Source organism: Stomoxys calcitrans, chromosome 1 (genome assembly GCF_963082655.1).
Source record: "Stomoxys calcitrans chromosome 1, idStoCalc2.1, whole genome shotgun sequence".
NCBI lineage: Eukaryota > Metazoa > Arthropoda > Insecta > Diptera > Muscidae > Stomoxys > Stomoxys calcitrans.
Window position 1 is genome coordinate 112,108,572 of NC_081552.1, and position 72,089 is coordinate 112,180,660.

Below are 72,089 nucleotides of genomic sequence, written 5' to 3' on the forward strand. Positions count from 1 at the left end.
ATAAAAGCCACATTTATTATCCAATCTTGCTGAAATTTGGGACATTGATTTAAGTTAAACCCCTTGACATACTTCTGCAATATCGCACAGATCGGTTCAGATTTGGATATAGCTGCCATATTGACCGATATCTACGTTTTAGGTTTTGGGCCATAAAAGACGCAATTATTGTCCGATGTCGCTGAAATTTGAGACAGTGAGTTTGGTTAGGCTCTACGAAGTCCTTCTTCAATTTTGCCCAGATCGGTCGAGATTTGAATATAGCTGCCATATAGACCGATATCGCGATTTAAGGTCTTGGCCCCATAAAAGGCGCATTTATAATCCGATTTCACTGAAATTTGACACAGTGACTTATGTTAGGCTTTTCGACATCCGTGTCGTATATGGTTCAGATCGGTTTATTTTTAGATATAGCTAGTGTACTTTTAGTATTTGGTCCAAATCGGAACATATTTTGATATAACTGATATGGGACATAAGGTATGAAATTTCCACCGAATTTTGATGAAAGGTGGTTTACATATATTCCCGAGGTGGTGGGTATCCAAAGTTCGGCCCGGCCGAACTTAACGCCTTTTTACTTGTTACTTGTTCAAAAGATTTACATTGTTTAGAGCGTTACTACTAAGAACTGTCGCCACCGCATAAAATGTATAGACCGGTAAATTAGTCCTTAAGCACAAAAAATTGTTTAATATGGCGATGTGATTTGATTTAAAGAAAGACTTAATGATGACTATTTTATAGGTAGTCAAAAAGCCTTTTATAGACAACTACTTCATGATGACCAATGTTATAGGCGTAAAGCCACTCCAAGCTACTGGCTATTTTGAAATGGATTGAGAAAACAGCCAGTATATGGCGCTAATTTGGAAAAGCCAACACGAACAGAGCGGGGTCAGAGTGGTCAAGATTTATCATATAGCATTTGTCTTTGTTATGACAACCTATCGGCCCTATGAATAAAGAAAAGTAAAATATAAAAATTTCGTTGCCGTTATTTGCGGTATTAATTGACCCTTCCCCTCACCCTTATCACGGAGATGGTTAAGCGAAATTTTGATTGCACACTTGCAGTAACCTAAAAGCAAAAATTTGGTATCAAAATCTGGGGTAAATTGGAATGTATTTTCCACTGAAATAGGGCAGAATTTTCCAAGTTTAGAGTACTCCTCTTCAATATAGCACTATCGGGCGCAGCGGAGTGGGTCGGGCTCAGCTAGTCTATATATATAACAAGCAAAAGCGTGCTAAGTTCGGCCGGCCCGAATTTTATACACCCTCCACCATGGCTCGAAAATTGTCGAGCTCTTTTCCCGGTATCTCTTTTTAACAAAGGCTAAAAGAAAATAATTGCTATGCTGTTGGAGCTATATCAAGTTATGTTCTGATTCGGATCATAATCGAATTGTAAGTTGGAGACCATAGAAGAAGTCATTTTGTAAAATTTTAAATTCCAAATCGAATAATAATAGCGCCCTTTAGGGGCTTCAGAAGAAACAAGTAAGAGCATGCTAAGTTCGGCCGAGCCGAACCACCATGGATCGCATTTGTCGCGTTCTATGCGCGGTATCTCTTTTTAGGCAAACAAAGAATATCGAATAAGAACTGTTATGCTATTGGAGCTATATCAAGTTATAGTCCGATTCGGATCATAAATGAATGCTGAACATTGTAGAGGTCATTGTGTAATATTTCAGTTCATTCTGATAAGAATTGCGCGTTGCAGGGGCTTAAGAAGCAAATTCGGGAGATAGGTTTATATGGCAGCTGTATCAAGCTATTGACCGATACAGACAATATTAGACACGTATGTTAAAGGTCATAAGAGATACCGTTGTACAAAATTTCTGCCAAATTGGATGAAAATTGCGCTCTCTAGAGGCTCAAGAAGTCAAGACCCAAGATCGGTTTATATGGCAGCTATATCAGGTTATGAACCGATTTGGATCATACTTCACACAGTTGTTGGAAGTGATATGAAAACACTATGTGCGAGATTTCAGTCAAACCGGATAAGAGTTCCGCCTTCTAAAAGCTCAAGAAGTCAAGACCCAAGATCGGTTTAAATGGCAGCTATACCAGGTTATGGACCGATTTAAATCTTACCTAGCACAGTTGCAAAATTTCAGTCAAATCGGACGAGAATTGCGCCCTCTAGAGGCTCAAGAAGTCACGACCCAAGATCGGTTTATATGGCAGCTATATCAAAACATGAAGATATTTGGTCCATTTACAATCCCAACCGACCTACACCAATGAGAAGTATTTGCGCAAAATTTCAAGCGGCTAGCTCTACTCCTTCAAAAAGTAGCGTGCTTTCGACAGACGGACAGACGGACGGACATGGCTAGTTCGACTTAAAATGTCACGACGATCAAGAATATATATACTTTATGGGATCTTAGACGCATATTTCGAGGTGTTACAAACAGAATGACGAAATTAGTATGCCCCCATCCTATGATGGAGGGTATAAAAAAGTTATTGGAGTGTAAAATACGAATATGACAATAAAATTGGATCCAAACAGCCAGGGTGCAACCTCATACCCAAAACTTCCCCAAACTGACATATTAGACGTACATATCAATATGGGACTGAAATGAAAGGTATTTGGGAGTAAATTACGAATATGACATAACAAATTATGTCAAATTAATTGAGGGTCTCCCCACCCCCAAAAAGCCTCCCAAATGGGTATAATATTTGATTATTTGGTAGCTAGATCAGACTCAAATGAAAGGTTTTTGGGAGCAGATTACGAATATGGCATAAACTTTGTGTCCAAGAATCTAGGTGGTACTTTATATCCTAAAATCACCCCCAATAGGTTATTTGACCCATTAAAACTATGAGGGTTCAAGTGATGGTCATTTTTGAGTGTAGTGCGTCATTCAAATCTGTTCTCAAGTGGTAGATGGGTTGTGGAGCACAACCCTCCTGTAGACGCCCTCCAACAAACTGCTGTATACACCAATCATGACGATATGGGGTTCAAATAAAAGGTAAAAGGTTGTGGCCTGCGAATCTGATATCTTTATTCTGGTAATATACCTAACGGACCCCAAAACAGTCGATCAATCATAATGACCCAACAGGATACTGTGTGATTTAATAATTTTAGGTACAATGGCTGCATTGCTCCAAAATTTATGACCATTCGTTCGGCGTCATATGAGAAGATTCAAACCTTAGCGCCATGGTGGCCACCAGAGTAACAGCAGGATTATATCTTACATATCAGATTTTCCGATTAAAATTTTAGTTAATCGATAAGAAGTCAGTACCAAGCTTAAGAACGAGAAACATACTTTTCACTTGGTGTAAATGAAGGCGCAGCAAAGCTGGCGGGGCTCATCTAGTCTATCTTATATATAAAAATCAATTTGTTTGTTGTAGGTATGTTTGTTTGTATGTTTCTGTGTTCCTTATAGACTCAGAAACGGCTGAACCGATTTTCTTGAAATTTTCACAGATGGTGCATAATGACCCCGTGGAGAACATACACGGTACTACATTTTTTGATATATGAAGGACCCTCCCCCTTGCCCTAATTTTCAGAAACGCCAGATTTCAGAGATGGGTGGTGCGATGTAAGCGAAATTTGGTGTGCCCTCAAAAAGTACACTAAAAATACAAATTTGGTATCCAAATTTCGGATGGGGTACCTAGGGGGGCTGCCCCACACTAAAACCTACCAAACATATATTTAGACCAATCACAACAATATGTGACTCAAATGAAAGGTATTTAGGATAAGAAAACGTATCTGATATACAATTGTCGGACCAAGCGCTAGGGGGACCACCCCTAGCCCCAAAACACCCCTAGCCCAAAAACACCCCTAAATCGGACATATTTACCGACCATGGCAATATGGGACTCAAATGCAGAATGCAGAATACGAATCTGATATCCAAATATTGAACCAAGCGTTTGGAGGGCCGCCTGTCACTCTAATGAAAGGCGGCCCCTAATGATAGGGCTTTGGGAGTAAAACACGAATTTGATATCAATATTCGGGAAAAGTGTCTATGGGACCACCCCATCCCCACAACACCATCCAAATAGTAAGTATTTTCTGACTTTTGCAATATGAGGCTCAAATAAGAGGGTTTTTAAAGTGGAACACGAATCCGATATATATTTTCAAGGCCAACTCACTGAGTGGCCGTCCATCCCCTAAAACACCCTCAAGCCGGTCATGTTTGCCGACTAAGGAAATATGGGGCTCATATTAAAGGTATGTGGGAGTAGACCATGTATCTGATATCAACATTAGGAGCCAACTGTCTAGCGGACGTCCCACCACCATAACAGCCTCCAGATAGGACGTATTTGCTCATCAAGACAATTTGGGTCTTAAAGAGAGTGGAACTAAATATTCATAGTTTTTAGGGTCAATTCCCCAAACCGGACATATTTGCTGACTTTTGCAATAAGGAGTTTAAATGAGATAAGAAAACGAATTTGATTTCCAATTTTGAGGCCAATGGCAATATGGGGTTCAAATAAATGATATATAGATATATGAGAATAGAGCACGTTGTTCATATATTTTCAGGGCTTAGAATTTGGGGGACCAATAAACTCCCCAAAACACTCCTAAATCAGGCATATGTACCGACCATGACAATGTGGGGCTTAAATGAAAGGTATTGAGGGTAGAGCAAGAATTGATACCCATTTTCGGGACCAATTTTCCGGGGGTCTACCCCTTTTCCAAAGTACCCCACAAACAGCAATTTTTTAGTAACCATCGCAATATGGGGCTCAAAAAAGGTATTTGAAGTAGAATACGAATTTGATATCAAAATGTAGGATCATGTATTTAGGGCATCATCCCTTTCCCAAAACACCCCCAAAGGGAAAACATTTTTCAACCATGCCAATATGTGGCTCAAATTAAAGTTATTTGAGATTAGAAAACGAATTTGATAAGCTATTTTGGAGCCATGTGTTTGTGGGACGCCTCATCCTGTAAACTCCTCTTAAGCCGCTGATATTTTTCAGGGCCAAGTATCTGGGGGACCATCTCTCCCCCGGAAACACCATTAAACCAGATATCGTGAGAATATCGGGCTGCAATAAAGTATTTTAGGAAGGGAGTACACTTTCCATCTAAAATTAAATTCGTAGACCAATAAAGATCATATGGAATTCAGATAAAGGCGCTTATATTGTTAAACTGTTAGTCAAGCGATATACTATTTTCGTAGCATGGTATTTCACTAAAAGATCTTTAATTGTCGAAAATAAATATTCCAAGGAAACTTTTGTTTCATATAAAGTAAAAGAAAGCGCAGCTGAGCGGGCCCGGGTCAACAAGTATGTAAATAAAACAAAACAACATAAACAGCTGATAGTGTTCGGTCGCGTTTACACGACTATACAACTACAGTGTGGCTGATGAATATTGCTACAATGATGAATATTGCTACATTTTTTTTTCGGTGTATGGAATACATTTTTCTTTTATTCATGTTAAATTAAATTATTAAATTAATTATTAAATTATTATTAATTAAATTAATTAATTAATTAATTAAATTAATTATTAAATTATTATTATTAAATAGAAAAAAAGTTATTACATTTTTTTTTGGTAGCGGCTTTCATCAGCCACCCTGTAAGTAAAATAAACATTATTCACAATAGTAAATTTTACCATTAAATTTAAATTATACAGTGGCTCAAAGCGAAAGTATTGTTTATCTTGTATCGTTCGGTTGTGTTGTTGGGTCTTTATAATTAAAACTCAAACCTGGTAACACCTATCACGGAATTGCTCAACCCCAATAAGAACAACTTTCTTTATTGTTTTAATTACTTACACAGAAAAAAAAAGATGAATACCCCAACAATGCCATCCCAATCTCGAATCCAGCCGATTTTGCACGGCCCCTCGACCCTAATAAAAGCATCAGCATGGATTCCAAGGCAGTGAAGGAGAACCGTGATAGAGTTTTACACCGCACATTTGTTGGTAACATCCCAAAGACACCAAGGTTCTCTGACTCTCTACTTCACTTGATGCAGATATTGGATGACCGTTTTGAGAAGCTAAGCGATAGAATCGAAGATCTTATGAAATCATTATTAAAATAATCTAAAAACCGAATCTTTAATGAACTAGACAAAAGATTATGCGAGTTACGTGCAGACATTGTTGATATCAGTGATAGAGTCACGAAACTAAAGTATGTGAAATCGATGTTCTTAAACTGAAATTAAAAGAGATCAAACTCCAAGCCTTACGTCAAGAAAATGCTCCGGTTGTTGCAGATCTTCGTATAAATGGAATCCCTTTCAATGAAAATGAAAACCTAAACAACATTTTCACAAAATTTTGCACTGTACTATTCCGACTCCAAAACTCAAATCTATACACCGGCTAAGAAACAGAAACAACACTAAGGAAAGAAATTCACCGGATGGAGTAATTATTGCTACATTGATGTCTCCGTATGACAAAAATTTCCTTTTCAAAGGACTATCTGAATTTCGGAAGAGAAACAATACCACCTTATCTCTCAACATGATTGGATTTGACTCAACTTTTCAGTTCTATATAAATGAAAACATTTCGAATTCAAACTATAGGATCTTACAAGATTCCCTCTCCCTAAAAAGAAAGAAACTTTTACACTCAGCTTATACTTTCAAAGGACTAGTGTATGTGAAGCGTGATCCCAGCGAAGTTCCGGTATGCATTGCAAATTCTGATTCTTTAAATGGGTTTCGTCATACTAACCACACACAAAATCCTACTTCTAACATCATCTCATAAACTACAACTAATCTCATGTCATTTATGTTATCCTATATTAAGTTCTTTTGCCATGCGTTTCTTACATTTTTATTATAGTATCTTATCATTCATCAAAATTAATTTATCTTCATTCATAACATTTATCATCTTCCAAGTTGCTGAGAATTTAATTAAATCTTTTTACGTATTTAAATATGACTGCTAATACTAGAGATGCAACGGCCAATATGATCAGGATACTGTCCAGGCAACATAAGGGATTAAATATCTGTCATATTAATGCCCAAAGCCTGAATAACAAGCTTGATGTATTCAAGATGATTTTTGAGAACTCTGACATTGATCTAGTGTATGTATCGGAGACGTGGCTGAATCAATAAACACCTAATGCGTTTATTGATCTTTCAGGATATAGCGTGCATAGAGCTGATAGATTACGTCGTGGGGGCGGCACCGTTCTGTATGTGAGAAACTACCTGAATACTCAGTTATGTATAAAGTCTAACCCAGGTGGCCCAACTGAGTAAGTTTTTGTTGAGGTGTCTGCTGCCGATAACAAGCTCCTAGTGGGGTGCGTTTATAGACCGAACAACCGCACGGATACGCGAGATGTTTTCTCTGTCCTTGAACTCTCTCTCTCTTGCTCACTCAGACATTGTGGTTGCTGGGGACTTCAACTCTAACATTTTACAGGACATGGGCTTGACGTTTAAAATGTCTTCATTGGGGCTTTTGCCTGTCAATTCAACAATTCCCACGCATTTTTCCGCATCCTCCTGCACGCTTCTCGATCTGTACTTTATTAGTGACACTTCTAAAGTCCTCCTATACGACCAACTGTCAACCTCATGTTTTTCGAACCATGACTTGATCTTTTTATGTTATGAATTTGAGCTCACCAGGACTAGAGAAACTTATAGAGATCATATAGAGATTGTGCCCGTCTCGACCATGATTTTTTGCTTTCGAGTGCTGTGCTCATCGACTGGGATCTGATATTTCGTATGGAAACTATCGATGAACAAACTGACTTTCTACAGAGGAATATCCGTGACCTTTAGGAACTTACGGTTCCACTCAAGACTAGAGAAGTGTCCTCCAGATCAAAACCGTGGTTCTCTCGGGATATTCGTGCGGCTATTCAGGAGAGGAATATGTCGCATCGCAGGTGCGACATATTCCTCTCTCCCCCCCCCCCCCCCCCCCTGTCTTTGAGTGCGTCGCGACTGAAACGTCTAACGCTGTCCGATCTGATGGCATTGATCCTAGATTTGTAATAGGATTTTGACCACGAGTTACTTTCCATTAGCGTGGAAACATACCAAAGTCATCCCACTGCCTAAAAATTCCAAGAAATATAGACCAATTGCGATTCTTTGTTACTTGTCAAAGGTCTTTGAGAAATTGTTGTATTTGCAAATGTCGTCTTTTGTCAACGAAAATTCTTTGTTATATGTGAGATAGTCCGGGTTTCGACCTAACCACAGCTGCGTAACTGCCTTGGCAGAGGTTACTGAGAGGATCAGGGTCAATTGGGAGAATGACAAGATAAATTTCCTTGTTCTTCTTGACCATTCTAAGGCATTTGACACTGTGGATCATTGCTTGTTATGTGACAAGATGAGACATCTTTACAATTTTTCTTCTACGTCCGTTCGTCTTATTTTGTCGTACCTGTCACACCGCACTCAGTCTGTCAGTTATAAGTCTTCTGTATCGGCACTTCTGCTTGCTTCAAAAGGTGTTCCTGAGGGTTCAATTCTGGGTCCTCTTCTCTTTTCATTGTACAGTAACGACCTGGTGAGCCAATTGTCTTATTGTGAGGTACATATGTACGCTGATGATGTACAAACATATATCGGCAGTCCGAGGGATGAGATTGCTGAAAACATACGTCTGCTTAATCATGATCTGTCAAGAGTGAGCACCTGGGCGAAAGCCAATGGCCTGTGTCTCAACCCTGTAAAGTCCAAGTGTGTGGTTATCAGAAACAGGCTGTTTCGTTTTTCATGTGATGTCGGTATATTCATTGACGACTCTAGATTGGAAATCGTTCCTCATGCAAAGAACTTGGGCGTGGTTATTAACGGCACTCTGACTTGGAGTAATCATATCGACTATGTCGTTGATCAGGGATAATCAAAATTGCATGCTCTCCGAGCCACTCAGTCCGTTACTCCGCTGCGGGTTAGGTCTGTCTTGGCAAAGACTTATCTTGTTCCTGGCATTCTCTACTGCTGTGAGTTGTTTGCCAATTGCGACTCGGTAAATAGAAGTAAGCTAAACACCTTTATTAATAGCGTTACTCGTTATGTATTTGGCTTGAGACGGCGCGATTCCATCTCTGAATACTCTTTATCCCTGTATGGCGTCTCCTTACAGCACTTGTTTTACCTGAGATCGCTTACTTTCCTGCATAAATTGATCTACACGCAGGAACCACAATATCTGTATGGATTTATTGATTTCGCCAGATCTATTAGAGGTAAAAAAATTATTCCCAAAATGTATCGGAGGCTTGTTTCTGATTGGCATATGTTCATATTCGATGTACGTCTCTGGAATTTACTTCCTAACGATCTGCAATTACTCAGTAACTCGGCAACATTTAAATCCAGACTTTGGAACATTTTACTGCATTAAGTTGATGAATGTTAAGACTCATTTATTTAATTATTTTTATTCTTTTATACTTACTTAAATATCCTTTTTTTTTTGGATCATCTAAGTCTAATAATTCCTCTTTAATTGATAAATTCATTTTTGTTTTTACACCTTCCACCATAGGATGGGTGGTATACTAATTTCGTCATTCTGTTTGTAACTACTCGAAATATTAGTCTGAGATCCATAAAGTATATATATTCTTGATCGTCGCGACATTTTATGTCAATCTATCCATGTCGTCTGTCCGTCCGTCTGTCTGCTTTCGCTTGAAATTTTGCACAAATACTTCTTATTAGTGTAGGTCGGTTGGTATTGTAAATGGACTATATCGGTCTTTGTTTTGATATAGCTGACATATTAACCGATAGTGGGTCTTGAGCCTCTAGATGTCGCAATTCTTATCCGATTTGAATGAATTTTTTCACGAAGTATTTTGTTATGATATGCAACAACTGTGCCAAGTGTGGTTCTAATCGGTTCATAACCTGATATAGCTGTCATATAAACAGGTCTAGGGACTTGACTTCTTGAGCTTCTAGACGGCGCAATTCCTATCTGATTTGGCTGAAATATTGCATGACGTATTTTATTCTTACTCTCAACAACTATGTCAAATAAGGTTCAAATCGGTTCATAACCCGATATTGCTCCCATATAAACCGATCTGGGACTTTGACTTCTTGAGCCTCTAGAGGTCGCAATTATTATCCGATTTGCCTGACGGATCCTCTCATGACCATCAACATACGTATTTATTATGGTCTGAATCGGTCTATAGCCTGATGCAGCTCCCATATAAATCAATCTCTCTATTTTACTTCTTGAGCCCCCAAAGGGCGCAATTCTTATTCGAATTGGCTGACATTTTACACAGGTCTCCAACATAAAATTTAATTGTGGTCCAAACCGGGCCATATCTTGATATCGCTCTAATGGCAGAGCAAATCTTTTCTTATATCCTTTTTTGCCTAAAAAGAGATGCCGGGAAAAGAACTCGACAAATGCGATCCATGGTGGAGGGTATATAAGTTTCGGCCCGGCCGAACTTAGCACGCTTTTACTTGTTTTCTTTTAAATTCAAATCTACAAAGCCACAAATGTTATTTTTTTCCGTTAGTAAGTTATTCATTCGAAATCTTTGATGTATTGTATAGCTAGTATAGTTTTATAGTGTTTACTATGTACAATTGTTGGAGATATTACCCGCACTTTAATTATAAGAATTTTATATTCTTGTTGTGCGGGTGTAAAAAATAAATTACAAATTAAATAAAAAGCAAAGATTAAGGAAGTACACTAGGCTTCAAATAATAATGCTATAATTTCCAGGAAATAAGCAAAATGTTTTTTTTTTTTTTTTTTGGTTATTTTACTAACGTGTAAGTCAAGGGAGCCTATAAGGATTTATAGTTATATACATAATTTTTTTTTTAACAAATAATGATTTTTTTTGTAATACATTTTGAATCTTACTCACGTGCTTCCCTTCCGCTGGCCAGGTTTGGGGAAGACGGTTCCTAGGTAGACGTATAGCTGCTTAAATCTTAAAAGAATCCCATGAATTATTGACTTTTCAAATATGCAACAAAAAGTGGATCTAGTAAATTTTTGCTTTTCCTTATGCGAGTATGAGGTGATATTTCTAATCTTAGACTGGTCTCAATGATATGAATAGCAAGTTTACAGCGTCCAAAAGATGTATGTCCGGGTTAGCAACTCTTCCACGAATGGCTATGTCAAGCCTTAAAAATCAGAGACGCAAAAGAAAGCAAAGAGGTATTGATATCCAGCATGTCAAACAAATATGGTCGGTGGGTTGACGATTATGAAAAATGCAGTTTTCCTCTCTTGATGATCTAGGGCCAACCGTGAAGGAGCTATCTGTCCTGAGCCACCAAAGAGGGAACAAGTAAAAAGACGTTAAGTTCTGACGGGCCGAACTTTGGATGCCCACCACTTCGGGTATAAATGTAAACCACCTTTCATCAAAAATTGCATACCTTATGTCCCATAGCAGTTATATCGAAATATGATCCGATTGGACCAAATACTAATGAGTGCAAGTCATTGTTAAATTGTGTATAACAAAAAATTGGTCTTTTAGTACCATATCTAAAACTAAACCGATCTGAACCATATACAACCTGGATGTAAAAACCAATGTGTCAAATTTCAGTTAAATCGATTATAAACGCGCCGTTTTTGGGGCCAAGCTTTAAATCGAGGGATCGGTCTATATGGCAGCTATATGCAAATCTTGATCGATCTTGACCAAATTGCAGAAATATGTGGAGGGGCTTAACTTAACTCTCTGTCCCAAATTTCGGCAACATCGAACGATAAATGTGACTTTTATGGGCCCAAAACATTAAATCGAGAGATCGGTCTATATGGCAGCTATATCTAAATCTGGACCGATCTGAGTGAAATTGAAGAAGGATGTCGAAGGGCCTAACAAAACTCACTGTCCCAAATTGCGGTGACATCGGACAAAAAATGTGCTTTTTATGGCCCCAAAACCTTAAACCGAGAGATCGGTCTATACGGCAGCTATATCCAAATCTGGACCGATCTGTGCCATAATGCAGAAGTATGTCAACGGACTTAACTTAACTCATTGTCCCAAACATCGGCGTCATCGGGCAATAAATGCGCCTCTTATGGGCCCAAAACCTTAAATCGAGCGATAGGTCTATATGGCAGCTATAGGCAAATCTTGATCGATCTAACTTAACTTAACTCTCAGTCCTAAATTTCGGCAACATCAGACAATAAACGCGACTTTTATGGGCCCAAAACATTTAAAGAGAGATCGATATATACGGCAGCTATATCCAAATCTGGACCGATCTGAGTGAAATTGAAGAAAATGTCGAAGGGCCCAAGACAACTCACTGTCATAAATTTCACCAAAATCGTATAATAAATGTGGCTTTAAGGGCCTAAGACCCTAAATCGGAGGATCGGTCTATATGGCAGCTATTTCCAAATCTAAACCGGTCTGGGCCAAATTGACGAAGGATGTCGAAGGGCCTAGCACAACTCACTGTCCCAAATTTCAGCTAAATCAGATAATAAATGTGTCTTTTATGGGCCTAAGCCCCTAAATCGGCCGATCGGTCTATATGGGTGGTATATCAAGATATAGTCCGATATAGATCATCTTCGAACTTAACCTGCTTATGGACAAAAAAAAGAACCTGTGCAAAATTTCAGCTCAATATCTCTATTTTTAAAGCCTGTATCGTGATTTCAACAGACAGACGGACGGACTTCAACTTCATGCAAAATTTCGGACACATCGGATAATAATTGCGCCCTCTAGAAGCTCATATGGCAGCTTCAGCATGTTATGAACCGATTTCAGACATCCTTAGCACAGTTGTTTGCAGTCAAAAGGAATAACGCCCGCAAGAGGCTCAAAATGTCTAACCGGAAGAACGTATTGTATGGTTATGGACTGATTTAGAATATGCTTGGCACAGTAGTTGGGAATCATACTAGAACACTTCGTCCAATATGTCTGCCAAATTGGATAAAAATTGGGTACTCTAGAAGCTCAAGAAGTCAAGACCCAAGATCGGTTATATGGCGATTGTATGGTTATGGACTGATTTAGAATATACTTGGCACAGTAGTTGGGAATCATACTAGAACACTTCGTCCAATATGTCTGCCAAATTGGATAAAAATTTGGTACTCTAGAAGCTCAAGAAGTCAAGACCCAAGATCGGTTATATGGCGGCTATATCAGGTTAACAACCGATTATGACCATACTTGGAACAGTTCTCGGAAATGAGACCAAAACACTACGTGCAAAATTTCACTATGGGGTCTTAGATACATATTTCGAGGTGTTACAAACGGAATGACGAAATTAGTAGACTAATATAGTATAATAGTATGGAGGGTATAAAACAATGTTTTTTTTTTTTTTTTTGAATATGAATAAGTAAGAGCGTGCTAAGTTCGACCGGGCCGAATCTAATATATCCTCCACCATAGATCGCATTTGTCAAGTTTTTTGCGCAGTATCTCTTTTAAGACAAACAAAGAATAATGAATAAGATCTGTTATGCTTTTGGATGCTGAACATTGTAGAAGTCATTGTGCAATATATCAGTCAATTCGGATAAGAATTGCGCCTTGTAGGGGCTCAAGAAGCAAAATCGGGAGATCGATTTATATGGAAGCTGTATCAATGAGAGAAGTATGTTGAAGGTATGTTGAAAATTTCAGCCAAATAGGATGCGAATTACGCCCTCCAGCGGCTCAAGAAGTCAAGGTCCAAGATCGCTTTATATCGCAGCTATACCATTTTATGAACCGATTTGAATCATACGTCTTACAGTTGTTGCAAGTGATACCAAAACACCACTTGCAAAATTATAGCCAAATCGGATAAGAATTGCGCCCTCTAAAAGCTTAACACTGTTGTTGGAAGCTAGTTGTTGGAAGTTATAACAAAATACCTCATGCAAATTTTCAGCCAAATAGCTTGCGAATTGCGCCCTCTAGCGGCTCAAGAAGTCAAGGTCTAAGATCGGTTTATATGACAGCTATAACAGGTTATGAACAGATTTGAATCATACTTAGCACAGTTGTTGGAAGCTATAATATAACACATCATATTCAGCCAAATCGGATGAGAAATGCGCCCTCTAGAGGCTCAAGAAGTCAAGACCCAAGATCGGTTTTTGTGGCAGCTATATCAAAACATGGACTAATTTGGCCCATTTACAATCGCAACCGACTTACACTAAAAAAATATTTGTGCAAAGTTTCCAGCGTGTAGCTTTACTCCTTCTAAACTTACCGTGCTTTCGACAGACAGACGGATGGACAGACAGACGGACATGGCTAGATCGACATAAAATGTCGCGACGATCAAGAATATATATACTTTATGGGGTCTCAGATGCATATTTCGAGGTGTTGCAAACAGCATGACGAAATTAGTATTGCCCCATCCTATTGTGGAGGGTATAAAAATAAAATATAGGAATTTCGTTGCGGTTGTTTGCCCTCGCCATTACCCTAATTTTCAAAAACACCAGATCTCGGAGATGGGTAGGACGATCTCCTGTGTGTGGTGGATATAAAAATCAATTTATATTTGTTTGTTGGTTTGCTTGTTTGTCTGTTCCGTATGGGCTCAAAAAAGGCTAACCCGATTTTCTTGAAATTTTCCCAGATGGTGCATAATGATCCCGTAGCGAAAATAAGGTACTAAATCTTTTTTAGTCTGGAGGGGGTGGACCTAATTTTCAGAAACGCCAGGTTTCGGTCATGGGGTGCGATTTAAGCGACATTTTGTGTTCGATCTTGTAATAATCTAAAAACAAATATTTGGTTTCCAAATATGGGATATGGGCAAATATGGGACTCAAATTAAAGGTATTTACTATAAGAAAACTTATCTGATATCAAATTTTGGGAACAAGTGTTTGGAGTCCAAACCAATCCCCAAAACACCCCTAAATCGGATATATTTTTCGACAATGGCGGTATGGGGCTCAAATGAAAGGTATTTGGGTGTAGAACACGAAATTTATATCCACTTTCGGGACCAAGTTTCTGGTGGTCACCACTTAACCAAAACTCCCACCAAATAGCACTAATTTACTGACCATGGCATCCACCCCCATAACACCACCCAAATGGGGCGTATTTACTGACCATTGCAAAATGGGGCTAAAATAAAAGGTATTTTAGAGTAGAACACCAAACTGATAGATATATTTTCAGGGCCAAGTCACTGAGTGTCCGCCCCATCCCTCAAAGCACCCCCAAACCGCACTTGTTGCCGTTATGGAAATATAGGGCTCAATGCACGAATCTGTCATTAACATTCGGCACCAACTGTCTACACTCATAGAAAAAGTTTGCTGCAAATAGGAAACACTGTTTGCTAAATATTAGAAGTTAATTTTGCTGCTATTGTAGCAGTAGTTTTGCTATAACAGCAGTAGTTCTGCAATTTCAGAGCAGAAGGCTTATTGCTAAAAAGTCTGTTTGCTGAAAATGACTAATGCGTAATTATGAAGGGTATGTTAGTTGACAAAATAAAATACAAATGTAAATGTGTGTCTCAGTGGATGTTTATATTCACCACTGAATATATACTTTCCATAATCGTTTTTATACCCTCGACCATAGGATGGGGGGTATACTAATTTCGTCATTCTGTTTGTAACTACTCGAAATTTTCGTCTGAGACCCCATAAAGTATATATATTCTTGATCGTCGCGACATTTTATGTCGATCTAGCCCTGTCCTTCCGTCCGTCTGTCGAAAGCACGCTAACTTCCGAAGGACTAAAGCTAGCATGAAATTTTGCACAAAAACTTCTTATTAGTGTAGGTCAGTTGGTATTGTAAATGGGTCATATCGGCCCATGTTTTGATATAGCTGCCACAAAAACCGATCTTGGGTCTTGACTTCTTGGGCCTCTAGAGGGCGCAGTTCTTATCCGATTGGAATGAAATTTTGCACGACGTGTTTCGTTATTATATCCAACAACTATGCCAAGTATGGTTCAAATCGGTTCATAACCTAATATAGCTGCCATATAACCCGATCTTGGGTCTTGACTTCTTGAGCTTCTAGAGGGCGCAATTCCTATTCGATTTGGCTGAAATATTGCACGACGTATTTTATTCTTACTTTCAAGGTTCAAATCGGTTCATAACCTGATATAGCCGCCATATAAACCGATCTGGGATTTTGACTTCTTGAGCCTCTAGAGTGCGCAATTATTATCCGATTTGCCTGAAATTTTGTACGACGGATTCTCTAATGACCATCAACATACGTGTTTATTATGGTCTGAATCGGTCTATAGCCCGATATAGCTTCCATATAAATCGATCTCTCTATTTTACTTCTTGAGCCCCCAAAGAGCGCAATTCTTATTCGAATTGGCTGACATTTTACACAGGTCTTAAACATATAATTTAATCGTGGTCCAAACCGGACCATATCTTGATATCGCTCTAATAGCAGAGCAAACCTTTTCTTATATCCTTTTTTGCCTAAGAAGAGATGTCGAGAAAAGCACTCGACAAAAGCGATCCATGGTGGAAGGTACATATATAAGATTCGGCCCGGCCAAATTAAGCACGCTTTGACTTGTTATACCCACCACCGACAAATGGGGGTATATTCATTTTGTCATTCCGTTTGCAACACATCGAAATATCCATTTCCGACCCTATAAAGTATATATATTCTTGATCAGCGTAAAAATCTAAAACGATCTAGACATGTCCGTCCGTCTGTCTGTTGAAATCACGCTACAGTCTTTAAAAATGGAGATATTGAGCTGAAACTTTGCACAGAGTCTTTTTTTGTCCATAATCAGGTTAAGTTCGAAGATGGGCTATATCGGACTACATCTTGATATAGCCCCCATAATAAAAGCCACATTTATTATCCGATTTTGCTGAAATTTAGGACAGTGAGTTGTGTTAGGCCGTTCGACATCCTCCGCCAATTTGGCCCAGATCGGTTCAGATTGGGATATAGCTGCCATATAGACCGATCCTCCGATTTAGGGTCTTAGGACCATAAAAGTCACATTTATTATCCGATTTTGCTGAAATTCGGGACAGTGAGTTGTGTTAGGCCCTTCGACATCCTTCGTCAATTTGGCCCAGATCGGTTCAGATTTGGATAAAGCTGCCATATAGACCGATCCTCCGATTTAGGATCTTTGGCCCATAAAAGCAACATTTATAATCCGATTTCGCTGAAATTTGGGACAGTGAGTTATAGACCGATCTCTCGGTTTTAGGTTTTGGGGCCATAAAAAGCGCATTTATTGTCCGATGTTGCTGAAATTTGGGACAAAGAGTTAAGTTAAGCCCCTCCACATATTTCTGCAATTTGGTCTAGATCGATCAAGATTTGCATATAGCTGCCATAAAAACCGATTATGAATTTTCGACCGGATTTTGAGGAAAGGTGGTTCACTTATATATCCGAGGTGGTGGGTATCCAAAGTTCGGCCCGGCCGAACTAAACGCCTTTTTACTTGTTTTTTTACAAAAGGCCATGCCTGTCATTTATACATTATTAGAGTAACAAAAAAAATGCGAGCTACCTCTGCCACATTTCGAAATGTACAGCAGTGGATGGATCGGGTAGCTTCTTTACAGTAATATTTCAATAATAAAAATCATCTCTTCTAAAATAATTTCTAAAAATTTTTTAAAAAATGCCTTAAGTAATCAAATTAAGTAACAGGCACCCATAAAAAGGAGCATACAATATTTTTCAGCAGACTTGTGTATTGAAAACAGCAGATTTTGTTTGATGAAATAGCAGTACTAAACGTTTGCTTATATAGCAACCATTCCATTCCAGCAAAAAAACCTGCTGTTTTAGCAAAAATTTTTGATGTTTTGAATAACAAATTTGGTTCAGTGCAGGGGACCTCCCACCCCCATTACAACCCCCAAACAGGATGTATTTGCTCACCATAACAATTTGGGTCTTTAAGAATGGAACTCGGATTTTACAGTTTTATGGCCCATGACCCAAACAAGGCATATTTGCTGACTTTTCCAGTAAGGGATGTAAATGAAAGTTATTTGAGATTAGAAAACGAATTTGATATCCAATTTTGAGGACAATGGCAATATGAGGTTCAAATAAATTTTGAGAGTAGAGCCCGATACTCAAATTTTTTAAGGTTAAGTGTCTGGGGTATCACCCTTCCCCCCAAAACACCCCTAAATCGGACATACATATTTACCGATCATGGCAACACGGGTGAAACCCACATTCAAGACCATATTTCTGGGGGTTTACACCACCCCCCAAACCCACCACCACCACCCTGGAGGCCTTCCCACTCTGCTCGGATCAGCTTGTCTTTTATATAAAAATTAAATTGTTGCGCTTTATTTATATATTTGTTTGTCTGTTCCGTATAGACTCAAAAACAGCTTAACCCATTTTCAAGCAAATTTTCACAGATGGTAGAATTTTAAAATAGGATACTACATTTGTTGATATCCGAAGGAGGGGTGGACCCTCCCCTTATTCCAATTTTCAAAAACGCCATCTCGGAGATGGGTGCACCGATTTAAGCGAAATTTGTCATGCCACCTTATGGTACCCCAAAAAACACGAAATTGGTATAAAATTTTGGGGTCTACTAGTCTGTGGGGACGCCCTATTTTAAAACCCACCCGAACGAACAAGTTTACCGGATGGGACAAAATGGGTATCAAATGAAAGGTATTTAAGAGTAGAGTACTAACTTGGTATAAAATTTTACCCAAGTGCTCAACGCTTGGGCAATATGGGTAAAAATGTATTTCTATGTCCCGTCAGGACATATTTACCGACTAGGACAATATGGATGGTCCAAGGTCTCTACAGGGCCTCACCAACCTTACCAAAACGGTTTTTATACCCTCCACCATAAGATGGGGGTATACTAATTTCGTCATTCTGTTTGTAACTACTCGAAATATTCGTCTGAGACCCCATAAAGTATATATATTCTTGATCGTCGTGACATTTTATGTCGATCTAGCCATGTCTGTCCGTCTGTCCGTCCGTCCGTCCGTCCGTCTGTCTGTCGAAAGCACGCTAACTTCCGAAGGAGTAAAGCTAGCCGCTTGAAATTTTGCACAAATACTTCTTATTAGTGTAGGTCGGTTGGTATTGTAAATGGGCCATATCGGTCCATGTTTTGATATAGCTGTCATATAAACCGATCTTGGGTCTTGACTTCTTGAGCCTCTAGAGTGCGCAATTCTTATCCGATTTAAATGAATTTTGGCTCGACGTGTTTTCTTGTGATATCCAACAACTGTGCCAAGTATGGTTCAAATCGGTCCATAATCTGATATAGCTGCCATATAAACCGATCTGGGATCTTGACTTCTTGAGCCTCTAGAGGTCGCAATTATTATCCGATTTGCCTGAAATTTTGTACGACGGATTCTCTCATGACCATCAACATACGTGTTTATTATGGTCTGAATCGGTCTATAGCCCGATACAGCTCCCATATAAATCGATCTCTCTATTTTACTCCTTGAGCCCCCAAAGTGCGCAATTCTTATTCGAATTGGCTGACATTTTACACAGGCATCCAACATATAATTTAATTGTGGTCCAAACCGGACCATGTCTTGATATCGCTCTAATAGCAGAGGAAATCTTTTCTTATATCCTTTTCTCCCAAAGAAGAGATGCCGGAAAAGAACTCGACAAATGCGATCCATGGTGGAGGGTATATAAGATTCGGCCCAGCCGAACTTAGCACGCTTTTACTTGTTTTATATAAATCGTATATATAAAAACCAATTTGTGTTTGTTTGTATGTTCCTTATAGACTTAGAAACGGCTGAACCGATTTTCTTGAAATTTTTACAGATGGTGCATGATGATCCCGTGGTGAAAATAAGGTACTAAATTTTTTGATATCTGATGGCGGGGCGGACCACTCCCCCTTACCCTAATTTTGCGAAACACCAGATCTCGGAGATGGGTGGTGCGATTTAAGCGAAATTTTGTGTGCCAAAATTCGGATGGGGTACCTAGGGGGGCCCGCCCCACAATAAAAAATATCAAACATATATTTACAGCAATCACGGCAATATGGGACTCAAATGAAAGGTATTTAGGATAAGAAAACGTATCTGATATCAATTTGTCGAACATAGTGCTAGGGGAACCAACTTAACCCCCAAAAACACCCCTAAATCGGACATATTTACCGACCATAGCAATATGGGACTCAAATGAAAGGAATTTGCGAGTAGAATACGAATCTGATATCCAAATGTGGGACCACGTTTCTGGGGGTCCACCCCTTCCCCAAAACACCCCCCAAACATGACTTGTTTACTGACAAGGGAATGTGGGGTCTTAAATAAAAGGTATTTGAGTGTAGAATTAGAATCTGATATCCAAATATGGGACCAAGTGTTTGGGGGGCAGGCTCTCCCCAAAAACCTCCCCCAAAGGGGGACAAAATTACGACCATAGCCATATGGGGCTCAAATGAAAGGTCTTTGGGAGTAAAGCACGAATTTGATATCAATATTTGGGAAAAGTGTCTATTGGGCCACACCACCCCCACAACACCACCCAAATAGTAAGTATTTGCTGACTTTTGCAATATGAGGCTCAAATAAAAGGGTTTTTAGAGTGGAACACGAATCCGATATATATTTTTAAGGCCAACTCACTGAGTGGCCGCCCATCCCCCAAAACACCCAAGCCGGTCATGTTTGCCGATTATGGAAAAATGGGGCTCAAATTAAAGGTATGTGGGAATAGACCAGGTATCTGATATCAACATTAGGAGCCAACTGTCTAGCGGACGTCCCACCACCATAACAGCCCCCAAATAGGACGTATTTGCTCACCAAGACAATTTGGGTCTTAAAGAGAGTGGAACTAAATATTCATATTTTTAGGGCCAATACCCCAAACCGGGCATATTTGCTGACATTTGCAGTAAGGAGTTTAAATGAGATTAGAAAACGAAATTGATATCCAATTTTAAGGTCAATGGCAATATGAGGTTCAAATAAATGATATGTAGATATATGAGAATAGAGCACGTTGCTGATATATTTTCCGGGCTTAGTGTTTGGGGCACCACCCCAATCCCCAAAACTCCCCTAAATCGGGCATATTTACTGACCATGTCAATGTTGAGCTTAAATGAAAGGTTTTGGGGGGGTAGAGCAAGAATTTATACCCATTTTCGGGACCAATTTTCTGGGAGTCTACCCCTTTCCCAAAATACCCCACAACCATCAATTTTTTAGTGACCATCGCAATATGGGGCTCAAAAAAGGTATTTGGGAGTAGAATACGAATTTGATATCCAAATGTAGGACCATGTAATTAGGACATCATCCCTTTCCCAAAGCACCCCCTAAAGGGTAAACATTTTTTGACCATGTCAATATGTGGCTCAAATGAAAGGTAATTTGAGATTAGAAAACTAATTTCATAACCTATTTTGGGGCCAATGTGTTTGGGGGACGCCTCATCCTGTCAACTCATCTTAAGCCAATGGCAATTTGGGTTTAAATAAATGGTATTTGAGAGAACAGCACGATGCTGATATTTTTTCAGGGCCAAGTGTCTGGAGGACAGCCCTCCTCCGAAAACACCACTAAATCAGACATCATGAGAATATCGGGCTGAAATGAAGTATTTTAAGAATGGAGTACACCTTACATCCAAACTTAAATTCGTAGACCAATAAAGATCATATGGGATTCAGATATAGGTACTTATATTGTTAAACTGTTGGTCAAGTTAGCATGGTATTTCACTAAAAGATCTTTAATTGTCGAAAATAAATATTCCAAAGAAACTTTTGTTCCATATAAAGTAAAAGAAGGCGCAGCGGAGCGAGCCCGGGTCAGCTAGTAAAGTATATATATTCATGATCAACGTAATCTAAGACGATCCTCCGATTTAGGGTCTTAGGCCGATAAAAGCCACATTTATTATCTGATTTTGCTGAAATTTGGGACAGTGAATTGTGTTAGGCTCTTCGATATCCTTCGTCAATTTGGCCTAGATCGGTCCAGATTTGGATATAGCTGCCATATAGACCGATCCTCCGATTTAGGGTCTTAGGCCCATATCCGATTTTGCTGAAATTTGGGACAGTGAGTTCTCTTGGGCCCTTCGACATCCTTCGTCAATTTTACCCTGATCGGTTCAGATTTGGATATAGCTACCATATAGACCGAACTCTCGATTTAAGGTTTTGGGTCCATGAAATGCACATTTATTGTGCATTGAAGTTGAAGTTAAGTTATATTCCTTGACATACTTCTGCAATATGGTACAGATCCCATAGGGGCCATAAAAGGCGCATTTATTGTCCGATTTCGCTGAAATTTGCGAAAGTGCGTTGTGTTAGACTCGTCGACATTTTTCTGCAACCTGTCCCAAATCGGTGCAGATTTAGATATAGATGCCATGTAGACCGATCTCTCAATTTAAGGTCTTGGACCCATAAGAGGCGCATTTATAATCTGATTTCACTGAAATTTGACACAATGATTTATGTTAGGCTTTTCGACATCTGTGTCGTATATGGTTCAGATCGGTTTATTTTTAAATATAGCTACTAAAAAGATTAATATTTTGTGATACACAATTGAACAATGACTTTTACTTATTAGTATTTGGTCCAAATCGGAACATATTTCGATATAACTGCAATGGGACATAAGGTATGCAATTTTCACCGGATTTTGATGGAAGGTGGTTTACATATATACCCAATATGGTACAGATCGGTCCAGATTTGGATATAGCGGCCATATAGACCAATCTCTCAGTTTTAGATTTGGGGCCATAAAAGGCGCATTTATTGTCAGATTTCGCTGAAATTTGCGAAAGTGCGTTGTGTTAGACTCGTCGACATTTTTCTGCAACCTGTCCCAAATCGGTGCAGATTTGGATATAGATGCCATGTAGACCGATCTCTCAATTTAAGGTCTTGGACCCATAAGAGGCGCACTTATAATCTGATTTCACTGAAATTTGACACAATGATTTATGTTAGGCTTTTCGACATCTGTGTCGTATATGGTTCAGATCGGTTTATTTTTAAATATAGCTACTAAAAAGATTAATATTTTGTGATACACAATTGAACAATGACTTTTACTTATTAGTATTTGGTCCAAATCGGAACATATTTCGATATAACTGCAATGGGACATAAGGTATGCAATTTTCACCGGATTTTGATGGAAGGTGGTTTACATATATACCCAATATGGTACAGGTCGGTCCAGATTTGGATATAGCGGCCATATAGACCAATCTCTCAGTTTTAGATTTGGGGCCATAAAAGGCGCATTTATTGTCCGATTTCGCTGAAATTTGAGAAAGTGCGTTGTGTTAGACTCGTCGACATTTTTCTGCAACCTGTCCCAAATCGGTGCAGATTTGGATATAGATGCCATGTAGACCGGTCTCTCGATTTAAAGTCTTGGCCCCATAAGAGGCGCATTTATAATCTGATTTCACTGAAATTTGACACAGTGATTTATGTTAGGCTTTTCGACATCTGACTCGTATATGGTTCAGATCGGTTTATTTTTAGATATAGCTACTAAAAAGATTAATATTTTGTTATACACAATTGAACAATGACTTTTACTTATTAGTATTTGGTCCAAATCGGAACATATTTCGATATAACTGCAATGGGACATAAGGTATGCAATTTTCACCGGATTTTGAAGGATTGACAAAATGAGTATGACCCATCCTTATTTAGTTTGGTAGAAATGCGCTTGCAAAAGTTCTAGAAGTGAAAATCGGGCGACAAATATATATAAGAGCAACATCTAAATCTGAACCGATTTCTATGAAACTCACTAGTTGTCAGAAGAGTCATGGATGGACGGAAAGATAGACGGACATAGCTAAATCGATTCAGAAAGTGATTCTGAGTCGATCGGTATGCTTGTTATTGGGTCAATCTCTCTTTCTTGTATAACAGTGGTAGTGTTGGGAATAAAAATATTAAAAACTTGCAACCACTTTTTTGAACAAGATCCATTTTCGAACAGTTTGGAAGTCTTCGCTCAGAAACGTAGTAAGAAATAATTTTTAAGTATTTTAAAATTGATTAGTATTATAAAGTAAAATTCATCGGAATATTTTATTTGTAATGGCCAATGGCTTACATCATTAGGAATCCTATCCGATTTGACTATGGTCTAAATCAGTCCCTATCCTGATATAGCTGCCATATAAACCGATCTCTCGATTAGACTTCTGACTTTGGCTGAAATTTCGTACATGTCGTTTTAGTAATACTTCCAACAATTGTGCCAAGTATGGTCTAAATCAGTGTATAACTTGATATATCTATAAAAAATTTCATGAGAATTTATTTTTCTCGGTGCCGACTGCAGAGTCGAAGTGGAGAAATCTTCCCGCAGTCGGAGTATAGTAAAACCAGCTCGCCTCCCTAGCCCTGGCTATGATATCCGACATTTGTGGTAAATATAGTCCCAATCGGTGTTTAACTTTATATAGCTCCCACATAAACCGAACTCCCAGTTTTCGAATTTCGATTTTTATCCCTCCACCATGGGATGGGAGTATACTAATTTCATCATTCCGTTTGTAACACTTCAAAATATTCGTCTAAGATCCCATTAAGTATATATATTCTTAATAGTCATGGCATTCTAAGTCGATTTAGCCATGTCCGTCCTCCGTCTGTCTGTCGAAAGCACGCTAACTTTCGAAAGAGTGAAGCTAGGCGCTTGAAATGTTGTACGAATAATTTCCATAAGTGAAGGTCAGTTGGGATTGTAAATGGGCCAAATCGGTCAATGTTTTGATATAGCTGACATATAAACCGTTCTTGGATCTTGACTTTTGAGCCTTTAGATGGTGCAATTTTTATTCGATTTGGCTGAAATTTTGCATATATCACTTTGGTATGAACTCTAAGAAATGTTCTAAGTATGGTCTTAATCGGTTTATAAACTGATATACAGCGGTCAAAAAAAGTATTCATCATTCAATGTTTTTTTTTAATAAGTCTACAAAAGACAATTGGAATAAAAACATATTAAACTAATGATGCAGTAGTGCTTGTGTGATATATATGTACACAATTTCATTGTTTTTAAAGAAAACAAGTAAAAACGTGCTAAGTTCGGCCGGGCCGAATCTTATATACCCTCCACCATGGATCGCATTTGTCGAGTTCTTTCCTGGCATCTCTTCTTAGGCAAAAAAGGATATAAGAAAAGAGTTGCTCTGCTATTAAAACGATATCAAGATATGGTCCAGTTCGGACCACAATTAAATTATATGTTGGAGACCTGTGTAAAATTTCAGCCAATTCGTATAAGAATTGCGTCCATTGGGGCTCACGAAGTAAAATAGAGAGAACGATTTATATGGGATCTGTATCGGGCTATAGAACGATTCAGACCATTATAAACACGTTTGTTGATGGTCATGAGAGGATCCGTCGTAAAAAATTTCAGGCACATCGGATAATAATTGCGACCTCTAGGGGTCAAGAAGTCAAGATCCCAGATCGGTTTATATGGCAGCTATATCAGGTTATGAACCGATTTGAACCTTATTTGACACAGTTGTTGAAAGTAAAAATAAAATACGTCATGCAAAATTTCAGCCAAATCGGATAGGAATTGCGCCATCTAAAAGCTCAAGAAGTCAAATCCCCAGATCAGTTTATATGACAGCTATATCAGGTTATGGACCGATTTCAACCATACTTGGCACAGTTGTTGGATATTATAACGAAATACTTCGTGCAAAAATTCATTCAAATCGGATAAGAATTGTGCCCTCTAGAGGGTCAAGAAGTCAAGACCCAAGATCGGTTTATATGGCAGCTATATCAGGTTATGGACCGATTTAAACCATACTTATCACAGTTGTTGGGTATCATAACAAAACACGTCGTGCAAAAGTCCATTCCATTCGGATAAGAATTGGGCCCTCTAGAGGCTCAAGAAGTCAAGACCCAAGATCGGTTTATATGGCAGCTATATCAGGTTATGGGCCGATTTGAATCATACTTGGCACAGTTGTTGGATATCATAACAAAACACGTCGTGCACAATTTCATTCTGATCGGATAAGAATTGTGCACGCTAGAGGCTCAAGAAGTCAAGACCCAAGATCGGTTTATATGACAGCTATATCAGGTTATGAACCGATATGAACCATACTTGGCACAGTTGTTGGATATCATAACAAAACACGTCGTGCGAAATTCAATTCCTATCGGATAAGAATTGCGCACTCTAGAGGCTCAAGAAGTCAAGACCCAAGATCGGTTTATATGGCAGCTATATCAGGTTATGGACCGATTTGAACCATACTTGGCACAGTTGTTGGATATAATAACAAAACACGACGTGCAAAATTTCATTCTGATCGGGGAAGAATTGCGCACGCTAGAGGCTCAAGAAGTCAAGACCCAAGATCGGTTTATATGGCAGCTATATCAGGTTATGGACCGATTTGAACTATACTTGGCGCAGTTGTTGGATATCATAACAAAACACGTCATGCAAAAATTCATTCCAATCGGATAAGAATTTCGCACTCTAGAGGCTCAAGAAGTCAAGACCCAAGATCGGTTTATATGGCAGCTATATCAAAACATGGACCGATATGGCCCATTTACAATACCAACCGACCTACACTAATAAGAAGTATTTGTGCAAAATTTCAAGCGGCTAGCTTTACTCCTTCGGAAGTTAGCGTGCTTTCGACAGACAGACGGACGGACGGACGGACGGACATGGCTAGATCGACATAAAATTTCACGACGATCAAGAATATATATACTTTATGGGGTCTCAGACGAATATTTCGAGTAGTTACAAACAGAATGACGAAAATAGTATACCCCCCATCTTATGGTGGAGGGTATAAAAATAGTATTTATTGGAACAAAAAGGGCCATTTTACAGCTGAACACAAAAAATTAAACAAAAAAAGTATTCATCATTGCAAAAAAACAAAAAAATAAATAACATAATTTAAAAAAATTAATACTTTGTTATTCGACCACCGCGTCTTATAACTTCTTTTAAACGGTTTGACATCGATTGGACTAATTTAGCGGTTATATTTTGGTCTATATTAGTCCATTCCTCCATTATCACCTGTTGCATTTGACTCTTGCTCGAAAAATTGCGCGTTCTCAATTTGCGTTCGAGATGTTCCCAAAGATGTTCAATTGGGTTCAAGTCGGGACTTTGAGGAGGAGTTTTAATGACTTTGGGGCAGTTATACAGCATCCACATCTTGGTATTTAAAGCAGAATGATTGGGGTCATTATCTTGATAATATTGAAAGTTATTACCAAGCCCAAGTTTTACAGCACTATCTTTTAAATTCCTCTTTAAAATGTCAATGTAATACTTATGATCCATTACTCCATTAATAATTTCAAGATTTCCCGCTCCTGAAGCCGCCATACACCCCCAAACCATTAAACCACCTCCACCATGTTTTACAGTAGCAACTGTGTTTCGTTCTTCAAGCTCTGTATTTGGTTTTCTGTACACTATGACCTTTCCATCGCACCCAAAAAGATTAAACTTGCTCTCGTCTGCAAAAATGACTGTTTTCCAAAATGATTCGGGCTGTTTTACATACATTTTTGCGAAGTTTAGCCTTTTCACTCGGTTTATTTTATTTATAAAGGGCTTCTTACGTGCAGTTCTTCCTCTGTAACTATGCCTTTTGAGTGTATTTCGAATTGTTTGTGTAGTAACTTCCTTCCCTAAATATTCCATAGTGTTTTTACGAAGAATGGTCGCATTTGTCTTCGGAGTTTTCTGAACTTGCCGCACTAGCCAACGCACATCTCCAACTGAAAGTGCTTTTGGTCGACCAGATCTTGGTTTATTGTCAACAGTTTTCGTTTCTGTCCACTTTCTGATGATGGATTGTATAGTATATCGTGGTCTATTTAATATTTCACTGATAGTTTTTTGAGTTAAACCATTCCTGTGGTGTTTTATTATCAAAACTTTTACCTCATCAGAAACCTCGTTTTGCTTACGACCCATTTTGACAAAAACTATATTTTCAATGAAATTAAATATTTGCTGTCAAGGGCAAAGCATCCTTTACTAAATAAAACAGAAAAGGGGGATTCCCAAATAATATTTGAATTTGACTTTGATGATAGCACATCAATGATGAATACTTTTTTATACCCACCACCATAAGATGGGGGGTATACTAATTTTTATACCCACCACCATAAGATGGGGGGTATACTAATTTCGTCATTCTGATTGTAACTACTCGAAATATTCGTCTGAGACCCCATAAAGTATATATATTCTTGATCGTCGTGAAATTTTATGTCGATCTAGCCATGTCCGTCCGTCTGTCCGTCCGTCCGTCCGTCCGTCCGTCTGTCTGTCGAAAGCACGCTAACTTCCGAAGGAGTAAAGCTAGCCGCTTGAAATTTGCACAAATACTTCTTATTAGTGTAGGTCGGTTGGTATTGTAAATGGGCTATATCGGTCCATGTTTTGATATAGCTGCCATATAAACCGATCTTGGGTCTTGACTTCTTGAGCCTCTAGAGTGGGCAATTCTCATCCGATTGGAATGAAATTTCGCACGACGTGTTTTGTTATGATACCCAACAACTGTGCCAAGTATGGTTCAAATCGGTTCATAACCTGATATAGCTGCCATATAAACCGATCTTGGGTCTTGACTTCTTGAGCCTCTAGAGAGCGCAATTCTTATCCGATTGGAATGAAATTTTGCACGACGTGTTTCGTTATTATATCCAACAACTATGCAAAGTATGGTTCAAATCGGTTCATAACTTGATATAGCTGCCATATAAACCGATCTGGGGTCTTGACTTCTTGAGCCTCTAGAGTGCGCAATTCTTATCCGATTGGAATGAAATTTTGCACGACGTGTTTTGTTACAATATCCAACAACTGTGCCAAGTATGGTTCAAATCGGTCCATAACCTTATATAGCTGTCATATAAACCGATCTTGGGTCTTGACTTCTTGAGCCTCTAGAGGGCGCAATTCTTATCCAATTTGAATGAATTTTTGCACGAAGTATTTCGTTATGATATCCAACAACTGTGCCAAGATGGTTCAAATCGGTTCATAACCTGATATAGCTGTCATATAAACAGATCTGGGGACTTGACTTCTTGAGCTTCTAGAGGGCGCAATTCCTATCCGATTTGGTTGAAATTTCGCAAGACGTTTTTTATTGTTACTTTCAACAACTGTGTCAAATAAAGTACAAGTCGGTTCATAACCTGATATAGCTGCCATATAAACCGATATGGGATCTTGACTTCTTGAGCCTCTAGAGGTCGCAATTTTTATCCGATTTGCCTGAAATTTTGTACGACGGATTCTTTCATGACCATCAACATACGTGTTTATTATGGTCTGAATCGGTCCATAGCTCGATACAGCTCCCATATAAATCGATCTCTTTATTTTACTTTGTGAGCTCACAAAGAGCGCAATTCTTATTCGAATTGGCTGACATTTTACACAGGTCTCCAGGTCTCGCTCTAATAGCAGAGCAAATCTTTTCTTATATCCTTTTTTTTGCCTAAGAAGAGATGCCGGGAAAAGAACTCGACAAATGCGATCCATGGTGGAGGGTATATAAGATTCGGCCCGGCCGAACTTAGCACGCTTTTACTTGTTTGTTCTGTTTTTGGTGTTATTATATAAAATTGCATTTTTTGCGCTAATTAAATTTATTTTTTGAATTTATTTTAAAACATATTACGAAAAATAAACTATTGCATAAAACTGCATTATTTGTTTACTTTAAATTTTCTTCAATTACCCAAAATAAGTGAATTTATTATCAATTTTGCCAATGATGAATACTTTTTTTGACCGCTGTAGCTGCCATATAAACCCATCTGCCGATTACACGCAATTCAAATACGATTTGCCCGTAGCGTTTTGTTTTGACTTCCAACAAGTGTGTCAAGTATGGTCAAAATCAGTCTACAACCTGATATAGCTCCCATATGAACCGATCTCGCGATTAGACTCCTTGAGCTTCTTGAGGGCGCAATTCTTATCCGATTAGGTTGAAATTATGCATATGCCATTTTGGTATGACTCCTAACAACTGTTCTTAGTAGGGTCTAAATCGGTTGACAACCTGATACACCTGCCATATAAACCGATCTCACGATCGCCATATAAACCGTGTTTTCTATGACATTTAAAAGCCATGAAAAATATGTGTCGATCAATAACTCGATATAGCTCATATATATTTGAAGAAGTCATTCAAAGAACTTTACAAATGCGATCCATGGGAGAGGCTTTATAAGATTCAGCCCTGCCGAACTAAGCACGCTTGTGCTTGTTTCCAATCAAAAATTTGCAGTCCTTTTTGAGCGCTCGTTTATAACGAACACCAACGAACGTGTCCATTCCTTGATATTTAAATTTTATTATAGTATATATATTCTTGATCGTCATGACATTTTAAGTCGATCTAGCCATGTCCGTCCATCCGTCTGTCGAAACCATGCTTAATTTCGAAGAAGTAAACCTAGGCGCTTGCAATTTGCACAAATACTTCTTAATAGTGTAGGTCGCTTGGGATTGTAAATGGGTCATATCGGTCCATGTTTTGATATAGCTGCTTGATCTTGAGCTTCTAGAGAGCGCAATTCTTATCCGACTTGGCTGAAATGTTGCACATATCGTTTTGGTATGACATCCAACTACTGTGTCAAGTATGGTCTAAATCAGTTTACAACCTGATATAGCTGCCATGTAAACCGATCATGGGTCTTGACTTCTTGAGCTTCTAGAGAGCACAATTCTTATCCGATTTGACTGTGGTCTAAATCAGTCCATGTTTTGATATAGCTGCCATATACGTCGTTCTTGGATCTTGACTTCTTGAGCTTTTAGAGGACGCAATTCTAATCCGATGTAGTTGAAATTTTGCACATATCGTTTAAGTATGACTTCCAACAGCTTTGTCAAGTGCGCTCTAAATCAGTCCATATCCTGATATAACCGATCTCTCGATTAGAATTCTTGAGCCTCTAGAGGCTCCAATTGTTATCTAATTTGGCTGAAATTCAGTACATATCGTTTTAGTAATACTTCCAACAACTGTGCCAAATAGGGTCTAAATCAGTTTATAACCTGATATAGCCGCCATATAAATCGATCACCTGCTTTGACAATTTGACTGAAATTTTGCATATGACGTTTTGGTATGATTTCCAACAACTGTGCCAAGTATGGTGTAATTCGGTTCATAAACTGACACAGCTGCCCTATAAACCGATCTTCCAATTTGACTTCCCGAGCCTTTGAGCGATCCATGGTGGTATATGAGGGTATATAAGATTCGGCCCGGCCGAACTTAGCACGCTTATACTCGTAATTTATATTCGCATCAAACATCCCATTGTGCAGTGTATTCATTCAAGATTTTCGATTTCCTTTTGTAAATTATTCGGTAGCGTTCTAAAATTTACGTGTTAGCTCTGTTGCTTCTTTCAAAGCATTCATAACACAGCATATAGCCTAACCACCCTTTTATTACAAACGCCACCACCACGACCAAGTTGTTAAAATTTGGTAGAAATTCAATGGAAAACTGCGTAAATTCAAGTACCCTTTGCAATTTCAGATGAAACCATCCCTTATTGCAAATTGTTTTCTATTTCAAATCCAACATCAGCATTTCATTATGCTGCATAGTGTCGACGAAGCTGATACCGATGAGAAGAAGGACGTTCATCAGAATTCATCATAATTTTGTTAAGATTACATTAATTTGCTACGTCACTACATTTCTGCTGTTGCTAGGCGCGGAGAATCAACATATATGTCACAATCGTCATCGTCATCATCATCATCATTACGAAGTCTTTTGTGTCCTTTTGTTTGTCATTATTACACGTTGCTATCGCCATCATCATCAGTATCAACCCCTCCTGGCCCGTCGCTCTATTGTTCTCGTATGCCAAAAGGTTTCGGGGATTTATTTTCTGCTATGACTCCGGCATTTAATATTCAATTTTAGCCTAAACAGTTCTCAGTATGAACAGTGTTCGCTATTCTTGGTCATTGTTGTCCTCAATTGTTTGTTGTTTTTCTTTTATGGTGGAGTGTTTGGACACTATGAGGAGGAAGAGGAGGAAAAGGACGACTACTATGAGCATTCCCCTCGGATCGGTAATCACTATTGCGCAACATCCGTTAGTCCTTTCGTATCAGCGCAAAATACTTTAACTTCCTTGTTAGTAGCGCTATGCATTCAAGCAAATCAATGACAGCTGCAAAACGCATGATTCCATTTATGCTGCTTACACAAGCCCGCACGCATAGATGAGAGGAGAGAACAGCACGTTGCCCACGTTCCTTCTCGGAGTTACTGTTTTGTCCTCGTCGTCATCCCTACATATGTATCCAATTATTTTGCCTTGCCCGTTGTTCGACTTTGGTCCTCTGCCTTTGAAGGTCCCTCCGTGCCACACTAACGTTGCGGTGGTGGCACTGCTGTTCTTTGCATCTCAAATTACAACCACTTAACGCTCTACGTACGTGCCAGGCATGCACCGATGCGATTCCCCTAGTTTGGCCGTTCGAAGAAGTTGCTTCATTTTTAAATCACTGAAATTATTTGTTCGATGGTTTCTCTCTTCTCCCTCCCACCACATTCGCATTGACGAGCATTGCTGCTAACTTATTACAAGCAGGATTAGTTGAGAAGTTTGTTGAATTGATTCCCTCAGCTGCACCAACAAAAACAAAAACAGCCGATAAATAGTCCTCGAAGGTCTCATCTAACAATCCTCATCCCGTATCTCTGTTTAGCATTTGGACCATCGTTATCGAGCAACATACGTTTCAATTGCGTTATCCTTGCGAGGAAACATTACGAATCCCTCTCTCCCTCATCATAGTATGGGATTTGTTAGTTGTTCCATTTGTAAATTCCTATGGTCCTTTTTAGTTTCAATTGTTTGAGTATGCGAGTAGTATGTAAGTATATAATTTCTCATAATTACTCTTTATTGTAGAGACATGGCTGGCATTCGTAAATACGTCCGGGGCACAAAGGAAATGCAGGACTCATTCGGTTTACACAACTATCGACCCATTGGCATTTGGGGTGCCACGTCCAATTTTTATCAATAGAATCCAAGCCTGCTCATGTTCCTCCATTTCTTCGTCATAAATAGTTAATGGGCTGGGAGGAAACTTATAGGCTTTGATCTCTGATTAATTTGGAAATAATACAATGATTTTGGACCACCAAATATACCATCATCCACCAACGCTTTTAATCTATGTGTTCTACGACAGAAGAGGACTACTTCGTATTCATAGGTTCTAGGAAACATATGGCCATATAGGCAAATACTATTGCATTTAAACGAGACCAATAAGACGGAAAACGTTCCCTAGTTTCTGGGTTGTGGCATAAAATATAATAACTGATATCTTTGTTAGAATACGAAGCCAATAATCCGAACGCCCAATAATAGCAATTAAAATTTTTAATTCTACTCCATGCCCGTTGGTTGATGGAAGAGTTTACTTTTCAAAGGATTTTTTTATACCCTCCACCATAGGATGCGGGGGTATACTAATTTCGTCATCTTTGTTAGAATACGAAGCCAATAATCCGAACGCCCAATAATAGCAATTAAAATTTTTAATTCTACTCCATGCCCGTTGGTTGATGGAAGAGTTTACTTTTCAAAGGATTTTTTTATACCCTCCACCATAGGATGCGGGGGTATACTAATTTCGTCATTCTGTTAGTAACTACTCGTAATATTCGTCTGAGACCCCATAAAGTATATATATTCTTGATCGTCGCGACATCTTATGTCGATCTCGCCATTTTCGTCCGTCCGACGGACGGACGCGTCTGTCTGTCGAAAGTACGCTATATTCCGAAGGAGTAAAGCTAGCCGCTTGAAATTTTGCACAAATACTTGTTATTATTTACAATACCGGTTGGTATTGTAAATCGTCCATGTTTTGATATAGCTGCCATATAAACCGATCTTGGGTCTTGACTTCTTGAGCCTCTAGAGTGCGCAATTTTTATCCGATTTGGCTGAAATTTTGCATGACGTATTTTACTCTTACTTTCAACAACTGTGTCAAATAAAGTACAAATCGGTTCATAACCTGATATAGGTGCCATATAAACCGATCTGGGATCTTGACTTCTTGAGCCTCTAGAGGTCGCAATTATTATCCGATTTGCCTGAAATTTTGTACGACGGATTCTTTCATGACCATCAACATACGTGTTTATTATGGTCTGAATCGGTCCATAGCCCGATGCAGCTCCCATATAAATCCATCTCTCTATTTTACTTCTTGAGCCATCAAAGGGCGCGATTCTTATTCGAATTGGCTGACATTTTACACAGGTCTCCACCATATAATTTAATTGTGGTCCAAACCGGACCATATCTTGATATCGCTCTAATGGGAAAAGAACTCGACAAATGCGATCCATGGTGGAGGGTATATAAGATTTGGCCCGGCCGAAGCACGCTTTTACTTGTTTTTATTTTTTTTTTTTAACATTACAATATTGTTTAACAAGTAAAAGCGTGCTAAGTTCGGCCGGGCCGAATCTTATATACCTTTCACCATGGATCGCATTTATCGAGTTCCATGCGCGGTATCTCTTTTGAGGCAAACAAAGATTATTGAATAAAAACTATTATGCCTTTGGAGCTATATTAAGTTATAGTCTGATTCGGACCATAAATAAATGCTGAACATTGTAAAAGTCATTGTGTAATATTTCAGTTCATTCGTATAAGAATTACACCTTGTAGGGGCTCAAGAAGCAAAATAGGGAGATAGGTTTATATGGGAGCTGTATCAAGTTATTGATCGATTCAGACCATATGAGAATTGCGCCCTATAGAGGCTCATGAAGTCAAGATCCCAGATCGGTTTATGTGGCAGCTATATCAGATTTTGTACCGATTTGCACCATACTTCGCAAGAATTCAAGATCCAAGATCGGTTTATATGACAGCTATACCAGATTATGAACCGATTTAAATCATACACTACACAGTTGTTGGATGTAATACCAAAACACTACGTGCAAAATTTCAGTCAAATCGGACGAGAATTGCTCCTTTTAGCGGCTCAAGAAGTCAAGACCCAAGATCGGTTTATTTGGCAGCTATATCAAACTATGGACCGATTTTGCCCTTTTACAATCCCAACCGTCCTGCACTAATAAAAAACTATTTGTGCAAAATTTCAATTTACTAGTTGTAGTCCTTCGAAAGTTAGCGTGCTTTCGACAGACAGGCGGACGGACGGACATGGCTAAATCGACTTAGAATGCCATGACGATTAAGAATATATATATATATATATATATATATATATATATATATATATATATATATATATATATATATATATATATATATATATATATATATATATATATATATATATATATATATATATATATATATATATATATATATATATATATATATATATATATATATATATATATATATATATATATATATATATATATATATATATATATATATATATATATATATATATATATATATATATATATATATATATATATATATATATATATATATATATATATATATATATATATATATATATGTATATATATACTTAATGACGCATAGTTCAAGGTGTTACAAACAGAATGACGAAATTAGTATACCCCCGTCCTATGGTGGAGGGTATAAAAAATGAGTATGTGTGGCCTTGTCTATTATTATTATTCGTAAGTGTACTACGCCATCCAGCATTTTGCATTGAATATGTTAGATATCGAACTTCCCTTTGGAGTTCTTCCGAAGTCTCTATTTGGGTTAACAAATCAATTTCATTTTTGACCAACATTTTTAAAAGTACCCAATCTGTACCTGTGTTGGTCAGTTTGGGTTTTATCCACACACAATTAATCTGTCTACCATTCTGGAAGCATCTAATTTAGTCCACGATTGTTGGATGAAGACGGAAAGTTGTTATTACAACACAGAAATATGGTAAGAAGCTGTAGGCCATAAATATGCACTATTAAAATAGAACAAGTAAAAGCGTTCTAAGTTCAGCCGGGCCGAATCTTATATACCCTCCACCATGGATCGCATTTGTCGAGTTATTTTCCCGGCATCTCTTTTTAGGTAAAACAAGTAAAAGCGTGCTGAGTTCGGCCGAGCCGAATCTTATATACCCTCCACCATGGAGCGCATTAGTCTGTTCTTTTCCCAGCATCTCTTCTTAGGCAAAAAATGATATAAGAAAAGATTTGCTCTGCTATTAGAGTGATATCAAGATATGAACCGGTTTAGACCACAATTAAATTATATGTTGGAGACCTGTGTAAAATGTCAGCCAATTCGAATAAGAATTGCGCCCTTTGGAGGCTCAAAAAGTAAAATAGAGAGAGAAAGAAAATAGAGAGATCGATTTATATGGGAGCTGTATCGGGCAATAGACCGATTCAGATCAAAATAAACACGTATGTTGATGGTCATGAGAACATCCGTCGTATAAAATTCCAGACAAATCGGATAATAATTGCGACCTCTAGAGGCTCAAGAAGTCAAGATCCCAGATCTGTTTATATGGCAGCTATATCAGGTTATGAACCGACTTGTACTTTATTTCAAATAGTTGTTGGAAGTAACAATAAAAAACGTCTTGCGAAATTTCAGGCAAATCGGATAGGAATTCCGCCCTCTAGAAGCTCAAGAAGTCAAGTCCTCAGATCTCATCCCATCCCATCCCCAAAAACACCCCCCAAGCCGGTCATGTTTGCCCATTATGGACATTTGGGGCTTAAATTAAAGGTATTTGGAAGTAGACCACGTATCTGATATAAACATTAGGGACCAACTCTCTAGGAGACGTCCCATAACCATAACAACCCCCAAATAGGACGTATTTACTCACCAAGATAATTTGGTAACTAAATATTTTTAGTTTTTAGGGCGAATACCCCAAACCGGACATATTTGCTTACTTTTGCAATAAGGAGTTTAAATGAGATTAGAAAACGATTTAGATATCAATTTTTGAGGCCAATGGCAATACGTTTCAAATAAATGATATATAGATATATGAGAATAGACTACGTTGCTGATATATTTCTGGGCTTAATGTTGGGGGACCATCTTGGATAATGTTGGAGGCCACCGTAGCGCAGAGGTTAGCATGTCCCCTATGACGCTGAACGCCTGGGATCGAATCCTGGCGAGACCATCAGAAAAAATTTTCAACGGTGGTTTTCTCCACCTTATATAATCGGACTCCACTCATTGATATGTGAGAAGTTTGCCCCTGTTCCTAAGTGGAATGTTCATGGGCAAAATTTGCATTTGCAATGTGGGCGGACCACCCCAATCCCCAAAACATCCCTAAATCGGGCATATTTACCGGCCATGTCAATGTGGAGCTTATATACAAGGTATTGGGGGTAGAGCAAGAATTGATACCCATTTGCGGGACCAATTCTCTGGGGGTCTACCCCTTTCACAAAATACCCAACAAACAGCAATTTTGTACTGACCATCGCAATATGGGGCTCAAATAATAGTATATAGGATCATGTATTAAGGGCATCACCCCTTCCCCAAAATACCCCCAAAAGGGTAAAAATTTTTCGACCATGCAATATGTGGCTCAAATGAAAGGTATTTGAGATTAGAAAACAAATTTGATAACCAATTTTGGGGCCATGTGTTTGGGGGACGCCTCATCGTGTAAACTCCCCTTAAACCAATGGCAATATGGGGTTTAAATAAATGGTATTTGAGAGATGGGGAACCACCTCTGCCCCTAAAACACCACTAAATCAGACATCATGAGAATATCGGGCTGAAGTAAAGTATTTTAAGAATGGAGTAAACCTTACAACCAAACTTAAATTCGTAGAGCAATAAAGATCATATAGGATTCTGATAAAGGCACTTATATTGTCAAAGTGTTAGTCAAGCGATATACTATTTTCGTAGCATGGTATTTCACTAAAAGCTCTTTAATTGTCGAAAAAAAATATTCCAATTAAATTTTTTTTCCATATAAAGTAAAAGAAGGCGCAGCGGAGCGGGCCAGTGTCAGCTAGCCATTTATATAAAAATCAATTTGTGTTTGTTTGTAGGTTTGTTTGTTTGTTTGTATGTTTGTGTGTTCCTTATAGACTCAGAAACGGCTGAACCGATTTTCTTGAAATTTCACATCACAGATGGTGCATAATGACCCCGTGGTGAAAATACCCCCTTACATATGCAATATGAGGCTCAAAAAAGAGAGTTTTTAGAGTAGAATACGAATCCGATATATATTTTCAAGGCCAACTCACTGAGTGGCCGCCCATCCCCAAAAACACCCCCAAGCCGGTCATGTTTGTCGACTATGGAAATATGGAGTATTTGGGAGTAGACCACGTATCTAATATCAACATTAGGGACCAACCGTCTAGGGGACGTCCCACCACCATAACTACCCTCAAATAGGATATATTTGCTCACCAAGACAATTTGGGTCATAAAGAGAGTGGAACTAAATTTTTATAGTTTTTAGGGCCAATACTCCAAACCGGACATATTTGCTGACTTTTGCAATAAAAGTCCTTATTGCAAAAGTCAGCAAATGAGATTAGAAAACGAACTTGATATCCAATTTCGAGGCCAATGGCAATATGGGTTTTAAATAAATCATATATAGATATATGAGCATAGAGCACGTTGCTGATATATTTTCCGGTCTTAGTGTTTGGGGACCACTCCAATCCCCAAAACACTCCTACATAGGGCATATTTACCGACCATATCAATTTAGTGAATGAGGAGCTTAAATGAAAGGTATTGGGGGGTAGAGCAAGAATTGATACCCACTTTCGGGACCAATTTTCTGGGGGTCTACCCCTTTTCCAAAATACCCCACAAACAGCAATATTCTAGTGACCATCGCAATATGGGTTTCAAATAAAAGTATTTGGGAGTAAAATACGAATTTAATTAGGGTATCACCCCTTCCCCAAAACACAAAGGGTAAACATTTTCGAATGAAAGGTATTTGAGATTCGAAAAGAAATTTGATAACCTTTTTTGGGGCCATGTGTTTGGGGGACGCCTCATCGTGTAAACTCCCTTAAACCAATGGCAATATGGAGTTTAAATAAATGGTATTTGAAAGAAGAGCACGATGCTGATATTTTTCCAAGGCCAAGTGCCTGTGGGACCACCTCACCCCCGAAAACACCCCTAAATTAGATATCGTGAGAATATCGGGCTGAAATAAAATATTTTAAGAATGGAGTACGCCTTATATCCAAACTTAAATTCGTAGACCAATAAAGTTATGGGATTCAGACTGTTAGTCAAGCGATATACTATCTTCGTAGCATGGCATTTCACTAAATGCTCTTTAATTGTCGAAAATAAATATTCCAAGGAATCTTTTGTTCCATATGAAGTAAAGGAAGGTGCAGCGAAGCGGGCCCGGGTCAGCTAGTTTAACATATATTAGCTTAATGTTTTCGGTTTGTTTGCGTAGATTTTTTTGGACATAAAAGCCATTTAGAACCAATAGACTGACACAAACAATAACACGTTGGAATCATAAAACTAGTTTGAGAGCGTAAATGAGCGGAAATAAAAAGTTTTATCAAGATACTGAATCTGATTCAATGCAACTTTCACTATAAAACTAAGATATTCTCAAAGACAACCACCTTGAAGGCTTTGAAAGATTAGGATCGGCCTATTAATAGCGTGTTGGCAATCAGTACGAAATTCAGCTCTCACTTTGTGACCAAATGTCACCAGTTCTGCATTTCAATAGCGACCACAATTTTCCAAAAAAAAGACAAATTGAGATATCTTTACCAATTTCACAGCAACAGAAGAATTTCTTGCAATTTTTAATTTTGAAAAAAAGGGGGATGGGCCCATCAATTTATAGTTTTTCGATATCGAAAGGGGGCGCACCCTCCCCCTTACCCCAAAAACGCCAGCCAAAATCAAAAGTGAACCGATCGGAACAATATGGGTATGTATAAAAGGCATTAAAGAGTAGAATACGAATATGATATTAAAATTTGAGTCTAAGTACCCAGCGGGCCGCCCCAACCCCAAAAATTTCGCAAAACAGGCATATTGAACGTTCATGTCAATATCGAACTCAAATGAAAGGCATTCGGGAATAGATTACGAATATGGTTAAAAGTCCATTTAATGGGACGTTCCCCAAAAACCCCACAATGGGGCATATTAGCCAACCAAGTCTATATGTGTCTCAAATGAAAGCAATTTGGGAGTAGATTCGGAAAATGACATTAAAATGTGTGTTAAAGTATCTAGGTGTCACTTAGCCTCTTTGAAATACTTCAAATAGGGGATTTGACCCATCATGCCAATATGGGACTCAAATAAAAGGTATTTGAGAGTAGAAAGGGTCCCGTTTTGGGGCCAAGTGTTTGCGGGTAAGACCATTAACCACTTTTGCGGGTAAGACCATTAACCACTTAACTAAACTTATCTCCCGAACAAATCAATATGGGGCTCAAAGAAAAGGTTAGGAGTAAAGAACGAATTTGATACCTATTTTTAGGACAAAGTGTCGAAGTTCCAGCCCTAGGCCCAAAACGCTCTTCAAACCATACATATTTATCGACCATGGCAATTTTGGACACAAATGAGATTTCAATGAGTGCTGTCCGATTCAAGTTTATGCTCAATGATAAAGGATATCCTTTTTATAGACCAGTCCCAACGTCCCGCAGTGCAACACCTCTATGGTGAGAAGTTTTTACATGACTTCTTTGCATGGCATAGTATCTCACAAATGTCGTCAACATTGGGAGGAGATAATCACCACTTAAAATTTTTCCAATGTTCTCGTTCTCGTTCGATATCCAAGATAGGGGCGAAATGTCCCTATCTTAAAACTTTACAAAAATAGGAATTACATATCGATGCGGAGCGGGTCCGGTTCGGTTATCTTATATAAAACAAGTAAAAGCGTGCTAAGTTCGGCCGGGCCGAATCTTATATACCCTCCACCCTGGATCGCATTTGCGAGTTCTTTTTCCTTCATATCTTCTTAGGCAAAAAAGGATATAAGAAAAGATTTGCTCTGCTATACGAGAGATATCAAGATATGGTCCGATTTGGACCACAATTAAATTATATGTTGGACACCTGTGTAAAATGTCAGCCAATTCGAATAAGAATTGCACCCTTTGGGGGCTCATGAAGTAAAATAGAGAAATTGGTTTATATGGGAGCTGTACAAAATTTCAGGCAAATCGGATAATAATTGCGACCTCTAGAGGCTCAAGAAGTCAAGATCCCAGATCGGTTTATATGGCAGCTATATCGGGTTATGAACCGATTTTAACCTTATTCGAAACAGTTGTTGAAAGTAAGAATAAAATATGTCTAGCAAAATTTCAGCCAAATGAGATAGGAATTGCGCCCTCTGGAAGTTCAAGAAGTCAAGTGCCCAGATCTATCTCTATGACAGCTATATCAAGTTATGAACCGATTTGAACCATACTTGGCACAGAACCATACTTGACACTCTAGAGACTCAAGAAGTCAAGACCCAAGATGGGTTTATATGACAGCTATATCAAAACATGGACCGATATGGCCTATTTACAATACCAACCGACCTACACTAATAAGAAGTATTTGTGCAAAATTTCAAGCGGCTAGCTTTACTCCTTCGGAAGTTGGCGTGCTTTCGACAGACAGACGGACGGATGGACATTGGTAGATCGACAAAAAATGTCGCTACGATCAAGAATATATATACTTTATGGGGTCTCAGACGAATATTTCCACCATCCTATGGTGGAGGGTATAAAAATCAATTTGCATTTGTTTGAAGGTTTCTTTGTTTTTTGTATGTTTGTCTGTGCCTTATAGACTCAGAAACGGCTGAATCGATTTTCTTGAAATTTTCACAAATATCTGAAGGGGGGGCGGACCCTCCCCCTTACCCTAATTTTCAGAAACGCCAGATCTCGGAGATGGGTGGTGCGATTTAAGCGAAATTTTGTGTGCTCTCATATAGTACCCTACAAATAAAAATTCGGCATCCAAATTTCGGATGGGGTACCTAGGGGGGTGCCCTACCCTAAAACCTACCGAACATATATTTAGACCAATCACGATAATATGGGACTCAAATGAAGATATTTAGGAAAAGATAACGTACCTCATATCCAATTGTTGGACCAAGTGCTAGGGGGACGACCCCAAGCTCCAAAACACCCCTAAATCGGACATATTTACCGACCATGGCAATATGGGACTCAAATGAAAGGTATTTGCGAATAGAATACGAATCTGATATCCAAATGTGGGACCTCGTTTCTGGGGGTCCAACACTTCCCCAAAACACCCCCCAAATAGGACTTATTTAATGACCATGGCAATATGGGGCTTAAATAAAAGGTATTTGAGTGTAGAATTTGAATCTGATATCCAAATATGGGACCAAGTGATTGGGGACCGCCTCTCACAAAAAACATCCCCCAAAGGGGACAAATTTACGACCATAGCAATATGGGGCCCAAATGAAAGGTCTTTGGGAGTAAAGCACGAATTTGATATCAATATTCGGGAAAGTATCTATGGGATCTATCGGCAACATATTTTGTAATGTGTTTATTGGGATCAAAAGAAAAAAATGGAGGGTATGCGTTTATAAAAAATTTGGGACACTCTAATGTATATGCATTTGGCAATATACATATCTCTTAGATGGATGCAATACGGATCTAATAAATGCCCTCCCCACCATCATCCCCAGCAATTTTTTTGTAAAGCCAAATATGATTCACAAGCGATGTTAATGATGACGTCTTTCGAAATGCAGGTAATTAATCGTACTTGGTGAGCATTTTTTTGCTGCCGGATGCGTAATGCTGAACCTTCTCTTGTTTGTTGTAAAATGCATGCACAATGATTGCAGATAAATAGTGTAAGCCCAATAGCGTTATTTAAGAGAGGGAGAATGAGAGGTAACGACATTTTATGTACATAAGAACTCTCTGTGGCCGAAAACGAAACTCTCCTCATTGACACCCAATGTTTTGTGAATATTTACTTATTTATACGTTCAGCGCTTTGCAACAATTTTCTTGCCGCAGGCCTATTAGGAGAATTAATAGTGATGCGAATTGTGTCTAGTCCCTCTATAGATCAGTCACTCTTATATTTTTGCTAGTGTTATTGTACCATTGGATGGGGATATACGTAATAACTTTGTCATGCCGATTTTTGTACCCCAGAATATTGCTTTAAGTCCGAATAAAGTACGTGCATTATTCATAGTCATGACACTTCCGTCAGTCACTTCAATTCCGATTTCGCTGAAATTTTGAATTGCTACTTGTATAGAACTTCTTGGCTCTTGAACCAAATATGATTAAGATCGGACTATATTTGGATATTAATATGGATATAGTGTTGTTATAATAAATATATCCATGGTGGGTGCTGGTACTAAAAGCTCGGCACGGCCGAACTTAATGCGTTTTTATACCCACCATCGCAGGATGGGGGTATATTCATTTTGTCATTCCGTTTGCAACACATCGAAATATCCATTTCCAACCCTATAAAGTATGTATACTCTTGATCAGCGTAACAAATCTAAGACGATCTAGACATGTCCGTCCGTCTGTCTGTTGAAATCAAGCTAGTCTTTAAAAATAGAGATATTGAGCTGACATTTTACACCGATTCTTTTTGTTTTGTCCATAAGCAGGTTAAGTTCGAAGATGAGCTATATCGGACGATATATTGATATAGCCCCCATATAGACCGATCCGTCGATTTAGAGTCTTAGGCCCATAAAAGCCACATTTATTATCCGATTTTGCTGAAATTTGGGACAGTGAGTTGAATCAGGCCCTTCGACTTTATTCTTCAATTTGGCCCAGATCGGCCCAGATTTTAATATAGCTGCCATATATACCGATCTCTCGATTTAAAGTTTTGGGGCCATAAAAGGCGCATTTATGATGTATGATGTCGCCGAAATTTGGGACAGTGAATTGTGTTGGGCCCTTCGACATTCTTCTTCAATGTGGCTTAGATCGGTCCAGGTTTGGATATATCTGCCATATAAACCGATATCTCCAATTAAAATCTTGGCCCCATAAAAGGCGCATTTATAATCCGATTTCACTGGAATTTGACACATTGAGGCTTTTCGACATCCGTGTCGTATATGGTTCAGATCGTTTTATTTTTAGATATAGCTACTTAAAAGACCAATATTTTTTTATACACAATATGAAGAGGATTAGTGACTAAAGCGAATAATTTACGCCGAGGCCGGATCAAGCAGTGGCTGGTTGTTGTGGGTGGTGACCTGGAACGGTACTCCGATTGCCCAACAGCTGTGCCGGGTGGGTGAAGACCTGGGACGGGACTTCTCGACCAAGGACGTTCCGTTTACGGCTGAAACTTGGCATATCGGTAATTGGCTACGACTGGTCAAACGCTGGAGCCGGGCACGGCACTCTCAGGGCTGTAGCTAGGGTCAGAATAAGTCAATGGCTGGGTGGCGCCAGCTGACGATGTTGAAGACTTGGTACGGTACTTCAACCTTCCAACTCTGGTGCTAGAGTTAAGACTTGGCTGGGCTTAAAGGGAAGTGATTTGGTTGCGGTTGCTGGAACAGCACTCCCAAACGAGGAGGTGGCGTTGCGGGGAACGTCGGGGTTATCCGGCGAGGCAGTCGAGGTCAGTCGGGATATGTATCGGGTTGTTACGGTGCAGTGACCACGAAAGTACATTGTTCTGGGAAGGGTGAAATAGGCGGTGATAAGGCGCGGGGATGATGTAAGTATACCGGGTTGGGGTTCACACGGCGTGGGTTTTGCGAGGCAGTGACCACGAACGTACACTGTTTTGGGAGGGTAATTCGGCAATAGTACGATGCAGCGACCTTGAAAGTACGCTGTTGACGGGAAATGCGCGTCGAGGGTTATTCAAAGTTCTATGGTGCAATGACCACGAAAATACACTGTTTACGATGCCATATCGGCGAGAATCAAGTTCTACGTCAACGGGGTTCAAACGGCGCGGATCTAACGAAGCTATTCCGGGGAAATAACCACGAAAATACACTGTTTAGCGAAGACACACCCGCGGAACTATGGTGCAGTGACCTCGAAAGTACACTGTTAACGGTAACAATCGGCAAAGGCTAACGTAGTTTTTACGGTGCAGTGGCCACGAAAGTACACTATTTCGCAAAGACACACTGGCGGAATGATGGCGCAGTGACCTTGAAAGTACACTGTTCAGCACATGTACAGCGGCGAAACAATGATGCAGTGACCTCGAAAGTACACTGTTGACGGGATACAAACAATGCGGATTTACTAAGCTTTGACGATGCAGTGACAACGAAAGTACACAGTTTAGCGAAGGTAAAGCGGCGAAACTATGATGCAGTGACCTCAAAAGTACACAGTTGATGGGATACAGTGTAGTGACCACGAAAGTACACTTTAGCGGAGACACAACAACGGAACTATGGCGCAATGACCTCGAAAGTACACTGTTCACCGGCGATCGTGTTACTGAACTTGTCTGGATCTTTATGATGCAATTGCTGCGAGAGTACACTGATAACCGGCTGAAAATCGGAGGTTGCACGGAGTTTTAGTGGCCATAAAAAAAATCTTGCGCACACTGTCACTTTTGTCTTCGTACTCTGTCTATGTCACTTTTTCACTCTACTCACCAATATTTTTCCTGCTTCCCGATGTCTGCCTGGACTCCGACGATTGTCTTCTGAACCCCTTCGCCTGTCCTTGCCTTACTTTTATATGTTCATACTCATCGCAACATCCTTCCAATTCACCACGGCAGCGCTACTCCAAAACAATATATTCTCTCCTGCAGCCGCTTGCATATGTGCATATTATTATTTTTTTTTTTTTTTTTATTATTCGTTTCTTTATTTTGCAATTATCATTTTAATCCATAATTTCATACAAAATTAATAATGTTTGGTTTATATATATAAATATTTACAGTTCATTTGAAATTAATTAATTTTGCAAACAAGAAACAAGCAAGTTACTTTGACAATGGTTTTGAAAAAACCGTCAGTCGTAAAATAGAAGTTAATATCATGTTCTCGTAAAATTATATTCATTTATTAAGAATTCTCTGTACTTTGAACCAGATTTTAAATATGTGACAAGTTTTCTCCAGTGGTTTACATTACTGCCGTTTAAAATGTTTATTGTATCTTCTTCAGTTAATATTGGTGTTTGAAAGATTCGTATTCTGAACTCTCTCATAACTGGACAAACTCCCAAGAAATGGCGTATAGTTTCCTCTTCATTCAGATTACAAAGGGAACAATTTTTCATTTCATTCTCCGCGTAAAAATTCGTTGCATTCAAATGGACTAATCCGCATCGCGCCTTAAATATCCAAGATATTTCCTCGCTGGAAAAAGAATCAGTAAAGTAAAATTCTCCTCTAGTGTGATCTAAGAATTTATATATTCTTGACATGCTTTGTGATTTTTTCCTCAGATTTTCATTTATTAATTGTATTTTTTTATTATAAACAATATGTGAATTAAAAATTTTCCATTCATGTTCCTGGGAAGTATTTGGCCATTGGACGTTCAAATTTTCCGCTAGTGCTTTGACCTCCGTTACCCAGAATACTTCTTCCTGCAACAGCAATTTTGTTAGTATTTTTGGCAATCGATTTTCATGGTACTTGTACATTATTTGGTAAATGTAATGTAGATGAAGATTTATTGTGTATAAATGGCAATTTTCGACAGATGTCTCCAGCATCAACGCGTAATTCGGGGTGAAATTTGGTATTTTAAGTATTTTCTTCAGAAAGTAGCGTTGCAAATTATCAACTTCCTCAAAGTGAGAAAAGCCCCATACCTGAGCCGCATATGTCTGAATTGATCGAACGACAGCTTGATATACGTCCCACTTCTTTCCGATCTTTATTTCTCTCTTTCGAAGTAAGCAATCCCACGTTGCATTTATAGCTGTTTTTGACTCATCTGTTCGCTTTTCTATATGTTTTGTAAATTTTAGTTTCGGCGTAAATGTTACTCCTAAATACTTATACTCATTTACTACTTTTATCGGCTGCCCTCCGTATGTCCATTTTTCGTTGTGGCTCTGACGTCCTCCATTTCTAAATATCAACATTTCTGATTTGTCCATGTTTACTTTAAGGTTCCAGGTATTGCAGTACATTTCTAATTTGGAAATCATGCTCTGCATTGTTGATATATCATCGGCAAGTATTACTATATCGTCCGCGTATAACAGAAGTCTTATGTTTAGATGTTGAATATAAATTCCTCCTTCAAGATATTCATGCAAATCATTAATGTACAGTGAGAAAAGTATCGGTGATAGTAGACATCCCTGCTTAACTCCTGAATTAGTTTCAAAATAATCTGATAATTCTTCTCCCGTCCAGACTGCGTATTGTGTGTTGTTGTATATACTTTGAACTAATGTTATAAATTTGTTTGATACGCCCATCTGTGAAAGTTTATATAGTAGAGACTTTCTGAAAACATTATCAAATGCCGCCTTAAAATCTACGAAAAATGCATATATCTTCTTCTTTTCTTTTAATTTTAGGCTTACAATAGATGCCAGATTATATATGTTATCTACCGTCGAGTAGCCTTTTCTGAATCCAGCCTGGTATTCTGTTAAAATTTGGTGGTATTCCACCCACTTGCAAAGTCGTTCATTTAGAATACCCATCATTATTTTCGCTAAACAATTCATAAACGCAATTCCTCGATAATTTGTTGGTTGGTACAGGTCACCTTTTTTGTGAATTGGAAATATTACCGTTCTTATAAAAGTATTATCAATTATTCCAGTATCAAAGATTGTGTTATATCTTTTCAATATTTGTTTATGGAAATCATCTGAGGCATATACGATATGCTCATATGGGATACGATCCTCTCCCGGAGCTTTGTTCATCTTTAAGTTTTTCAAAACATATTTGAGCTCATCCATGCTTATTTCTCTATCTAGTATAGCGTCGGTGTTCCAGTTGGGCGCATAACTCATTTCTAACGAACTGTGTGATGGGTTCAATAAATTTTCAAAGTGTATTTTGAAATTATCTGCTGATAACACGCTACTTATTTGGAATTTATGATTTCTAATTTCTTTAACTGCCTTCCACCATTCCTTGGAATTCGTTACATTATTTACAGTGTACATCAGTTTTTCATTATAACTCTGTTTACTTGAGCTGCAATTATCTTTATATTGTTTTAGCGAGTTTAAGTATTTTAGTTTTGCATCTGAAGTGTCTGTTGTTTTAAACATTTTTAGCAATTTAAACATTTTTTCTCTTGCTGTATGACACTTCAAATTGTACCACGGTTGTTTTGGTGTAAACTCAACATTTCTACTCATCTTCATCTTGGCTGACTCTTTTATAACATTACCAAGGTCATCTAATGTTGGTTCATTATCTTCGTTTAGAGCTTTATGCAAATTTGTTTGAAGATTTTTATGATATTGGTTTATGTTGCTATTTTTCCATGAGAGTTTTGGTAATAAATTAAGATTTTTATTTACTTTATTGTAAGTCTGTATTGAGATGTTTAGTTTTATTGGCAAGTGATCCGACCATGTTTTGTCTTCTACAATGAACTCATTTACAAGACTTAGAATTTCTTGAGACACTGCACAAATGTCATTTACAGATTTACCAATAGAATTAATGAAAGTAAGAGATCCTTCTTCATCGCCACATGTTCTCCCATTTAAAATTAATAAATTATTATTTGTGCATAATTCGACGAGTTGTTTGCCTTTTCTATCCACCTTTTTGTCGTTCGATTTTCGTATTTCAGTTCCTGCCGTAAATAATTGATCATAAATTTCATTTACATCTTGTGTTAACTCTCCTATCCTGGCGTTAAGATCTCCAATAAGAATCGGTCTTATAAGATCTGTTTCTTCAAATAATTTGAGGATATTGGTATATGCATTTGTCCACTGCGCAGGTCTCCAGTACTGAGGGATAATATTAAAAATTTGTTCTTTCTGGGTGTAGAATTCATAATATTCTGTACTTCCATGATTAAATTTTTTATATTTAACACCCATATGTGCAACGGTTTTATTTATTCCAATAATTTGGCCACCAATAGCTCGCCCAAAATTAAAATCTCTGGTGGCAGGTACAAAATGCAACTCAAACCCTGGGAAGTACTTTTTTATATTTTGAACTTTATTTTCTGTTATATGTGTTTCTGTTAGTGCAATGACATCGTGTTTGCAAACATAGTTGAAAAAAGATGGATACATGTACTTATTTTCTATTCCGTTTACATTATATGCTATTATTGAAAGTTTTTGTGATGATATATTATTTACTTTCATTAGTTTTTTGAATTCAATTCGGTTAGCAGAGTTTCATAGTCAGTATCAAACTGTTCCATGCAATCTCCATATAGCTTTAAAAGTTCATGTTTTGCATCGTTTTTTCCGGCCATTAATTTATGTTCTCTATCCCAATGAAACCAGGTATCTTTAATTTTAAGTTTGTTCTCCTGCACAATGATTCGATGCTGTTTGCTAATTGCCATTATTTTATATTTTAGAAGTAGTGAAGCTTTCTTAATTTGTCGCTTTGTTGGTATAAGATCGCGTTCTATGTATATGTTCGAGCCAATCAATTTTCTGACGTTTCGGAACACATCATCTACCCCCTGGTGGCTGTTGAACTCAACTACCACGTTCATTTTCCCACTTCTTTCAAATATTTTGCGAGCATATTTTATCACAGGGCTAATTTGCAACTTATTTGTGAATAAATTATTAATTTCCGCTGCCGGTTCGTTGGACGCATTTAAACCCCTAATTAAAACTTTGTTGCTTCTTATTTGCTCTTGCATCCAAATCATGTCTTTTTTGGTTTCTTCACATTCTCGTTTTACTTTAATTAACTCAGTTTTTAACTGCTGGTTTTCCAATCTTAAGTGATTTAATTCTGAATTTATTGCTCCTATTTCCATTTTGACCTCCGCTATGTCTGCTTTTGTCGACAGTGTTTTTAGCTTCTCATCCAAATTTGAATTTATTGTATTAGTTATTACTTTTATAAGTTCTAATTGAGAAAGACCACTTGAAGCTACAGGTGTATCGCTCAAATTTCCTGGTGATACTTCCAATCGGTTGCGTTTCGACGACTGACCTGTAATTGTTTGCTGGGTAGCAGCTGCTGGTGTATGTGGTGGAGTACGTTGCATTTTTTCAAATTATGTACAATGTAACGGATTTTAATTGTCAATTGGCAACGCTGTTTAAATTTATCGATAATTTTTTCGGACTATTATCGGTTTTAATCGTTATTTTGTCAGCACTATGTATGAAGGACAAGGCCAGCTGATGTTATTATTTTTATTTTGTGGTATTAGTGTAAGCAGTAACTTTCCAGATTAAAGAATAATTTTTTATTTTATTTTTGGAGAAATTTTACTTTTACTGACTCACCCAGCGTAGCAGAAATGTTGTCTTCATCAACAGTGGTATTTTTGGTGCCAGTCTTTGCTTTAAAGTCGCTTGCAGGTTGCAGAAAGGTTTAGTTCTTTATAAATTTGGCAGTTTAACTGGAGCGTTCCAAAGATACGTCTGTCTGGTTTGTACGTCACCTCGAATTCGAATATGTGCATATGTTCGCTGCTGCGGCTGGCTGACTAGCCAGTGTGGAGTCGTTGAGTCTGGCTGTTGTGTATATCATTGCCATTGGCTGTGATATTTGTTGGTGGACCTACGGTATCTTGTTTTGATAAAAGTTCGTTTAAATGTTATGTTTGTTTGAGACATCTCCTGCTGATGATTTTTCTTGGTCGAAAATTGAATCGCAGTACAGGAAACCAGTCAAATGTTTCTAGCAAAAACACACTCTTTGCTGACTTTTAAATGTTTTTATACCCTTCACCATAAGATAGGGGGTATACTAATTTCGTCATTCTGTTTGTAACTACTCGAAATATTCGTCTGAGACCCCATAAAGTATATATATTCTTGATCGTCGCGACATTTTATGTCGATTTAGCCATGTCCGTCCGTCTGTCCGTCCGTCCGTCCGTCTGTCTGTCGAAAGCACGCTAACTTCCGAAGGAGTAAAGCTAGCCGCTTGAAATTTTGCAAAAATACTTCTTATTAGTGTAGGTCGGTTGGTATTGTAAATGGGCCATATCGGTCCATGTTTTGATATAGCTGCCATATAAACCGATCTTGGGTCTTGACTTCTTGAGCCTCTAGCGTGCGCAATTCTTATCTGATCAGAATGAAATTTTGCACGACGTGTTTTGTTATGATATCCAACAACTGTGCAAAGTTTGGTTCAAATCGGTCCATAACCTGATATAGCTGCCATATAAACCGATCTTGGGTCTTGACTTCTTGATTCTTATCCAATTGAAATGAAATTTTGCACGACGTGTTTTGTTATTATATCCAACAACTGTGCCAAGTATGGTTAAAATCGGTTCATAACCTGATATAGCTGCCATATAAACCGATCTGGGTCTTGACTTCTTGAGCCTCTAGAGGGCACAATTCTAATCCCATTGGAACGGAATTTCGCACGACGTGTTTTGTTATGATACCTAACAACTGTGCCAAGTATGGTTTAAATCGGTTCATAACCTGATATAGCTGGGTCTTGACTTCTTGAGCCTCTAGAGGGCACAATTCTTATTAGATTTGAATGAGTTTTTGCACGAAGTATTTCGTCATGATATCCAACAACTGTGCCAAGTATGGTTGAAATCGGTTCATAACCTGATATAGCTGTCATATAAACAGATCTGGGGATTTGACTTCCTGAGCTTCTAGAGGGCGCAATTCCTATCCGATTTGGCTGAAATTTTGCATGACGTATTTTATTTTTACTTTCAACAACTGTATCAAATAAGGTTCAAATCGGTTCATTACCTGATATAGCTGCCATATAAACCGATCTGGGATCTTGATTTCTTGACCCCTAGAGGTCGCAATTATTATCCGATATGCCTGAAATTTTGTACGACGGATCCTCTCATGACCATCAACAAACGTGTTTATTTTGTTATGAATCGGTCTATAACCCGATACAGATCCCATATAAATCGTTCTCTCTATTTTACTTCGTAAGCCCCAATGGGCGCAATTCTTATACGAATTGGCTGAAATTTTACACAGGTCTCCAACATATAATTTAATTGTGGTCCGAACCGGACCATATCTTGATATCGTTTTAATAGCAGAGCAACTCTTTTTTTATATCCTCTTTAGCCTGAAAAGAGATGCCGGGAAAACAACTCGACAAATGCGATCCATGGTGGAGGGTATATAAGATTCGGCCAGGCCGAACTTAGCACGCTTTTACTTGTTTGCTATACTATTCTTTGAAGAGAAAGCATAAAGCAATGGTCTAAAGCCGGACAATATCCTGCAATGGAATCTCAGCAAAATTTTATATTAGGTTATATACGTTTTAGGATGGACTGCGACGCACACTTAGAGAAAAATAGGAGTATTTGAAATGACGAACTACATTGTGAAAAATAATTTAGTTGAAGTTAAAAACATACACCGTGAAAAATAATTTATCTTTGAAATAATAACCTACACTTCGATAATTAATTGACTATTGACTATGACTGAGCGAAATGATTTGCGATTGTAATTCATTAATTAAAAAAATTCGTAATAAAATTAATTAAAAACAAGTAAAAAGGCGTTAAGTTCGACCGGGCCGAACTTTGGATACCCAGCACCTCGGGTATATATGTAAACCACCTTTCATGAAAATTTGGTGAAACTTTTATACCTTATGCCCCATATCAGTTATTGGACCGATTTGGACCAAATACTAATAAGTACAGTAGCTATATCTAAAAATAAACCGATCTGAACCATATTCGACACGGATGTCGAAAGCCTATCATAAGTCACTGTGTAAAATTTCAGTGAAATCGGACAATAAATGCCTCTATTATGGGCCCAAAACCTAAAACGGAGAGATCGGTCTATATGGCAGCTATATCCAAATCTGGACCGATCTGTACCACATTGCAGAAGTATGTCAAGGGGCATAACCTAACTCACTGTCCCAAATTTCAGCAAAATCGGATAATAAATGTGGCTTTTATGGGCCTAAGACCCTAAATCATAGAATCGGTATATATAACAGCTATACCCAAATCTGGACCCATGTGGGCCAAATTGACGAAGGATGTCGAAGGGCCTAACGCAACTCACTATGCCAAATTCCAGCAAAATCAGATAATAAATGGGCCAAATCAGATTTTGTGGGCCTAAGACCCTAAATCGGAGGATCGGTCTATATGACAGCTATATTCAAATCTGAACCGATTAGGGCCAAATTGACGAAGGATGTTGAAGGGCCTAACATAACTTTCTGCAAAATCGGATAATAAATGTGGTTTTTTACGGGCCTAAGATATATAGCTATATCCAAATCTGGACCGATCTGAGCCAAATTGACGAAGGATGTCGAAGGGTCTAACACAACTCTTTGTCTTAAATTTCAACAAAATCGGATAATAAATGTGACTTTTATGGGCCTAAGACCCTAAATGGGCCGATCCGTCTATTTGGGGGTATGTCAAGATATATCCCGATATGGCCCATCTTCGAACTTAACCTGCTTATGGAAAAAAAACCTGTGCAAAATTTCAGCTCAATATCTCTATTTTTAAAGACGGACGGACAGACGGACGGACGGACATGTCTAGATCATCTTAGATTTTTACGCTGATCAAGAATATATATACTTTACTAGCTGATCCGGGCCCCCCCGCTGCGCCTTCTTTTACTTTATATGAAACAAAAGTTTCCTTGGAATATTTATTTTTGACAACTAAGGATCTTTTAGTGAAATACCATGCTACGAAAATAGTATATCGCTTGACTAACAGTTTAATAATATAAATGCCTTTATCTGAATTCCATATGATCTTTATTGGTCTACGAATTTAATTTTAGATGTAAGGTGTACTCCATTCCTAAAATACTTTATTGCAGCCCGATATTCTTACAACATCTGGTTTAGAGGTGTTTTCGGGGGAGAGGAGGTCCCCCAGATACTTGGCCTTGAAAAAAATATCAGCATCGTGCTCTTCTCTCAAATAGCATTTATTTAAATCCCATATTGCCATTGGTTAAAGAGAAGTTTACAGGATGAGCCGTCCCCCAAACACATGGCCCCAAAATAGCTTATCAAATTCGTTTTCTAATCTTAAATAACTTTAATTTGAGCCACATATTGGCATGGTCGAAAAATGTTTTCCCTTTTGGGGGTGTTTTGGGAAAGGGATGGTGCCCTAAATACATGGTCCTACATTTGGATATCAAATTCGTATTCTACTCCCAAATACCTTTATTTGAGCCCCATATTGCGATGGTCACTAAAAAATTGCAGTTTGTGGGGTATTTTGGAAAAGGGGTAGACCCCCGGGAAATTGGACCCGAAAGTGGGTATCAATTCTTGCTCTACCCCCAATACCTTTCATTTAAGCCCCACATTGTCATGGTCGGTAAAACACTTGGTCCCATATTTGGATGTCAGATTCGTATTCTGCATTCAAATAGTGGATCCACTATCTTCTTGTACTGCCGATGCGGCTCATGGAAGGCTAGGGCTACCCGTATGTGACGCTGGGGGCCGGGTTGGATTTCCTCCGGCAGCTTCTCTTAGCAGTAGTAGCCGTATCCGCGATGTTGAGGTGGCTCAGGTTCTAGCATTGCGCTGGCCATTCGCGCTGATGGCGGGGTGAAGTTTCGGGTTGCAGCCAGACGTGGTTCCTCCCTTGGAGTTAACATTTCTATCTCCGAAGCTGTAGACTCATGTTCTCCGAGTCAGAGTCGTCTGTAATGATGATAGACACCGTCGTTGATGGCGTAGGTGGGTTGGCCGGGTCGAACTTAAACGGACGTGGAGGTGTCGATGGCCCCTGGGAGTCCGAAGATAGGACAACGGTATCCATAACGGGTGATGTGGCTGGCCTCCGCCTTAGTAGAGGTGCAGCATTGTCGCGTACCGGTGGTGAAGTTGGCTTTCAGACTTGTTGTTTGGTTACCCAGTTGGAGGCTGCCGGCGTGGTTGGCCTTCGCATAGGTTGCACTGCTACCACTGGGCGCCGCACGGGTTCAACCATTATCCTCTCCAGCATTACGTAGCATAGGGTTAACAGCACCTCCGGTGCCTTCAGTTTTGTCAGTAGGCCTGTCAGTAGCTTGCAGCTGCCAATGCTGATGGTGGCTGTGACGCTATAAGTGAAGTATCTAAAGATGGAAGAGAAAAGATTGGAGACGTAATATTTAAGCAATGTTCTACCTCTTTTTTTGAGTCATTGGGTTCATCACTTTTTGTCCGCTGTAGTGAAAGGTTTTATCTCGCCGAGATGGGCTGTTCGGACGTCCCCTTGGGTACGTCCACTCACACTGATTATTACCGGGGAAAGGTAACTCAAAACCTCGTACGGACTGTCGAATCTTGAGGCGAGCTTTTCTGGAAAGTTGTCGATGGCCTTCGACAGCGGGTGTTGCCTGACTATCACAAGGTCACCTACCGCTAGTTTCCACGATCTTCGTCTAAGGTTGCAATGTCTTCTTTGATCTTCTCCTGATCGTCCCAGCTGGTAGCTCAAGATTTTGAATACTTCGCAGAGTTCTTTGGCTGTGTCTGGGGGATCCCGTTTGGCTGTGCCAGTTCAGGCGGCGACTTCGTCGTACAACGCGCTGGACAATCGAGGTTCCCGATCCTGTACTAAAAAGGCGGGACTGTAGCCAATGGACTGCTTTCGGAGATTTGGCGGCAATGTGAATCCAGCATTTCGCATGGCAAACTATGCTGAAATTATGATTTCGTTCGGCGGTAGGAGTTGTATTTAGGCCTGATGTCAGGGCGGAGAAACTATGATAACTTCCTCGGTGGCATCCGGCATGACCAGAAGCCTGTTGGTTTCCAAGATCGATTTCGGCCTCAATCGCATGCTGCACCTGACACTGGGAGCCGTCCGCCAGCAGCACTGTCGTTGCGTATGGGATCCTAGGATGGAATTCCTCTATGGCCTGCGCAAATAATTCGCTGATAAAGCAACGGGTTACTCCGGTGTCAACAGTGGATGCTATCCGTCGATTCCCTATCCCAATGGTGGCCACCAGTCGAGTGGGCTCTACATGCAAAGTGGTATTTATTCGCGGGGGCTGGAGATTGTATGGGGACCTGTCTCCTCGGTTCATGTCGGGTCCGACTCTTGTTGCCCTTAGTTTTCCGATAGCAATGGATAGAGCGGATGATTCGCTGCCCGCAGTCCCAACAAAAAAGAATTGGTTCGTTGCTGTAATGAACTGCGAAGTGCCCTTCTTGTCCACACCGGCAGCACGAGGTGCGTTGGTTGATGCGAGCGTTTTGGGGTTCACGAGTTTCTTCTGGATCTTTTCTTCGGTGTTATTCTCGCGCAGGCGGTGTCAGAGCGGGCAGGCTCTCCAGATCGTCAGCCATTTCCAAGAGATCTTCTAGCATGCGAAAATCACGTCTGCGGATGTACCATACGTACTCCTGCAGGGTATTACGAAGGATCTTTTCGAACTTTTGTTCCTCCGTGTAGTAAGTGTGCCTCATCAGGTTTTGCATGCTCAGTGGGTAGTTTTTAAACGACTCCTTTTGCCTTTTTAAACGACTCCTTTTGCTTTTTTCGTCTCTTGCGTATGTCGTCATCTAGTCGTTCGAAGAACCGAACTGGGAGGAAACCCCCTTTAAAACTTTCCCCGCTGCACCATGACCGATTATTATTCCGATTTCGGGATGGTCGCCTCTGTAATCACGATTACTGGGTTCGAAGATGGGGTCGCATTCGTTTTGTTGTCCCGTCTGGAAGATTTGGTCTCATGGGTTTCTTGCAGCCCCAGATTTGGCTAAAACGCCGCCGCAGTTCATCGACGGTTCCGCTGATTTCTAGACTAAATTCACTGTAGTTTCCCAGTTCCTCCTTTCACAGGATATAGACGCACGATGTGCGTAGAATAGACGTCATAGTATAGATTCACTTTATCGCAGTGATTGTGTAAACGGATTGTGGTACTCCTTCCGCTTTTAGGGTTGTTCGTTTCTCTACCCAGGTCTCTTCTCGGGCGCAACTGCAACGACAGGTTTCCCCTCGTGGGCTAAGGTATAACTGGCGTGGGAAGGGTCCTTCACAGAAATTTGTATTTGCCGAGACTAGAGTAGAGAACACGGAGTTTGTTTTGGTTTTCACAATCTTGTTTATTCGAGTGCAGGCTATGAAGAGGATTAGTGACTAAAGCGATTACTTAACGCCGAGGCCTGGAGCGGCATTCGGAAATACGGGCCAAATCAGGCAGTGGCTAGTTGATGTAGGTGGAGACCTGGAACGGTACTCCGATTGCACAACAGCTGTGCTGTGTGGGTGAAGACCTGGGACGGTACTTCTCGACCAAAGATGTTCCGTTCACGGCTGAAACTTGGCACATCGGTAATTGGCTACGACTGGTCAAACGGTGGAGGCCGGGCACGGCACTCTCCGGGCTTAAGCTAGGGTCAGAAAAAGTCAAAAAATTTTGTCTTCAGAAAAATTAAAAAAAAATACCAATAAAATTTAGTCTTTAGAAAAATTTGAAAAAAATTTCAATAAAAAGTTGTTTTTTTTTTCGTTTGGAAAAGATTTTATTAAATTTTCATGCTTGGAATAAATTTCATTTAAATTTTATGCTTCGGAAAATATTTCGCTAAAATTGTAAGTTTTAGAAAAATTTCATTGAAAGTTTTCCTTTAAAAATTCCATAAAAATTCTGGTTTTGGAAAAATTTGATTAAGATATTGTCTCTGTGTAGAGTTTAGGCCAAATATTGGGTTGCCCAAAAAGTAGTTGCGGATTTTTTTAAAAGAAAGTAAATGCATTTTTAATAAAACTTATAATGAACTTTATTCAAATATATAATTGCCATTTTGTTCGATAACCTTTTGTCATCTTCCTGGCAAATTTAGTATTCCACGCTCATAGAACTTCTGGCCTTTATCTGCAAAAAACTGAACCAAGTGCGATTTTATAGCCTCATCATTGCCGAAAGTTTTACCATTTAAGGAGTTCTGCAAAGATCGAAATAAATGGTAGTCTGATGGTGCAAGGTCAGGGCTATATGGTGGATGCATCAAAAGTTCCCAGCCAAGCTCACTCAGTTTTTGGCGAGTGACCAAAGATGTGTGCGGTCTAGCGTTGTCCTGGTGGAATATGACACCTTTACGATTGACCAATTCTGGTCGCTTCTCCTTGATGGCGGTATTCAATTTGTCCAATTGTTGACAAAGCAGACATCCGAATTAATCGTTTGGTGTCTTGGAAGTAGCTCAAAATATATAACACACCCTTCCAATCCCACCAAACAGACAGCATTACCTTCTTTTGGTGGATATCAGCCTTTGAAGTGGTTTGAGCTGGTTCACCATGCTTGGACCATGATCGTTGTCGACTAACGTTGTTGTAAACAATCCATATTTCATCTCCAGTTATGATTCGTTTTAAAAACGGATCGAATTCATTGCGTTTAAGGTGCATATCACAAGCGTTGATTCGGTTTGTTAAATGAATTTCTTTCAATACATATGGTATCCAAATATCATGCTTTTTCACCAGTCCAAGACTTTTTATGTGATAATGAACGGTTGATTTTGGTATATTTAACTTCTCTCCTATCTCACGCTCAGTTACATGACGATCCAATTCGATTAATGCTTAAAATTTGCTTAAAATTTGTCAACGCCGACTATATGAAAAATCAGCAATTACTTTTTGGACAACCCAATATATATCTGCGACCCCATAAAGTGTTTATATTCTGGATCCTCTCGACATTCTGATTCGATCTAGCCATGTCCCGCCGTCCATCCGACAGTCTGTCGAAATCACAATAGCGGTCGAAAGCATAAAGCAAGTCGCTTGAAATTTTGCACAGATACTAAATATTTATGTAGGTCGTTGGGGATTGCAAATGGGTCATTAGAGTTCTTAAGTCTATAGAAGACGTTTACTTTAACGTATGACTTTATCCCTGAATTGTGTTTTCTGTTTCAGTGATTTCTGGCGTTTATGTTAAGTTTTGGGTTCCGGGTGTATTCAGGGGACTATTGTAGAATTTTCCGGCGAACATCTTTGTCGAATATTTTGATATTCTAAAATCCCATTTTAAAGGTGGCTGCATTCTGCAAAAAAGGGCAGAAATTAGTAGCTTTTCAATATAACACAATATACACAAGTGGGGTATGTATGGGCATCTAAACTTTAGTTTTTTTGATTCAGGACACTTCACTGAAGAATACTGAAAAGAATAAGTCGGCCGTTTTTAGATCCACTCTACTGAAAATTTAAATTTTGATAGTTATTATATTATTTTTTGCCTCTTTTTTAAATCTAGCGGTACGAGTACTAACCATATGTTCATGTCTGTGACACCTTTAGCTGACAAATGTGCTTTTAATTATATCCTCTTTAAGATCTTATTCTATAAACAAAAACTTATGTTAGGTTAGGGTAGGTAAGGTTGAAAATAGGGTGTTTATGCCACTATGAACAAACACCTAAGCCAGTAATCGGATTGTTACTTAAAAAGTATCCTAAGCAGGTCCTCGGCCGAATATCAGTATTAATATAGAACAAGTAAAAGCGTGCTAAGTTCGGCCGGGCCGAATCTTATATACCCTCCACCATGGATCGTATTTGTCGAGTTCTTTTCCCGGCATCTCTTCTTAGGCAAAAAAAGGATATAAGAAAAGATTTGCTCTGCTATTAGAGCGAGACCTGGAGACCTGTGTAAAATGTCAGCCAATTCGAATAAGAATTGCGCTCTTTGTGAGCTCAAAAAGTAAAATAAAGAGATCGATTTATATGGGAGCTGTATCGGGCTATGGACCGATTCAGACCATAATAAACACGTATGTTGATGGTCATGAAAGAATCCGTCGTACAAAATTTCAGGCAAATCGGATAGAAATTGCGACCTCTGGAGGCTCAAGAAGTCAAGATCCCATATCGGTTTATATGGCAGCTATATCAGGTTATGAACCGACTTGTACTTTATTTGACACAGTTGTTGAAAGTAAAAAAAAACGTCTTGCGAAATTTCAGCCAAATCGGATAGGAATTGCGCCCTCTAGAAGCTCAAGAAGTCAAGTCCCCAGATCTGTTTATATGGCAGCTATATCAGGTTATGAACCGATTTGAACCATACTTGGCACAGTTGTTGGATATCATAACGAAATACTTCGTGCAAAAATTCATTCAAATTGGATAAGAATTGCGCCCTCTAGAGGCTCAAGAAGTCAAGACCCAAGATCGGTTTATATGACAGCTATATAAGGTTATGGACCGATTTGAACCATACTTGGCACAGTTGTTGGATATAATAACAAAACACGTCGTGCAAAATTTCATTCCAATCGGATAAGAATTGCGCACTCTAGAGGCTCAAGAAGTCAAGACCCCAGATCGGTTTATATGGCAGCTATATCAGGTTATGAACCGATTTGAACCATACTTTGCATAGTTGTTGGATATAATAACGAAACACGTCGTGCAAAATTTCATTCCAATCGGATAAGAATTGCGCTCTCTAGAGGCTCAAGAAGTCAAGACCCAAGATCGGTTTATATGGCAGCTATATCAGGTTATGGACCGATTTGAACCATACCTGGCACAGTTGTTGGGTATCATAACAAAACACGTCGTGCAAAATTTCATTCCAATCGGATAAGAATTGCCCACTCTAGAGGCTCAAGAAGTCAAGACCCAAGATCGGTTTATATGGCAGCTATATCAAAACATGGACCGATATGGCCCATTTACAATACCAACCGACCTACACTAATAAGAAGTATTTGTGCAAAATTTCAAGCGGCTAGCTTTACTCCTTCGGAAGTTAGCGTGCTTTCGACAGATAGACGGACGGACGGACGGACGGACGGACGGACGGACGGACGGACGGACGGACAGACGGACGGACGGACAGACGGACGGACGGACAGACGGACGGACATGGCTAGATCGACATAAAATTTCACGACGATCAAGAATATATATACTTTATGGGGTCTCAGACGAATATTTCGAGTAGTTACAATCAGAATGACGAAATTAGTATACCCCCCATCTTATGGTGGAGGGTATAATAATTGGTAGTTGATATTGGTAGTCAGTCCAGAAACTATGTTCCGGGTCGTCCATGGCTCCCGAATTAAGGCAATATGAATCTTGCCCTTGATAATTTTCTCTATCAGAGCGTGAGTAGCTGTCTTGCTCTGGTGGAGGTTTATATGGATGACCTCAATCTTTGGTCCTCCATTAGATGGGCTTCTTGGGAGTGGGTGATGGTCTCATCGTCTGCTCCCTTTTCTTCAGGCTGCATTGAATTTCCCGTCACTGCACTGCCTGATGTTTCAGCTTTAGGATCTATATCCATCCTAGTCTTCCTAATCTCGAAAAAGTCGTCGAGTCCCTGTTCATTAGGCTGTGTTGGGTCTCTCGCCCCTGCACTGCCTAATGTTTTACTATTAAGATATTTGCTTATCCTAGTTCTCCCAATATTGAAAGAGTCGGTGATAGTCTCGTCGTCGGTCCCCTGTCCATTAGGCGTTAATGAGTGTCCCGCCACTGAACAGCCTGATGGCTCAATATGAGGATATTTGCCTATCCTAGTCTTCATAATCTTGAAAAAGACGGCCATGGCCCCGTCTTTTCTTTCTTCTTCTCCTCACTGTAAACAACCTCCCATGTCTTAAGACTTCCGTCATGCGTTCCGTCGCGATTTCGCCGCCCTCATCCTTGATGAAGACCGTCGCCTTTATGAGCTGTGGTATGTCCATCTTTCTCACAAGATGGAGCTTTACGCCCCAGTGAGTGTGGATACAACCAACGAACTTTTGATGGTTACAATAGATTCCGCTGATGCAAAGCACAGCGTTAAGATGTCCCCTCTACACTCGCAGCTCATAATTCGTATGGGTGGAACCCCTTCAGAGTTCAACACATGTTCGATAACCCGTTCGTTTACTAAATGCCTCACCTGGGATCGACGATCTGGTGGAATCCTAGCCTATGCGCCGCCGATATCGATGACTGTTGTCTTTGTTGTGCTTCCTTGCCACTCCGGCGTAAGAGGGCGGCTCCTTACTTTTCCTAGCAACCGTCTTCGCCTTCCGTGATGGTTGTTGCATCCTTTTGAAAGTCACAGGATGCATGGAAAATATGTCATGAATGAATGCATATGTTAAAAAACGTTCATACCTCAAATATAAACATATTTTTAATACTTGTTATTTGAAGTCTTCTTTAAAAGATTAGTAAATTCAAATGCAACATTAGTGAAAAATTTCATAATAATTTTCATTTTTCATTTTTGTATTTTTGTCCACCGGGGCAACACTGTGCGCAGTGTCTGTAAAGTGATTACCCAGCGGCGGAAAGTGGTGTGGAGCAGGCTTTTTAAAATACCTGCAAAGAAGTCTGGAGCCAAATTCGCTTTCGAATTTACACGGCGTGTCATTGGCGAGCAGGACATCACGTTTCACTTCTACAATTAGCACTTATAAAAGCCCTGTTGAAAGAGTGCGTTAATAATTCCTTCTAAAATACAACTGAAAACAGGACTCTTTTTCTTAACATTTATAATGTCTTAAATTAAAAAAATAATGCTCTTTGTATATAATGTGCGCGGCTAAAGGTAAACAAATACTATTAACAATTTTTAGAACAAACAGCATCCGCTTACATCGATACTCCTTAGTTTTGGAAAGTAGTTATGAATTTGAGTTTAATCTAACTCTTTGAGTTAGGGTTGTACTCACAGCCAACATATCGTTCATGTGTAGAGTATTGAGCCAATAAAAGGAAATTTTTTAATCCGATTTCGATGATATTTGGAACCGTGAGTTTAGTATACTAATAAGAAGTATTTGTGCAAAATTTCAAGCGGCTAGCTTTACTTCTTCGAAAGTTAGCGTGCTTTCGAAAGACAGACGGACATGGCTAGTTCGACTCAAAATGCCATGACGATTAAGAATAAATATCTACTTTATGTGGTCTTAGACGAATATTTCGAGGAGTTACAAACAGAATGGCGAAATTAGTATACCCCCATTCTATTGTGGAGGGTATAAAAAGCTAAGTTCTGTCGTGCAGAGTCTTGGGTGCACACCATGGATTCCTATGAAAATTTGCATTTATTAATTCAGTTCGTATTTGAATTATTTTGCAACAATCAAATCGGAAGTTGATTGCGACTTCTATGGTCTCAAGAGTCATATCGGGATATCGATATTTAAGGAGGTCTTTATCAGTATATAGACCGATTCCAGTCATACTTGGCAAATTTCAACCAAATCATGTGGAAATTGAAGCTTGTAGGAGCTCAAGAAGTCAAGTCCGGGGATCGTTTAATATGGGGGTTATAGTAGTATACAGACCGGTTCCTATCATGTTTATCATAGATGTTGGAAGTCGGAACAGAATCTTTGTGCCAAATCGTATAAAAATTGAGGTCTCTTGGGGCTCACGCAGTCAAAACTGGGAGCCGGTTTATATGGGGACTACATCCAAATCTGAACCGATAAGGCCCATTTGCAATCCCCAATGGCCTACATCGATGAAGAGTATTTGTGCCATATTTCAAGCGGATATCTTTATCCGTTCGAACACTATCGTGATTTCGACAGCCGGAAACATCGGCAAGGCTAAATCAAATCAAGAAGAATGCTTTTCAATGGGTCTAGCTTTCAATGGGTGTTAGCTTCACAGACAAATAAAGTCACAACAAAGTTATAATAACATGTACCACAGTGGTAGTGTAATGGGAACGAAGCAAACTAAAGAACAATATTTAGCCATATTCCGAGAAGTTGTCAACTAGTGGCTATTTCATTGGCTGTCAAAATGCTATGTTTTAGGCAAGATGCAAGAAATTGATTATGCTATGTATGAGCTCTCCTGTAACGAAAATTTGCATTAGTATTTGAGACGACGGGACCTGCTTTCCGCCTCTGGGTAATAAGGAAAATATTTGTATATTGAAATAAATAGATGCCACCCCAAGCATTTTGCGTATAATATCTCGAAGTATTTATCCACGTGAAGGGGTGATGTAAGGTTTTTGTGTTTATGTCAATCAATATTAGGAAGCCTAAACTTTTTTTATGGATGATTACACATTTCATGGATGAATCATCTATTTATGGATGATTCTGAATGCGGATATCGAATTAGTGCCATTGTAGCCTTTGACGCTGATCGCGTTCGAATCCTGGCGAGAACATCAAACAAAGCTGTGTTTATCCCCACTTAATGTTTGCAAAATTTGCGAGGTACAATGCCATGTATGGTCATTTAAAAAATGTCCCCAAAGAGGTGTCGCACCTGACGCCGTTCGGACTCGGCTATAAAAAAGGTCCCTTACCATTCAGTTTAAACTTGAATCGGAAAGCACTCATTGTTGGGTACTTGAACCCAAATTCTAATACCATATTCGTATTCTGGTCTCCAATCCCTTTCATTTGATACCCTTATGTGCCCATCGGACCACTTTCAGATATGGGTGTCGTTTTTGCGGTAAATGGGAGGGTCCGCCTCCACCCGATATCTAAAAATAATATAGCCCATGTTTCCCTCCAGACAAACGTACACAATCTATGTAAATTTTAAGAAAAACAGTTCAGCAAAATATCATATAGTCATAATCGGTCTAATGTCGTTTTTGAGGGGTGGCATGACCCCTATACTTCCCTACCCTATACATTAAAAATTATCGAAGCTATAAATCCCTTTTTAAAATGGTTTGGTTGGTCCCGGCCGACGCGGAATAACTATGAGCACAACACAGGTTGGAACTTTGAAATTCGTCTTGTGTGGTGTCCATCGTTATCATGGGAAGCTTAGCTGAAAGCTACCGGGCGCGTCCACAGGTTGCGGAAAATGGAAAGCCCCCATATTGCTATGGTCGTAAATTTGTCCCCTTTGGGGGATGTTTTTTGTGCGAGGCGGCCCCCCAAACACTTGGTCCCATATTTGGATATCAGATTCTAATTCTACATTCAAATACCTTTTATTTCAGCCCCATAATGCCATGGTCAGTAAATAAGTCCTGTTTGGCGGGTGTTCTGGGGAAGGGGTGGACCCCAGAAACGTGGTCCCACATTTGCATATCAGATTCGTATTCTACTCGCAAATACCTTTCATTTGAGTCCCATATTGCTATGGTCGGTAAATATGTCCGATTTAGGGGTGTTTTGGGGCTTGGGGTTTTCCCCTAGCACCTAGTCCGACAATTGGATATCAGATACGTTTTCTCATCCTAAATACTTTTCATTTGAGTCCCATACTGTCGTGATTGGTCTAAATATATGTTTGGTAGGTTTTAGGGTGGGGCAGCCCCCCTAGGTATCCCATCCGAAATTTGGATACCAAATTTTTAGTTTTAGGGTACTATTGTATACGAGAGCACACAATTAAATCGCACCACCCATCTCCGAGATCTGGTATTTCTAAAAATTAGGGTAAGGGGGAGGGTCCGCCCCCTTTCAGATATCAAAAAATGTAGTACCCTATTTTCACAACAGGCTCATTGTGCACCATCTGTGAAAATTTCAAGAAAATCGGTTCAGCAGTTTCTGAGTCTATAAGGATATAGTGAAATACCATCCAAACTTGACTGACAGTTTAACAATATAAGTGCCTTTATCTGAATCCCACATGATTTTTATTGGTCTACGAATTTAAGTTTGGATGTAAAGTGTACTCCATTCTTAAAATACTTCATTTAAGACCGATATTCTAATGATGTCTGATTTAGGTGTGCTTTCAGAGGAGAGGTGGTACCCCAGATACTTTGCCCTGAAAAAATATCAGCATCGTGCTCTTCTCTCAAATACCATTTATTTAAATCCCGTATTGCCTTTGGCTTAAGAGGAGTTTACAGGATGAGGCGTCCCCCAAACACATGGCCCCAATATAGGTTATCAAATTCGTTTTTATACCCACCACCGACGGATGGGGGTATATTCATTTTGTCATTCCGTTTGCAACATATCGAAATATCCATTTCCGACCCTATAAAGTATACATATATATTCTTGATCAGCGTAAAAATCTAAGACGATCTAGACATGTCCGTCCGTCTGTCCGTCTGTCTGTTGAAATCACGCTACAGTCTTCAAAAATAGAGATATTGAGCTGAAACTTTGCAAAGATTCTTTTTTTGTCCATAAGCAGGTTAAGTTCGAAGATGGGCTATATCTATATATATATATATATAGCTATATATAAATTTGGGACAGTGAGTTGTCTTAGGCCCTTCAACATCTTCCGCTAATTTGGCTCAGATCGGTTTACATTTTGATATAGCTGCCATATAGACCGATCCTCCGATTTAGGGTCTTGGGCCCAAAACAGCCACATTTATTATCCGATTTTGCTGAAATTTGGGACAGTGAGTTATCCTAGGCCCTTCAACGTCCTTCGTCAATTTGGCCCAGATCGGTCCAGATTTGGGGATAGCTGCCATATAGACCGATCCTCCGATTTAAGGTCATAGGCCCATAAAAGCCGCATTTATTATCCGATTTTGCTGAAATTTAGGACAGTGAGTTATCTTAGGCCCTTCGACATCCTCCGTCAATATGGCTCAGATCGGTTCAGATTTGGATATAGCTGCCATATAGACCGATCTCTCGGTTTTAGGCTTTGGGGCCATAAAAGACGCATTTATTGTCCGATGTCACCGAAATTTGGGACAAAGAGCTAAGTTAAGCCCCTCCACATATTTCTGCAATTTGGTCTAGATCGATCAAGATTTGCATATAGCTGCCATATGGACCGATCTCTCGATTTTAAGTCTTGGCCCCATAAAAGGCGCTTTTTTAATCCGATTGCACTGAAATTTGACACACTGACTTATGTTAGGCTTTTCGACATCCGTGTCGTATATAGTTCAGATCGGTTTATTTTAAGATATAACTACTAAAAGACAAATATTTTGTTATATACAATTGAACAATGACTTTTACTTATTAGTATTTGGTCCAAATCGAAACATATATTGATGTAGCTGCTGTGGGGCATAAGGTATGAGTTTTGCACCGGATTTTGACGAAAGGTGGTTTACATATATATCCGAGGTGGTGGGTATCCAAAGTTCGGCCAGGCCGAACTTAACGCCTTTTTACTTGTTTAACCTCAAATACCTTTCATTTAAGCCACATATTGTCATGGTCGAAAATTTTTTTTCCCTTTGGGGATTTTTTGGGAAAGGGGTCATGCCCTAAACAGATGGTCCTACATATGGATATCAAAATCGTATTCTGCTCCCAAATACCTTTTTTGAGCTCCATATTGCGATGGTCAGTAAAAAATTGCTATTTGTGGGGTATTTTGGGAAAGGGGTAGACCCCCAGAAAATTGCTCCCCAAAATGGGTATCAATTCTTGCTCTACCCCCCAATACCTTTCATATAAGCTCCTCATTGACATGGTCGGTAAATATGCCCGATTTAGGGGTGTTTCGGGGATTGGGGTGGTCCCCCAAACACTGAGCCCGGAAATATATTAGCAACGTGCTCTATTCTCATATATCTATATATCATTTAGTTGAACCCCATATTGCCATTGCCCCCAAAATTAGATATCAAATTAGTTTTCTAATCTCATTTAAACTCCTTATTGCAGAAGTCAGCAAATATGTTCGGTTTGGGTATTGGCGCTAAAAACTATGAATATTTAGTCCCACTCTCTTTAAGACCCAAATTGTCTTGGTGACTTTAAGACCCAAATTGAACATTTATATCCGATTCGTGTTCTACTTAAAAACCCTCTTATTTTAGCCTCATATTGCAATAGTAAGCAAGAACAAGTAAAAGCGTGCTAAGTTCGGCCGGGCCGAATCTTATATACCCTCCACCATGAATCGCATTTGTCGAGTTCTTTTCCGGGCATCTCTTCTTTGGGAAAAAAGGATATAAGAAAAGATTTCCTCTGCTATTAGAGCGATATCAAGATATGGTCCGGTTTGGACCACAATTAAATTATATGTTAAAGGCCTGTGTAAAATGTCAGCTAATTCGAATAAGAATTGCGCCCTTTGTGGGCTCAAGAAGTAAAATAGAGAGATCGATTTATATGAGAGCTGTATCGGCCTATAGACCGATTCAGACCATAACAAACACGTATGTTGAAGGCCATGAGAGAATCCGTCGCACAAAATTTCAGGCAAATCGGATAATGATTGCGACCTCTAGAGGCTCAAGAAGTCAAGATCCCAGATCGGTTTATATGGCAGCTATATCAGGTTATGAACCGATTTGAACCATTCTTGGCATAGTTGTTGGATATCATGACAAAACACGTCGTGCAAAATTTCATTCCAATCGGACAAGAATTGCACACTCTAGAGGCTCAAGAAGTCAAGACCCAAGATCGGTTTATATGGCAGCTATATGAGGTTATGGACCGATTTGAACCATACTTGGCACAGTTGTTGGATATCATAACAAAACACGTTGTGCCAAAATTCATTCAAATCGGATAAGAATTGCGCCCTCTAGAGGCTCAAGAAGTCAAGACCCAAGATCGGTTTATATGACAGCTATATCAGGTCATAGACCGATTTGAACCATTCTTGGCATAGTTGTTGGATATCATGACAAAACACGTCGTGCAAAATTCCATTCCAATCGGATAAGAATTGCGCCCACTAGAGGCTCAAGAAGTCAAGACCCAAGATCGGTTTATATGACAGCTATATCAAAACATGGACCGATATAGCCCATTTACAATACCAACCAACCTACACTAATAAGAAGTATTTGTGCAAAATTTCAAGCGGCTAGCTTTACTCCTTCGGAAGTTAGCGTGCTTTCGACAGACAGACGGACGGACGGACGGACGGACGGACATGGCTAGATCGACATAAAATATCACGACGATCAAGAATATATATACTTTATGGGGTCTCAGACGAATATTTCGAGTAGTTACAAACAGAATGACGAAATTAGTATACCCCCCATCTTATGGTGGAGGGTATAAAAATGGTGTTGTGGGAATGGGGTGGCCCCATAGACACTTCCCGAATATTGATATAAGATTCGTGCTTTACTCCCAAAGACCTTTCATTTAAGCCCCATATTGTTATGGTCGTAAATTTGTCCCTTTTGGGATGTTTTTGGGGAGAGGCGGCCCCACCAAAACACTTGGTCCCATATTTGGATATCAGAATCGAATTCTACACTCAGATACCGTTTATTTAAGCCCCATATTCCCATGTTCAGTAAATACGTCCTGTCTGGGGGGTGCTTTGGGGAAGGTGTGGACCCCCAGAAACGTGGCCCCTCTTGGAAATCAGATTCGTATTCTACTTGAAAATACCTTTCATTTGAGTCCCATATTGCGATGGTCGGTAAATATGCCCGATTTATGGATGTTTTGGGGGCTTGAACCCCCCTGGACCTACAATTAAATATCAGATACGTTTTCTAATCCTAAATACCTTTTATTTGAGTCTCATTTTGTCATGATTGGTCTAAATATATGTTTGGTAGGTTTTAGGGTGGGGCGGCCCTCCTAGGGGCGCCGAGCTCTGGCGTTTTTGAAAATTAGGGTGTGGGAGAGGGTCCACCCCTCCTCATATATATCAAACAAGTAAAAGCGTGCTAAGTTCAGCCGGGCCGAATCTTATATACCCTCCACCATGGATCGCATTTGCCGAGTTCTTTTCCCGGCATCTCTTCTTAGGCAAAAAAAGGATATAAGAAAAGATTTGCTCTGCTATTAGAGCGAGACCTGGAGACCTGTGTAAAATGTCAGCCAATTCGAATAAGAATTGCGCTCTTTGTGAGCTCAAAAAGTAAAATAAAGAGATCGATTTATATGGGAGCTGTATCGGGCTATGGACCGATTCAGACCATAATAAACACGTATGTTGATGGTCATGAAAGAATCCGTCGTACAAAATTTCAGGCAAATCGGATAGAAATTGCGACCTCTGGAGGCTCAAGAAGTCAAGATCCCATATCGGTTTATATGGCAGCTATATCAGGTTATGAACCGACTTGTACTTTATTTGACACAGTCGTTGAAAGTAACAATGAAAAACGTCTTGCGAAATTTCAGCCAAATCGGATAGGAATTGCGCCCTCTAGAAGCTCAAGAAGTCAAGTCCCCAGATCTGTTTATATGACAGCTATATCAGGTTATGAACCGATTTGAACCATACTTGGCACAGTTGTTGGATATCATAACGAAATACTTCGTGCAAAAATTCATTCAAATTGGATAAGAATTGCGCCCTCTAGAGGCTCAAGAAGTCAAGACCCAAGATCGGTTTATATGACAGCTATATAAGGTTATGGACCGATTTGAACCATACTCGGCACAGTTGTTGGATATCATAACAAAACACGTCGTGCAAAATTTCATTCCAATCGGATAAGAATTGCCCACTCTAGAGGCTCAAGAAGTCAAGACCCAAGATCGGTTTATATGGCAGCTATATCAAAACATGGACCGATATGGCCCATTTACAATACCAACCGACCTACACTAATAAGAAGTATTTGTGCAAAATTTCAAGCGGCTAGCTTTACTCCTTCGGAAGTTAGCGTGCTTTCGACAGACAGACGGACGGACGGACGGACGGACATGGCTAGATCGACATAAAATTTCACGACGATCAAGAATATATATACTTTATGGGGTCTCAGACGAATATTTCGAGTAGTTACAATCAGAATGACGAAATTAGTATACCCCCCATCTTATGGTGGAGGGTATAAAAATGTAGTACCCTATTTTCACCACGGAATCGAAGAAATCGGTTCAGCCGTTTCTGAGTCTATAAGGAACACACAAACATACAAACAAACACAAATTGATTTTTGTATATAAGACTAGCTGACCGGGGCCCGCTCCGCTGCGCCTTCTTTTACTTTATATGGAACAAAATTTTAACTGGAATATTTTTTTCGACAACCAAAGAGCTTTTTGTGAAATACCATGCTGCGAAAATAGTATATCGCTTGACTAACAGTTTAACAGTATAAGTGCCTTTATCAGAATCCCATTTGATCTTTATTGATCTACGAATTTAAGTTTGGATGTAAGGTTTACTCCATTCTTAAAATACTTTATTTCAACTCGATATTCTCATGATATCTGATTTAGGGGGTGAGGTGGTCCCCCAGATACTTGTCCCCCAGGATGGTCCCCCCAACATTAAGCCCTGAAATATATCAGCAACGTGGTCTATTCTCATATATCTATATATCATTTATTTGAAACGTATTGCCATTGGCCTCAAAAATTGGTAACAAAATCGTTTTCTAATCTCATTTAAACTCCTTACTGCAAAAGTCAGCAAATATGTCCGGTTTGGGTATTGGCGCTAAAAACTATGAATATTTAGTCCCACTCTCTTTAAGACCCAAATTGTCTTGCTGACTTTAACCCAAATTGAACATTTATATCCGATTCGTGTTCTACTTAAAAACCCTCTTATTTTAGCCTCATATTGCAATAGTAAGCAAGAAAAATGGTGTTGTGGGAATGGGGTGGCCCCATAGACACTTCCCGAATATTGATATAAGATTCGTGCTTTACTCCCAAAGACCTTTCATTTAAGCCCCATATTGTTATGGTCGTAAATTTGTCCCTTTTGGGATGTTTTTGGGGAGAGGCGGCCCCACCAAAACACTTGGTCCCATATTTGGATATCAGAATCGAATTCTACACTCAGATACCGTTTATTTAAGCCCCATATTCCCATGTTCAGTAAATACGTCCTGTCTGGGGGGTGCTTTGGGGAAGGTGTGGACCCCCAGAAACGTGGCCCCTCTTGGAAATCAGATTCGTATTCTACTTGAAAATACCTTTCATTTGAGTCCCATATTGCGATGGTCGGTAAATATGCCCGATTTATGGATGTTTTGGGGGC

At 39.2% G+C, this 72,089-nt stretch overlaps 1 protein-coding gene across 1 annotated transcript; it reads right to left on the reverse strand.

Moving 5' to 3' along the window:
• Positions 1-48,611: 48,611 nt before the first annotated feature.
• Positions 48,612-50,726, reverse strand: LOC131994158 (uncharacterized). The gene is made up of 2 exons (XM_059360563.1): positions 50,587-50,726; positions 48,612-50,522 (listed from the first exon to the last, which is right to left on the reverse strand). The coding sequence occupies exon 2, from the start codon at positions 50,340-50,342 to the stop codon at positions 49,473-49,475; it is 870 nt and encodes a 289-aa protein (XP_059216546.1). The 5' UTR covers positions 50,343-50,522; positions 50,587-50,726; the 3' UTR covers positions 48,612-49,472.
• Between the last annotated feature and the right edge of the window lie 21,363 nt (positions 50,727-72,089).

Excerpts from the sequence above, each read along its gene's own strand:
- LOC131994158 (XM_059360563.1), bottom strand. The coding sequence starts at position 50,342 with ATGCAACGTACTCCACCACATACACCAGCAGCTGCTACCCAGCAAACA.